Source organism: Schistocerca gregaria, chromosome 1, assembly GCF_023897955.1.
Source record: "Schistocerca gregaria isolate iqSchGreg1 chromosome 1, iqSchGreg1.2, whole genome shotgun sequence".
Taxonomy (NCBI): domain Eukaryota; kingdom Metazoa; phylum Arthropoda; class Insecta; order Orthoptera; family Acrididae; genus Schistocerca; species Schistocerca gregaria.
The window spans coordinates 363,395,308-363,467,396 of NC_064920.1; the positions used below are offsets into that span (position 1 = coordinate 363,395,308).

The window sequence follows — 72,089 nt, forward strand, 5'->3', positions numbered from 1 at the left end:
TGTCTATAAAACAGATAGATATCTTTTTAGCGCATAAGTGCTCAAAAATAATGGTTATTTTGGATTTGTCAAGCTATGATAAAAATCTGCAAAAGCGATTTTAAGTAGTACATATTTTTCATACGACTCGCGTAATTTTCTGATGTAAAGCAGCAAATACATAACTGATACATTACAACATCAGACATGTTTGTTTCTGTTCGACGCACTTACCTAAAGAGCATTAACAATCTGCAACATTAAGGACTTCAGCGTTCCGCGTACTAACTAAACCGATGGTGGTTTCCATAGATACGTCCGCATTATTGAGTGTATTCGTGGTGGGTGACACTGAAGCGCAGCCCTTTTGATTCATTCTTTTCTTTTAGTTCTAGGGAATGTGTTGCTTTACCCATGAGCAACGCGTCTTGTAAGCGAAAGCACTTGTGAAACGAAGTGTCCCGACACAGCGATGAAATGTCAGAGGTCACTGATATCGGTTCTGAAAACACCAGTAATCGGTCAAACATAAAGTGGTTAACGAGTTAACGACCTTCTATAGGCTATTGTCCGAATGGTAAATAGTGGCTCTTAGTATTTGATGAAACGCGAGCGCAGTGGGTGATTTACATCCGAATTACGTCTGGCTAAGCTAGGTATTAAATACCTGCTAAGCAAACCTGAGGTCGTACATTCCTGTTGCAGAAAGTTCGAGGTACTGTGAAATCTGTTTTTGGTTTCTGTGAATCTTCAAAGGTAGTTTAAAATCACATTTAACATACAGAACTCGAATTATTTTGTTCGTTTATGAACATTCAGTGTTTTCTTCTCTTTTTTAGGTGCAAGCGTCGCCATTCCCTGACCATGCAATTTCTTTTCTGGATGTACGACGGCTACTTAAACCTGGAAAATACAATAATATGTTGCATCGCAGAAAGTAGTGGTGAGAGAATATAATTAAGTTGCTAAACAGGCAATTGCTTCTGGCACTATTCCGCCTGGTACGATGTGAAACTACACCTCCCTCTAGACTACTATTTCTTAACTAATAGCAGCGAAAAATTATTGTTCCAAATATGGTTGTATTTGAAACAGTAAAACTTTAGCTGCTAGTTACATAATTAGAAGCCATGGCGGTCTATGGGACAGAGCAATAAATTCTTGCCTTGGAGGTCCAGGATTCAATCTCGGACAGGGTGGCTGATTTTTCATCCTTCCAGTGCCTCCAAGGCGGCCTCAGATCAACTCAGCCTGCTATCAGATGAGTAACGGTGACCTTTCTCGAGGGCAAATGCGGTTGGGGCGGTGGTCACGAGATCCGCAGCCTCCCAGTGTCGCGGCAAAGAAAGGCTCCACTGTAGTCACATAATTCGCTTCTAATTAACTGGATGCCTTTGGTATTATATACTCCGCTGTCCAAAATTGAAGCAACAAACGAAGATATTGCAGGGTTGCGTTTATTTTACAACAAGACAGTACGAGGTTTGTCCGGAAAATACGTGTAAAAGTTGGATAATAACTTTATTGTACAATTATTCAGGTATTACAATATGGTCTCCTTCAAAGTACTCGCCCCGAGACGCGATACACTTATGTCAACGCCGTTTCCATTGTTGATAACATTGCTGAAAGTCTTCAGTTGTGATGCTGTCCAGTTGCTTTGTCGTTTCCGCCTTGATGGCTTCCACATTTCCCAAGCACCATTTTGAATTTCGGGAACATGAAGAAGTCACACGGGGCTAAATCGGGTGAATGAGGCGGGTGGTCTGTCCCGGTGATTGTCGAGCCAAAAACTCACGCACAACGAGCGACGTGTGAGCGGGCGCATTGTCGTAATGAAGGATCCACCTGCCACCTTTCGCCAACTCCGGGCGAACTCGGGCCACACGGGCTCTGAGACGTGTCAGAACTTCAACGTAAACATTTCCGTTCACTCTCTGGCCGGGAGGGACAAATTCCTTGTGACCAATGCCCCTAGAATCAATGAAAACAATCAACATTCTCTTCACATTGGACCTTGATTTTCGCGACTTTTTTGTTTCTGGGTCTCCTGCTAGTCTCCATTCCTTGCTTTTAGATTTGAGCTCCACATCGAATTCGTAAAACTAGGGCTCGTCTCCAGTGTGGACTCGGTTGAGAAAGTCCCCTAGTTCCTCTGCTTCCAACCAATCCTCACAGCACTCAACCCTCTTTGCTTTCCGTTCTGGCGTCAAGAGCTTCGGTACGATTTTCCCACACAATACCTTCATTTCGAGTTTTTTTGTCGGGATTTCGTGAACGATTGTTTTTGGGGATTGACAGCAATCTTTCTGACTGTCAATCTGCGGTCTTTAAGAACAAAAGCCCGAATTCGTCCAACATTTGCATCGGATCTCGATGTCGACGGGCGTCCCGGGCGAGGGTCATCGTTCACTTCTTCTCGGCCACCGCGGAACCTTTTTAACCACTTGTTCTCGGTTGGTTCCTTCAGAGAATTGTCTCCGTAAACCTGTTTCAAACACTCAAAAATCTCACGGCCATTCTTGCCTAGCTTTGCAAGAAACTTGATGTTGACGCGCTGTTCCTCAATCAGAGAGAGCTCCGTGCCGACGGCAGGTGAAAAAGGGTAACTGTGAACAAGCTGCCGCACACTCCCACCTTCACGCAGAGTGCTCTGACTCGAACTGAGCGTTGATGGGATTGATTACAGCTGTAGTCCCACCTAGCGGTGACTGCAACTTGTAACATAAAGACATTATTCAACTTTTTTACGTATTTTCCGGACAAACCTCGTATAAACAGGTGATAGTAAAGTAGGAACAATTTAAAGAATACACAAAGTAAACAACTTCAAAGGTAGATAAAAATGTCCTAGGTTTTTTTTGTCCAACTCAGCAGATTTGCACATACATTCCGACAACTGGTCAATGTGCTCAGTATAATGGGTGACCACCCCCTGGCACCAACACAGGCATGACAACTACGAGGCATCTTGTGAATGTCATCAATCCCATGTTGAGGCAATAAGGCCCATTATTCTTCCAGGGCTGCCATGCCATGTGTGCAATATCTTCCGTTTCCTAGAAAACGTCAATCACGTGTGCTCTATGAGGTGGAGCATTATCGCCCATGAATATGAAGTCTGGGCCGACAAAACCTCGCAACAACCACACATGAGGTCCCAAGATTCCGTCACGATACCTGATAGCAGTTAAATCTTGCCGATTCACCCGTCAATTTCATGAAGAGGTGTTCTAGGGGTCAACGTAATCGCTGCCCACATCATTAGGGTTCTTTCTCCATATCGGTCTGTTTCCACAACGCTTGAGTCCCGAAATCGTGTTCCAAACTCCCTCCAGATGCGAATCCGTCGACAATGACTTTCCATACCAAATCGGGACATATCTTTCAAAAGAACATTGGCCCACTGTTCGACCATCCAGGTCGCATGTTGACGACTCCACTTAAGACGTCTGCAGCTCGTGGTCGTGCGGTAGCGTTCTCGCTTCCCGCGCCCGGGTTCCTGGGATCGATTCCCGGCCGGGTCAGGGATTTTCTCTGCCTCGTGATGGCTGGGTGTTGTGTGATGTCCTTAGGTTAGTTAGGTTTAATTAGTTCTAAGTTCTAGGGGACTGATGAGCATAGCTGTTAAGTCCCACAGTGCTCAGAGCAATTTGAATTTGAACCACTCTAGACATTCCCTTCGGTGAAGACGCGTCATGGTACACATACAACACACAACAGAAGCCACTCTGCCGAAGCCTTCTGCACTCCGTTTGCCTTAGTACAACATGCCCAGCGGATGCAGTGAAGTCAGATGCCAGTTACCGTGCAGTGTTAAGGCGGTACCGTCGTACCCTTACAGCCAAGTGACGGTCTTCTCTGTCTGATGCCAGGGTTGGTCGACCAAGCCCTGGTCTTCGGGAAGCAGTTTTGATTTCTATAAACAGTCACCACATCCGAGAAACAACAGAATGATTCACATTAAGCCATAGGGCCACATCAGTTTGCGACTGACCTGCTTCCATTCTTTCTACAGCTCTCCACGGCAGATAGTCTGGTAGCTGTCTTCTCCGTGACGTATTGAACAGTCTGTGACTGCATATGCAGCGATTTTGAATGTGGGACTATCCGTCAAATACTACACCATATGATTGGTGTCCTAATGTCAGCGCTGGCGTGGTTGTCCGTTGATCGGAAAGCCTTCATCCATGCAGAACGCAATTGACCAGACATCTGATGACAGTTTGTATGATTATATCGTGAATTAGACACAGCCCGCATCTCGTGGTCGTGCGGTAGCGTTTTCGCTTCCCACGCCCGGGTTCCCGGGTTCGATTCCCGGCGGGGTCAGGGATTTTCTGTGCCTCGTGATGGCTGGGTGTTGTGTGATGTCCTTAGGTTAGTTAGGTTTAAGTAGTTCTAAGTTCTAGGGGACTGATGACCATAGGTGTTAAGTCCCATAGTGCTCAGAGCCATTTGAACCATTTTGAATTAGACACAGAAAGGGAAAATAGCGAATTGGTGCTTTAATTTTGGACACAGATGTATTATATTATACGTATGGCAGCCGTAGAGAAAAACGTGAGAGACCATTTCATTGTCAAAAGTACCTATAGCGAAAGTTTGATTTCAATTCAGTATAAAATCGATTTATTTTCATAATTAGCAGTATCATTTATGTTTGTTTCTTATTTGCTTGGAAATTGCGTGTAAAATAGATGCCTTAGGCAGAAAGAGCTTCCATTTTACGTAAACAGGTTTCAATCCTCCCTTGCATACTGGCAGTGGTCAAAGTGACGTCACTCTGTCAGTTCACCAGTGCTATACCTAAACAAGAACAGATCCAGCAACGGTACACTGTGAGGCTTGTCGAATGGGATGTCTCAAGCGTCCTGCACGCGTTCATTATACATTTACTGACAACACTTGTTGTCAGACCTTTAATGTATTGATGTGACCATGATCAGCAATAACATTGTCATTTGACAATGCGATTTCACGAGGATAAGACGTCGAATACCCAAAAGAAAGCGTAAGCCGCAATTATATTCACTACAGCCAGAAAGAAACAACAGGAAACAACGAAAAAGAGCAAATGGGCCCGAGAATGGACGAAAAAAAGGAGCGACTAGTTGCATACTACTTTATTGACTGAAATCACAACCACAGATCCTAAAGACTCCATAAACTATTTTCGGATGACTCCTGCATCATACGGCAAATTATTAATGTTGGCATGACATAAAACAGAGAAACAAAATATGTTAATGAGAGGAAATGGAAATTTGTGGTAAGGACTATGGGACCAAACTGCTGAGGTCATCGATCCCTAGGCTTACACATTAATTAAATTAACTTACGCTAAGGACAACACACACACCCATGCCCGAGGGAGGACTCGAACCTCCGACGGGGACAGCCGTTAATGAGAGAGGCAGTCGCATTCGATGAGAAACTAAGAGAAAGTTTGAAGTTTCTGGCCACATTCAGGTTATTAGACTGCTTGAAGCTTCGTGCTCTAAAATAAGCAAATACATTCAGCAAAACTGTTACGGAAACCTGTCAGACAATTTGAGGGTCTGAGGGCACAAGCGGTACAAGTGTTTGCTGAGGCAAACTGAGTAAATGACTACCAAAGTTAAAAGACGGTCACGTTCTAGTGCATTCTTGAACTGCGTTGTTAGAAGATATTCATTGCTGATTCTGATCCGACTAATATTAGGAACTTCGTCCTTTGCTATGGAATCCAACGCTTTAATTGCAAAAAAAAAAAAGTTTTCTGTTTTCATTTCCACTGCGAAAAACAATAGGCTGACATTCTTCACTGCGTCCATCCTGTGTTGGGGAACAAATGCAGTCCAGCCACTGGCATGAAGCCTAAACTTCACTATCACAGAGTGTATAAATGTGCAAGAAATCGCTTGTACTTCTTTTATTTTCATGAGATACAAACTTTAGCCTGACGAGTGTGGTTGGTTGGTTGATTCGGGGAGGGAACAAAACAGCGAGATCAACGATTCAGTCGGATTAGGAAAGGATGGGGGAAGGAATTCGGCCGAGCCCTTTCAAAGGAATGATCCCGGCATTTGCCTGAAGCGACTTAGGGAAATCACGGAAAACCTAAATCAGAATAGCCGGACGTAAGTTTGAACCGTCGTCCTCCTGAATACGAGTCCAGTGTCCTAACCATTGCGTCATCTCGCTCGATTTGACAAATGTGCGTTTGTGAAATGTCACCTGTACTCTCAGCTTCTCAATTACATCTGTCCTGAAAACACAGAGTAAGGTAATTAATGTAAAACATTTTTTTCCCGTTTGTTACAATGTAGTGAGAATGACCTGCATTTTACAGGCCTCTTATTTATTACACATGTATTATGAATTTTTCGAAGTAGAATCGTTTTCCCACACTGATGTGTAATTGAAAAAACGAATACTATGTTTTCAAATTAATGAAAAAAGCAGTGACATAGTGACCATCCTAAAGTTGTAAATACGTTGGTCTATAAAACTGTTTTCTATGTGTGTTTAATAATTCTTGGTGGACAATTTTTATTAAAACGTCTACATATTCTTTTGAAGACTGGCTGTGCAGGGATTGTTTTCCTGTTGCAGTCGTTAAATTCAATCATTATTTCTTTGTTCGCCCGCCTCCATAACCGAGTGGTCAACGTGACAGACCTTGATGCATGAGACCCGGGTTCGAGTCCCCGTACTGCAGCGATGTTAATGAAAAAAGCAGTGACATAGTGACCATCCTAAAGTTGTAAATACGTTGGTATATAAAACTGTTTTCTACGTGTGTTTAATAATTCTTGATGGGCAATTTTTATTAAAACGTCTACATATTCTTTTGAAGACTGGTTGTGCAGGGATTGTTTTCCTGTTGCAGTCGTTAAATTCAAACATTATTTCTTTGTTCGCCCGCCTCCATAACCGAGTGGTCAACGTGACAGACCTTGATGCATGAGACCCGGGTTCGAGTCCCCGTACTGCAGCGATTTTTCCTTGGTGGAAGAACTGAACCGCGGCGCACTCAGCCTCGTGATGCCAGTTGAGGAACTACCTGAGTGAGAAGTAGCAGTTCCAAGGTCGGGACGTCGACAATGGCCTAGAGTGCGATGTGCTGACTCGATGCCCCTCCGTACCGCATCTGACGGTGAATGGCAGAGAATGATACGGCGGTCGCTGGGCTGTAGCGTCGTCTCCAGGTCATTTTTTTTCTTTTATTTCTTTGTACATTTTAGAAAGCAGAGCAGGGAACTGTGGATATCTATCGACAGGAACAAAGATGACCTACAAAGACAAACGGTGGACACTAACTCCGTGTGGCCGGTTCATGAAGTTCTGACACCATTTGAGTAGAGCATCCTGTCAAAACGTCAATTCTATACTTCACAGGCTTCGTGCACATTGACAGTACTGATAGTATCTCGAGAGCTATCAGTACTGATGTTCAATATTTACGGTATGGGTACACTAATTCTATTTGTGCGCCGTTGACTTTTCTACGTTTCGTGAAGAGCACAATTCTACATTTGTAATGATTGAAAACAAGTTGTCGATCTTTTTACCAAAGTAAGATCTTATCAAGATATGGCTGGATATTTCTGCAGCTACGTTCAGATGTTTCTTCGTTACAAATAACTGAACCATTTGCAGAAAGTCTGCAAGCCATTAACATACAATATGAACTCACTTGCCTGGGGCATCTCGTTAAGTTGCTTGACATAATTACGCAGTTTAAACGAAGACATTACACATAATGGTTGGATGCCTAATCTAAAACCTCAGAAGAAGCAGTCCATTTTCTTCGGACCCTGGTGTCTTTAGACGGCTGTTGACTACAGGAATGGCCAGTCCACAAACAGGAGTTCATATTTCGATTCGGAGAAGCGACAGGCTGTAAGCGGAGAGCTGCCAAAGAGCGCTTCGCGGAATCGCAGCCCACCTGCTGGCGGTTGACTCCCCACGGGAGTCCTTGGTCGCGCTGAGCCACTGCTGCGGATGATGTCATGCTCCCTGCCCCCCCCCCCCCCCCCCCCTCACCTCCTCGCGGCCACTGTGCTCTCCCCTCCGCCCGCGACCAGCCCACGGCCGTTCCTCCGCGTAAAAGTCTGCGGGCCGGGCTGCTCTCGTCCAGTGTGTCTGTTCCTCGCGATGCAGAGCTTCGCCAGGTTCCTGCTATTGTCGGCCTGCTGCTGGTCAGCGGCGCTGGCCGCGACCACCAAGGTCGTCTGCTACTTCAACACCAGCGCGCTCAAACGACCAGGTAACGACGAATACTCTCGCGTGTGGTAGAGGAATTTGAACCTCAATGTAGCACATATTTTTAACTGTTGTCTGAGACAATGGACAACGCTGACTCAGAAATAAATTAGATTAGTACGAATCCATGGGTTCCAACCTTTTGTTATCATATGAATAGCAGGACTGAATCTCCCCTCCACAATATCCCCAACTGGGGACCCCTCTGTAGCACTTCCCAGTCCACTGTTACTACAATTCCAGTGCCGTCAAGAGGCCTGGTAACGACGAGTACAGTCGTGCGTGAACGTGGAACTTGTACCCCAGTGCAGCGTTATTTTGTAACTGTTGTCTGGCTCAATGGACAACGTCGCCCCAGAAATAGTGCAGTTCCAGCTTCCAGGTTCCAGTCAATGTTTTCCGGAGGTTTACTTGTGTTATCAGTATTGAAACTCTCTTCCCAAATATTCCCAATTGGGGAGCCCTCTGTGGCACTTCCAGTCTATTGTTACAACAACACCAGTGGAATAAAACGATCAGGTAACTACGTCTAGACCAGCGTGTGATGACGCAACTGACATCCAAAAAATGTCAAATGTATGTGAAATCTTATGGGACATGACGGCTAAGGTCATCAGTCCCTAAGCTTACATACGACTTAACCTAAATTATCCTAAGAACAACACACACACACACCCAAGCCCGAGGGAGGACTCGAACCTCCCCCGGGATCAGCTACACAGTAATTGATACCCCAAGGCAGCGGAAATTTTTCCCTTTTGTCTGGTAGTATGGAAAACGTCGTTCCTGAAAGAAAGCAGTTCCGTCTTGCTGGTTGCAAGCAAGGTTTTTGAGAGGTTCCCTATGCATTATCATGTGAATACCAGAACTGAAAGTCTCCTCACAAATATCCCCAATTGGGAAACCCTGTGTGGCACCCCGAGAAACTGTAAGAGAGGTATTGTCAAGAGAACAGTCGGACATGCAATTTGTCGCTAGTGATGGGTATAAAATAAGTTTAAAGACCACTTTCGGCCATTGACAGACTGAAACAAATTATTTCAAAGGAAGCTATGTCAAAGAATATAGAGCGACTTACTTACTCCAGTACCTCCAACAGACAATGAAGCAGTAGTTAAGACTGTTATTTGCACAGGTCATTTCTATTTGCAAATTACTTATGTATTTTTACAGATATTAATAATATACAGTTATTAATATTAGTTTCATCGGTAGTGCTAAAATACATATTAATGGTACTTTTGCTTGTATTAATTAGACTGCGCGAGTCGCCCTTACTCGAATGTCAATGCTAAGTTCAGACATCCAGAAGAGAACATGGTGCACAGTTTCTTCTGCCTTATGATCGGCTCTTCATCGTAGAAAAACTTTCATACCTCCCCCAATAATGTAGTGGAATCGTTGTCTACCTTTGCAGTTTTTCCCCTGAAGTAGTCTGTCGGAAGACACAAACGCATTAAACCGAGCGGTGTGTAACAGATTTTTTCGACGACCAAGTTCTCGAGCCCTGGAATGCTGTCCCCGTAAATGTAACTGCGGGGGAAAATCTTAAGTAAGGGTAAATTAAGAATGTTGAAAATAGATCTCATTGCTTTTCACAACCACGCCAGAAAGAAGGTAGGAGCCACACCGCGAACACTGTCAGGTTCTCTTCCATTATTCCATCCGGCCAAGGATGGACGTCTGGGAAAAGCATTACGCGCAATTGCTGTAATTTCACGGTTGATGTTACGGATCTTGCATAGGCACAAGAAAATGCGTCGTTTCCTCTCTTACATACATATACTGTCTCTTCAAAATAAACTATCCCTCAGCGGGTGGATATTTTCGTTGGCTGACTGTCGATAATGCTTCCTACATCACGATGCATAAACCAATTCTTGTGTCGTATGTTGCTACAATTAAAATGTAGTTTTACTTTTCATTGGTGGACATTTCTCACAAATATCTTGTAAACACTTTCGGTCTCTGGAGTTGTTCTTGAAACATTTCATACACTTTGTTACTGAGTTTGTCAAATTATTGCAGCTTGTTGTGGATGTCCATAAATTTTTAGAATCTCGTTAATGAAATTCTTGTTATTATAATGACAACCGTCATGGTTCAACAACTTTGCCGCTATGCATTACAGTATCTTTTTTTAGTAGCTACTAACTTATTAGTGTTTTCTGCACTACTTTTGTTTCATAGCCGAGAGCGACGTGTTGCATGTCGAGCAAAGTGTAATCGATAAATAACTACAACATTTACGAGTTTAGCGCTTAGGGGCATTAGAGGTGAGGTCTCGATGTGCGCCATAGTCTCCGAATATTATTGGATCTGCCCCCACACTGCTGTGCTGTGGCCCACAAAATAAATACAGGGAAATAACTTATGTTACTGTCAAGCGTTCATCTGAAGGTATTTGTATGTAATACGGAAGAGAAACGTGGAAAGTAAACAGTTCAAATAAGAAGAGAATAAAAGCGTTTGAAATGTGGGACTACAGACGACGTTGAAAATTAGATGAATAGGACAATAATTAACGTCTAGATAATGAATCGAATTGGGGAGAAAAGAAATTTATGCCATAACTTAATTAAAAGAAGGGACCTATTAAAAAGTGACCACCCTGAGGCATCAAAGATTCGTCAGTTTGTTAAGGAAAGAAGTGTATGTCTTTGGGGGGGGGGGGGGTAGGTAAAAACTGTAGAGAAGAGAGACCATGGATTGATGCAGTAAGTTCAAATGGATATGGGTTACAATTGTCATTCGGAAATGAAGAGGTTTGCATAAGATAGGCTAACTTGGGTAACTGCTTCAAACCAGTCTTTGGACTGAAGACCACAACAACGCAGTAGCGCACATTGATTCACACTGTGAGCGAGGGTATTGATTTTCTGTGGTCCTCACAAGCTTCGGCTACTTTTCAATTTTTTTTTTTGTAATTCTTTCTCATTACTTGAGACTCACTACTGCACACACTTAAATTCAAAATCGAACTGAAAGGGGTTCAGTTCCCTTCCTGGACATCCTAGTTTAGGGTTTTCTTTTTAATTTCGCTACATCATTTTTATGCGAATCCAGGACTGTTCCGTTCAACAGGACCGGATTATTTGCACGAAATCACTGCCCATTCAGAACTTGTACTCTGCGTTTAATGGCCTCCCATTCGACGAAACGTAAGCCCGCTCCTACCTTTATTCGCTACCATTGAGGAAAGCTAGCATGTAACATGTTACAAAATTCAGTAGAAAGCTTCTTTAGTAGGTTTGTCCATAACGTTGTTTTTACTGTACGAATTACCATCCTCAGCATTCTCATTTTACGATCTCTGCTTGTGCTTGAAGTACCGGAAACAACACAATATGAGCCTTTACCAGGATGTTAATGTGCAGACAGTTAAGCGTTCTACCACGTGCCCATTTACTAGTGCGTGCTTTACGCCAAAATCGTGAAAGTAAACAACAAATTTTATTCATATTTTCTCACAGTCGAATTACTTTCGATCGAAGTCAGTACAAGATCATGAAACCAAATTAATCATATTTATGAAATGTTTTTTACTGCTTCGATCTCTTTTTACTAATACTTATTAGTAGGACAAGTTTCAGCAGCGTGCTGCCATGTCATATGGTTTACAGTTACATGTGCATGAACGTAAAACGTCATGAGACTGTATTCGATACAACATGATGAATTTAAGCTTACGCTAAATATGTATGAGTATCTCATAATAATGGCTATAAATGAATATATTTGACAGTGAACTCGCACTAGACGGATACTTTCTAGGGACAATTGTGTGTGAGTTATTTAAAGATCTGTAGTACTATAGTTCAGATGGTATTGTTAAGCCAAAATTATAATAAATTTCTTGAAATAAAAAATAAAGAATTCTATAGTTTGTTCATGCAATGTGTCGCACATGCTTATTCTCATTTTGAAGTGAGAGGAATTTCTGAATCAGATATTGCAAGAAAAATTGATGAACGCTGGTCTGTAGCGCTGCTGAGACAATGGCTTCTCGCCCTCCCCTCTTATTGAGAAAGAGCTTCTCCTTGTGCGAGTCCGTTGACCTAACACAGACGTGCTAAATTCGCTGGTAACGCGTGCCTTTCCGTCTACGCATATGCCTCTTAAGGCGCTTCAGAGTGCCTGGCGCAAAATACTTTGTAACGATATAAATCATTCCCTATCGTATTCCATTCGTATATGGAAAAATGGTAAAATGTGTCTGTGTTTATGTACCGGTACCTGCAGTTCGTTGACGACTGCAGGAATCTGTCAGTTACTGCCGAAGTGGAGCCCTGGCCGTATGGGCCTCGTACAGAACTCTAATTCTGGACAAATACTTCTTTCCTCCTGTCTCTCGTTCTGGGGAAGTGGGCTGGTAAAGACTTAAGTCGAATCAGACGGAGTTGTTGAGAACTATACGTCATTTACCGTACAGTAAAACAACGTGACTAACTAGAGTGGCAACCTAAAAATAGTAAGATTTCTTTTACAATTTTTCTTTACCCTTCCGATTTTGTTTTTTGTTATGATTGCAAAAAACTGTGCCGGTTTTCATATAAATCGTTGGTAACTTACTTCAGCTTTCGTCAAATGTTTAATACCACATGTTGATACTTCACTAATATAAGGTTGATATATACTGTAATTTCTAAGTGTTTTTGTTCTTTACTACAATAATTATATGCTATAGCATAGTTCATCGTTGTCATTCGTTATGTGGTGTGTTGTGTTTGTAAAGATGCCTTGAACTCGCCTTATCAGAAGAGGCTAACTAACTAAAGTAGAGTATATACTGGGAGAAAAGTGATTTGTGTTCTTTTCTAATTATTCTATGATGCCTGCAACTACTGATTTATTTTTTTTTAAATTTTCGTGCTACGTGTAGTTGCACAGTTTCAGCTTACACCATTTGTTTTTAGTTATGTGATCACAAAAATATTTACGATGGGGAACGTAGCCAATACCACAGATATTGTTATGATCAGAGAGTAACAAATACATTTAGGTACTCGAGAGTGGGCTAAGTCTGAAATAATATAACAGTGCGAAAACAACACAAAAATTAACACTTCATGTTTCATAGCAACTGCGGACCCTTGCTCAGGAAAAATTCATCTTCTTTTGTACTTGACGGGAGTATCCAAGTGAAGAGACGTGTCTCAGGGAGAAAAATATTGCAGAAAGACAATGGTTGTACTATTTCGAACATAGCAGTACGGACATGAAAAATTCCAAACATCCAGGAGGACCATCAGTTTCTCAACGTTTCAAAGCTAAATGAACCATTCCAGTCAGCATCAATGTTGGTACATGTGGATAACTGTGCCCAGACGATAACCCTGTAACATTTACGCTCAATGGATCTTACGTGAAAACTAAAAAAATGAAAAAGTGAAAGTATGGTTGTCATTAGTTATCTCGTTAACGATAATGAACGTTCGTACACAAGATACTTGTCTGTGCCTTTATGCAAAGATGAAAGAAAAAGCAAGTAACTACGAGATCTATTCGAACTCTAAATCTGCACGATAGTTTGCTAACTATCGATAAGGAGTAACGTTATGTGCAAGTGGGACAAAGAAAGCACCGAGTACTACTGATTTAGAAAAATACAAATATAAATTCTGGCATTCATTGCGAACAGCTCAAGTGCAACGCGATAAAATAGCTCATGATAAATCTTCACTGGGGTATAATTCCAACTTCACCTCTTTTTCCGATAATACACCCTCAGACTTCCACATCTCCTGATATCTACCCAGCAATGTTCAAGAAAACTAATTAAAATTGGTTAGATATATTTGAGGTTTCGTCTATGCGTAGTTGTAGGTCAATTGTGATAGAAGTGTTGTTTAGACAAATTTATGCATGTACAATGGAAGACATTTCTTCAGACCTTCAACAAAAAAGCGTACCGAATAAAAATGATAAATTACAAGTTGTAAGAATAGTAAAATTAGTTAATGCGAGCGTATTTCAAATGACGAAGTGATGAGAGGAAATGGTCTATGCAGCATGCAAAAAATAGTTGCTGAAAGGAGTCTGAAGCTTGGAAGACATGTACGCACGGAAGAATCTCCAAATCAGCAGTGCTGTGCAAAACAGGGGTGGACGCAGAACTGCAACATGAGCTCCCAACACCCGAGAACGATCTTTTGCAAAGGGTCTTAACCGCATGGATATGAACTTGGAGGAAGCTGGAAACCTGGCAGCTGACAGAGTTCGCTGGAGCAACCTTGTTGCCCTGTATAGTCTCTAGCACTGGAGGAACTAAGACTAAATATCGTGCACTGCGTCAGCAGCTATTATACACACTGTTTCCTGTTTTGTGCTATTCCTCAGTTTATTCCCAGCACTTGGGCGTTAGGTCTGTGACCACAATTAGCTTAAGTGCTGATCTTAAGATAAGAAACTTTATCGCAAGTAACACGCTAGGCTCCCTTGTCCTACCAGTTGCGAGAGTATCGAGTTCGTTGCCTTCTCAAACCGGTTGCGTTAGAAAGCGCAGTATGATGACGCTCGCTCTTCGCTGCTGGCACAGAACTCTCACATACGCATAATTGCAGAGGTATTTCTGTAAGATCTGACGACTATGTGCCGCAAATACGATCTCAGCAACATACGTCACCCGTAACCAGATGTCGATCCTACTTTGTAAAGACAGGTGCAGCCACAGTTCTGTCAACCAAACTGCATTGTACCGCTACTGGAGTTTTCCGGATCCGTGAAAGCAAATGACATGACTGCCTCAAGAGTCATTACTTCACATTTCATTTCCAATTTACTACCACTCGGACATATCTGGCGTCATTGCGAAAGAAACGATGCTGTACTTTACAGACAATATTCCCCACATTCGTTAAGGGACAATTACGTTTTCCGAACTCGGAATCGATTGCTGACGAGTACAAATCGTACTGCTTTGATTTCAATGCTTCCCGTTTCGAAACAATCTGTTATTCAGGTTCTTTAGTTTTTAATTACGCGGTAAATATAATAAGGCTTAAAACGTGCATGATGTATCTGAAATGGAACTTCCGATACACAGATCACTTCTTGTTTCGCCGCACTTGCAGTGATAACCATTTATGAAAGTGGTCTACTTCCTCTATTTTGTCACGAAAATGGAATCAAAAGAAAATTAGAACTAATATGCAATATTCCATTAGCCACTGAAATCGGCTTTGTGATGGTATTTTGTTTCCAAGATGAGACTCCGAAGAGTTCAATGATTCTCAAAGGTCGTTTTGCAAAGAGAGGCCTTTTAGAATCGTTGAAATGAAAAAAAAATACAGCTCCTGAAGACTGATTTCCTGTCTTAATTGGCAGAGGAACAAGACATACGTCACCTGTGAGTACCTCCACTTCATTGTGAACTCTCTTCATGAACGTATGTGCCTGTTTCTAGAACATTTCTTCGTTAGTGTGACTTAGCGACCGACCAGCTTGTTTGGATGTAGTGTCAGCGGTTGCCCGTTTATCTACGGTCGCGAACCACGATAACACTTGAACTCTGACGCCGATGTTCAAAGGCAACGTGAAAAAATCGACGACTGAAGAACTCAAAAGCAGAATCGTTCGCTGATATGAGAAGAAACATGGAACTGCGAACAAATGAAAGCAACAGCACAAAAAGCATCACAACAGCGATGCAAAAGCAAGTTTCTCGAAGATCAGTATATAAATAACGTTGGTAGTACCTGTATGTATCACATAGCAAATTATTTGCTAATTCTCGCTGATGTAGGTAATTTGTTTGAAACTTCGTGGTTTCGATTACGTTCGACAAAGACTAGAGGGTATTTACCTTTGCAGTTTGCAGAGATACGTCATAGTTATTATCTTTCCACTACACTGTATCTTGGATTCCTATAAGGATGCACAAACGTACCGTTTACCTGTTACAGGGACAGATTGCTTTTTTATCTGAAACAGGAGACACTAAATTTTAAAGATAACTTATTTTATTAAAAGAACTTCACTGCCATTTACTGATACAACCCTTAACTTCCAGAGGGACGGCGAAGACAAGACAAGACTATGTACAGCGCACTCAGAGATGTTAAAGCAGTCTGTATTTCTTCACTCCATACGCGAATGGAATGAGAAGAAACCCAGAAAGGGAAGTACCCAAAGCCATGTACTTCAGTGGTTTGCAGAGACAGATCTCCATTACCGAGACACGAATAAGTGCAAACGCGCGGTCTCTTGCGAAGTCACTCTCGGTCCCGGCGATTCTTCCTGCTGCAAGGTGTCGACACGTGCAAAAAAGGCCGGTGCTCAGAAGTTCCTGTGAGATGTAACGTGGGTTCTTGATGCCACATAGATACCAAATTTTAACCACAAGTCTGCCAGACGACGCCGTGGATGTAACACATCCCCTTACACACAGTACACCCTTTCTCGTGACCCCTTTGCGACGGGGGTCTGGACAGTGACGTTCAGCGCTGAAATAGCGCGGTTTTCTTACCGGTTGAAGAGGAAAAAATTTCGGACACTCCGCTTCACTGTTCTCAATGGACAAGTGAAGGTTTCTGGAGTTGAATGGAGTAGTCCCAGACCCTGGAGCGTCCATTTTCACAGGTTTCACGAGGAAAACGATAGTTTGCAGTGCAATGTCCAACAGGGCGCCATTCTTGACAACTTTTTACAGTGGCAACATCCCCCGGACGATTCATCCTTTCTCTAAGAACATCACGAGGCTGCACCTTACTGAACGTGATCCAACTCCTTTTAATCTGCAATGAGACGATATCTGAATGTGATCGTTTCTTTCTCGTGCACTTCAGTGCCGTGTCCATGGGAGAGGAGGGGCTGCGACATTGACACATGCGCGAATAAAACGAGAATGAATACCGCAGTTCGTCAACTCCATCAGTTCCACCTGCATACCTTCACTGAGTAATTTAAAAATGTACCTGTACAGAGACGCCCTTGACCGATACCTAGGCCCCTGCAGGCAGGCAACCCTCTTGGCACCTCTCAGATACCGCATGGCTCCCCAAGCAGGCACTAGAGGTGTAGGGTGTCGAAGGAGTTATCTGCCCACAGACATCTAGTAACCAGTCAAGCGTTTTATCTGAACAGGTACATTTTTAAAGCGCTCAAGAAAGATGTGCAGGTGGCTCTGAGGATGTAGCTGAATTGGGGGACAGGAGGCTGCCGGTCTTTCAGGGATCATTTGCCATTTTATTATGCACATTTCAATACAGCAACCCTCTGGGATCACGCCATAGGAAGTTGCAAAAAAGGAGGGACAAAATCCATGAACACTCTTTTCTGCTCTGGATCACGTTCAGATTTCCCAGAATGGTTTTGAACGGTTCCTAGTGGTTTCAGCCTTTATACCAGAGCAAAAATTGTGGTTACGTTACAGTCCTGAGAGGTGAGATTATTTTCCATGGAGTTCCACCCCTGTCATTTCCTTAGAGAAGGACCGAATCGTCTGGGGTATATCACTAGCGTCAAAGGTTGTCAAGATCATCGACCTCTTGCACAATGCCCTGTAGTTTTCGACTGCAATATCTGTGAAAATTAACATGTCGAGGGAAGACCTGATTTCATTCACATCCCTTATGACACCTCCTGAGGCCTTTTGCTGACGATTCTGAGCAGCGGTGTGTTCTAAATGTTTTCTTCAGTCACCCATAACAAAACCGAGTTATCTCAACCCGGGGTGTCGTGGATCTGACCTCTGTTGCACAGGCATTAAGGGAAGGGGGTGAGATGTGGGTACGGTGAGATGTGACGGCCTGGCACCTTGGTGCGATATGTTCACTGTGTCGTTGGGCAGAATTTTGGAGAAACCTGGTGCGAATGTGATGTCAGTAACCCACCTTACAACTCACATGAACTTCTGATACCTATTTTTTCTTTATTTTTTTTCTTTTTTGCATACGAGTATCTCGATATCTTACTGCTGAAGCGTCGACGAAGGCTATGTGAGTGCATTTTAATTAGTACCTCATTTGTCTATGTAACAAGGGGTGCTGTAGTTCAGTGAAGTCCATTACCAATTTCGGATCAATGTCTGGTGCAATGTATGAACATAACCAGTTTGTTCATGAAAGGAAGGAAGAGAGCAAGGAAGCAAGGAAGAAAGAATTGGCCATACCCTTTTTAAAAGAATCATCCTGTTATTTGCCTTAAGCGTTTAAAGGAAACCAGAAAGTCCCAAGTCTGGATGTAGGTATTTACACTCCACCCTCTCGAACGGTAAGTAAATTGTGGAGAGTGGGTAAATGAAAATTGCCACAAGTATGTGTGAAATTGGACGTATTCGGTAGAAGAGATGTGTTTCACAGTACCGAAGCTGAACAAGTGCTCAGAGCTCCTAAGGTACACATTTTAGAGGCCATGTATAGTAGACAATTTTTTCGTCTTTGTGGGCCATACGACGTCATCTCACAAATGCAAAGTAGAGAGCTTGCAGTAGTTATAGATGTGTTTCACAGTATCGAAGATGAAGAAGTACTCCTATTTATTAACGTATTCATTTTAGAGTCCTTGTTTACCAGACTTGTTTGCTTCGAATGATCATTCCTGTCGTATCCCTGACTATTCCTCCTGGAATATCTTCTATGCATTGTGTATCTTTCTTGTTTGTCGTGCAGAGTAAAGATTAGAGATGACTTCTATATCCATTTTAGTGGTTAATACACTGATGAGCCGAAACATTATGACCACCTACTTAAAAGCGTGTTTATCCACTTCTGGAGCGAAGTTCTGCAGTGATTCTGCGTGTCCTGGATTTTTAAGTACTTGGCAGGTTTGCAGAGGCTTGTGCCCCAGTTTCCCACGGCCAGGCCACACACTTACCGTAATTTACGGACGAATGATTTGTGGGAGCAGAACTGGCGCCAGATATCGTCCCAGTTGGGTTTCATTGAATTCAGATAATCGTAATTTGATGGCCGAGACATCAATGTGAGTTCAATATTATGCCTCAAACCACTGCAGAACGATTCTGACCTTGTGACACTGACAGTTACCTTGCTGGAAGATGCCATCGCTGCTGAGGAAGATATCAGTCATAAGGGGTCTTTAATAATGTTCATATAGTCCACAACTCTCATGACGCCTTCGCCGGCCGCTGTGGCCGAGCGGTTCTAGGCGCTTCAGTCCGGAACCGTGCTGCTGCTTCGAATCCTGCCTCGGGCAGAGATGTGGTTAGGTATAAGTAGTTCTAAGTCTAGGGACTGGTGACCTCAGATGTTTAGTCCCATATTGCCTTCGATTAGTTCAGCAAGTCGCATCGAACCCCATGTGAATATCCCCACAACATTATACTGCTGCCACCGGCTTGCGTTCATGGCGCGCTGTAATTTCCTAGCTGTCGTACGCCCCGAATGCGTATCTGGACATGACCATCGACCTGTTTTAACAATAAACGGGATTCATCCGACCAGGCGACACCATTCTGCTGACCCGCGGTCCAATCTCGATGAACTCGTGCCTACTGTAATCATAATTGACGACGTCATTGGGTCAACGTGGGAACACTTATAGGTCCTCTGCTGCGGAACATCATGTGCAGTGAACGGTGTGCTTGTCCCTGCGCCAACACTGCACTCAGTCGTCACATCTCCCACAGATCGCCGCCTATCCTGCTTTAGAGAGCGGGCAAGCCTCCGATCTCTATGTTCTGTGAGGAGGTATGGACGCCCAACTTCTAATCTCATACTCGTGGTTTCAGCTTACTTTAACCACTTTCAATAGATGCTCACGATAGTGCCACACGAACAGCCGACCAGCTTCGCCGTTCCAGAGATACTCGCCCTTTCAGAGATACTCGCTCCCAGACACTGGGCCACAATAATCTGGCTATTGTTAAAGTCGCTTAAGTCGACGGACATCCTTATTTGAGCTGCTTATCGTCGCAAGAATGATTCCCCATTGATCTCTGCTCCGCTCATATACACTCCTGGAAATTGAAATAAGAACACCGTGAATTCATTGTCCCAGGAAGGGGAAACTTTATTGACACATTCCTGGGGTCAGATACATCACATGATCACACTGACAAAACCACAGGCACATAGACACAGGCAACAGAGCATGCACTATGTCGGCACTAGTAATGGAGACGATCGTAGAGATGCTGGATGTAGTCCTGTGGAACGGCTTGCCATGCCATTTCCACCTGGCGCCTCAGTTGGACCAGTGTTCGTGCTGGACGTGCAGACCGCGTGAGACGACGCTTCATCCAGTCCCAAACATGCTCAATGGGGGACAGATCCGGAGATCTTGCTGGCCAGAGTAGTTGACTTACACCTTCTAGAGCACGTTGGGTGGCACGGGATACATGCGGACGTGCATTGTACTGTTGGAACAGCAAGTTCCCTTGCCGGTCTAGGAATGGTAGAACGATGGGTTCGATGACGGTTTGGATGTACCGTGCACTATTCAGTGTCCCCTCGACGATCACCAGAGGTGTACAGCCAGTGTAGGAGATCGCTCCCCACACCATGATGCCGGGTGTTGGCCCTGTGTGCCTCGGTCGTATGCAGTCCTGATTGTGGTGCTCACCTGCACGGCGCCAAACACGCATACGACCGTCATTGGCACCAAGGCAGAAGCGACTCTCATCGCTGAAGACGACACGTCTCCATTCGTCCCTCCATTCACACCTGTCGCGACACCACTGGAGGCGGGCTGCACGATGTTGGGGCGTGAGCGGAAGACGGCCTAACGGTGTGCGGGACCGTAGCCCAGCTTCATGGAGACGGTTGCGAATGGTCCTCGCCGATACCCCAGGAGCAACAGTGTCCTTAATTTGCTGGGAAGTGGCGGTGCGGTCCCCTACGGCACTGCGTAGGATCCTACGGCCTTGGCGTGCATCCGTGCGTCGCTGCGGTCCGGTCCCAGGTCGACGGGCACGTGCACCTTCCGCCGACCACTGGCGACAACATCGATGTACTGTGGAGACCTCACACCCCACGTGTTGAGCAATTCGGCGGTACGTCCACCCGGCCTCCCGCATGCCCACTATACGCCCTCGCTCAAAGTCCGTCAACTGCACATACGGTTCACGTCCACGCTGTCGCGGCATGCTACCAGTGTTGAAGACTGCGATGGAGCTCCGTATGCCACGGCAAACTGGCTGACACTGACGGCGGCGGTGCACAAATGCTGCGCAGCTAGCGCCATTCGACGGCCAACACCGCGGTTCCTGGTGTGTCCGCTGTGCCGTGCGTGTGATCATTGCTTGTACAGCCCTCTCGCAGTGTCCGGAGCAAGTATGGTGGGTCTGACACACCTGTGTCAATGTGTTCTTTTTTCCATTTCCAGCAGTGTACTTCTCGTACCACGCCAGATGCCCTCAGCGCGTTGGGCAGTGGTCACAATGTTTGGCTCATTGGCGTAAATTTTCGAGTTGCTCACAGCAGTGTCAACGTCATTATAAATATTCCAGCTTGGTAAACGAGAGAGACCGACAGCATTACCTGAAGTCGCTTGGCCGAACGGTTCTAGGCACTTCAGTTCGGATCTACGCGGCAGCTACGGTCGCAGGTTCGAATCCTGCCCCGGGCGTGGATGTGTGTGATGTCCGTAGATTAGTCAGGTTTACGTAGTTCTAAGTTCTAGGGGACTGATGACCTCAGATGTTAAGAACCATAGTGCTTAGAGCCATTTGAACCATTCTGAGGTCGCTCAGTTACGGCGGTGTTGTTAGAGGGCTGTACGTACAGTGCTGGCATCGGAATTCTACACTTGTTATCCTCAAATTCTATACTCACTTTGAGCAATACGGAATGCCACTTGATAGAAACTCATTACAATCAACTACGAGTTTGCTGCGATGATGCTCATCTGATCACCATTCACGGGAACAAGGAGGAAGACGGTTTAAAAACTATGCACACTTCGATGTTCTCTGACATTCACATGCTCGTTCCAGTGCATAACAAATAAAGAATTTCTAATTATTACTTAAACAGTGTAACTAATATTCAGTACTATAATAAAACTATGACTTTTCCCTATTGCTGTCAGTAAAACTCATTAAGGTAACCAATGGTAGTAACATAATTTTCACAAGCTGCGACATTGTCGCGAAAAAACAGGGACCCGTATATGTAATCAGTTTCCTTTACTTTGTCATTGCTTCTTAGACAGCTCAACATAAATTCAGAATAACACCTTTCAGATAATGACACTTGTAAAAGTTTAGAGAGAGAAAAATGCTGCATTATAGTACCTGAAAATTTCGACAGAAAGATTTTTAGATCCGCTTCAACAGACGAAAATGTAAGAATGTTTCTTACAATGATATCCCATTCAAACAATACGACGGGAGCGAAAGAAAGGCTCACTTGCATTGAAAGTTACATGACTGTCACACAGAATCACTCAGAAATTCGGATGTGATAACATCGGTGGTACGAGTCAGTTCTATGTCCAGTCATGTTCCAGGGTGTTGATGCGACAAACGTTTCAGAATGTCAGTCGCGGTTTTTCGCTCTTCGCAACCCTTCTCTAGCATGCCCATTTGTTTCTGCTTGTCTCCGATCATGTTCGCTGTCTGCTGATCTGTTTACATATCGTCCAAATGGTTCAAATGGCTCTGAGCACTGTCGGACTTAACTTCTGAGGTCATCAGTCCCCTAGAACTTAGAACTACTTAAACATCACACATATCCACGCCCGAGGCAGGATCGAACCTGCGACCGTAGCGGTCGTGCGGTTCCGCATTGTAGCGCCTAGAACCGCTCGGCCATCCCTGCCGGCCATATCGTCCAGGATTCTTCATATTCAAGAACCCATACGTCTGAAAAAGTTGCAATGTAGTAGTTCGACAGTCGGTTTACTTTATTTACGTTGAGTTGAGCTGCAGAGTTCGTAAATCGGTGTAGATGCGTTGTTAGATGACTGGTTGCATAATCTACATCTACATGAGTACTATGCAATTCACATTTAAGTGCTTGGCAGAGGGTTCATCGAACCACAATCATACTATCTCTCTACTATTCCACTCCCGAACAGCGAGCGGGAAAAACGAACACCTAAACCTTTCTGTTCGAGCTCTGATATCTCTTATTTTATTTTGATGATCATTCCTACCTATGTAGGTTGGGCTCAACAAAATATTTTCGCATTCGGAAGAGAAAGTTGGTGACTGAAATTTCGTAAAAAGGTCTCGCCGCGACGAAAAACGTCTATGCTGTAATGACTTCCATCCCAACTCGTGTATCATATCTGCCACACTCTCTCCCCTATAACGTGATAATACAAAACGAGCTGCCCTTTTTTGCACCCTTTCGATGTCCTCCGTCAATCCCACCTGGTAAGGATCCCACACCGCGCAGCAATATTCTAACAGAGGACGAACAAGTGTAGTGTAAGCTGTCTCTTTAGTGGACTTGTTGCATCTTCTAAGTGTCCTGCCAATGAAACGCAACCTTTGTCTCGCCTTCCCGACAATATTATCTATGTGGTCCTTCCAACTGAAGTTGTTCGTAATTTTAACACCCAGGTACTTAGTTGAATTGACAGCCTTGAGAATTGTGCTATTTATCGAGTAATCGAATTCCAACGGATTTCTTTTGGAAACTGGTGAATTTTCAATCTCTCGTTACTTGCGGAAATCTTAGGTTGTTTGGTTGAATTTGGGGAGGGGACCAGACAGCGAGGTCATCAGTCCCAACAAATTACGAAAGGATGAGGAAGGAAGTCGGCCGTGCCCTTGCAAAGCTTCAGCCCGGAACCGCGCTGCTGCTGCTACGGTTGCAGGTTCAAATCCTGCCTCGGGCATGGATGTGTGTGATGTCCTTAGGTTAGTTATGTTTAAGTAGTTCTAAGTCCAGGGGACTGATGACCTCAGATGTTAAGTCCGAGAGTGCTTAGAGCCATTTGAACCCTTTCAAAGGAACCATCCCGACATTTGACGGAAGAGATTTAGGGAAACCACGGGAAATCTAAATCAGGATGCCCGGACGCGCCTTTTGAAGTGCCGTCCACCTGAAAGTGAGTCCAGTGTGCTACGCCACCACGCTCGGCTTGCAGAAATCTTTCTTCGGATATAAACTGGAAATAAGTGCGGAAATCTGTTTCCGATCGTTCGCATAACAATGGTGATGCACAAGATACGCTTTTCGCCCCAGTAATAAAACAGGCATGATTAAAATCAAAGCTAATGATCATATCTGTAGAATGTGTGTGTATGTGGGGGAGGGGGGAAGGAGGGGGAGCTCTTCAAATAAAGAGGTAATAAATCTGCAGAGAAGTTTATTGCATTCGTGTTCTAAGGAGTTGCAGCAACAGTTACAAGAACGACATGGGCAAATCGTGCCCTGAAACCTCATAATGTTAGTGTGGTTACCAGACAGCTGACGAGCGTAGAACATTCTTTCCGTGACGCCGCCTTTGCAAGCTGCTGGCGCAGGATGACATCAGCTGTGCGTCCTTCCTGTAAGTCAGCGGCTGACAGAGCAGCGGCTGCGTGAGAATGGAGAACAGTGTTGGCTCACTGGCTACAGGCTGGCGTTGCGCAACGCGGTGGCCAACGCCAACGGGGGACTCACCTGCTGTGAAGTGGCAATCGGCACATCTGCTAACCAGTCCGCGTCAACACATAACAATAAGGCACAGTTGTGCTAGTAGCTATTATCACAGGGTTGCTATATACTTGGTACTAAAATGAACAAAAGGACCGCTGATCTAGTGTAAGCAATTCCATTAACACAACAAGTCGAGACTCCTCACAATTCCTATAATGTGACTCGAAAGTGGACGTTAGTGCAAATATTGCACTGTATTCCTTCGTCAACATACTACGACTGCGACGCCAGGAGTATAAACTTATTGTAACTATTTTAGTATTTCGTCAACGGAGTATTTCACTTTAAATCGAGTACATCATTACGGAGGTGTGCAACCACTGTATGAGCTAAGTACGCTCGACAAAAATCTGCTCACCCCCAGGAGACATCATGCTATCTCTGAATGCAGCCTTAATAACAGCCACAATGTGGCTAGAAAAAAAAAATCCATAAGTTCTTTTAGATATGTCGTACCCAGCTCAAGTGGTTCATTAATGGGATTGTTGTTGTTGTGGTCTTCAGTCCGTACGCCAATTTTTGTTTTTCTTGTTTCCTTTATTGCCTGCTGAAGATACGGACTGGATAACTCCCTTCTCAACAACTGCTTGTCTTTCATCCCCCTAGAATCCTATAAATGCCTTCTGGTACGTGTACATGTTGTAAGGAGCTTTTCCCTCCCTTCTGCCTTCAGAAGTCCAATCTACGTTGTCAATAACTTTTTCTAAGCCTACAAATGTGGGAGCAAATCGGAAAATTTAACAGGTCTATCGAGGTGCGATAGGGTGCCCTAGTATTCGTCAAACCAGGAAACTATGCGTGCATCGATGTGAAGCCGGCTGATGTCATCTTAGAAGACGGGAGTGTCCAGCGTATATTTACACTACTGGCCATTAAAATTGCTACACCAAGAAGAAATGCAGATGATAAACGGGTATTCATTGGACAAATATATTATACTAGAACTGACAGATGATTACATTATCACGCAATTTGGGTGCATAGATCCTGAGAAATCAGTACCCAGAACAACCACCTCAGGCCGTAATAACGGCATCGATACGCCTGGTGCTTTGAGTCAAACAGATCTTGGTTTGCTTGTACAGGTACAGCTGCCCATGAAGCTTCAACCACAGTTCATCAAGAGTAGTGACTGGCGTATTGTGACGAGCCAGTTGCTCGGCCACCATTGACCAGACGTTTTCAATTGGTGAGAGATCTGGAGAATGTGCTGACCAGGGCAGCAATCGATCATTTTCTGTATCCAGAAAGGCCCGTACACGATCTGCAACATGCGGTCGTGCATTATCCTGCTGAAATGTAGGGTTTCGCAGGGATCGAATGAAGGGTAGAACCACGGGTCATAACACATCTTAAATGTAACGTCCACTGTTCAAAGTGCCGTCAATGCGAACAAGAGGTGACCGGGACGTGTAACCAATGGCACCCCATACCACCACGTCGGGTGATACGCCAGTATGGCGATGACGAATACACACTTCCAATGTACGTTCACCGCGATGACGCCAAACGCGGATGCGACCACCGTGATGCTGTAAACAGAACCTGGAGTCATCCGAAAAAATGACGTTTTGCCATTGGTGCACCCAGGTTCGTCGTTGAGTATACCATCGCAGACGCTCCTGTCTGTAATGCAGCGTCAAGGGTAACCGCAGCCGTGGTCTCCGCGCTGATTGTCAATGCTGCTGCAAACGTCGTCGAACTGTTCGTGTAGATGGTTGTTGTCTTGCAAACGTCCCCATCTGATGACTTAGGGATCGATACGTGGCTGCACGATCCGTTACAGCCATGCGGGTAAGATGCTTGTCATCTCGACTGCTAGTGATACGAGGCCGTTGGGATCCAGCATGGCGTTCCGTATTACCCTCCTGAAACCACCGATTCCATATTCTGCTAACAGTCATTGGATCTCGACCAACGGGAGCAGCAATGTCGTGATACGATAAACTGCAATCGCGATAGGCTACAATCCGACCATTATCGGAAACGTGATGGTACACATTTCTCCTCCTTACACTAGGCATCACGACAACGTTTCACCAGGCAACGCCGGTCAACGGCTGTTTGTGTATGAGAAATCGGTTGGAAACTTTCCTCATGTCAGTACCTTGTAGGTGTCGCCACCGTACCAACTTTGTGTGAATGCTCTGAAAAGCTAATCATTTGCATATCACAGCATCTTCTTCCCGTCGGTTAAATTTCGCGTCATCTTCGTGGTGTAGCAATTTTAATGTATAGTAGTGTATTTTAAAGATGCAGAGAAAAGGACAACCACTGATCACCAAGAATATTGAAATAAACGTCCTGGTACATACTGACAGTGAGTGGGTCCAAGTCATGGTAGTAGGAATACCCACAGAACCTCCAGCCTTAGCTAACCCCTAACCCCCCGTACACTGCTGTTTAATTACCTCATTCGGCCGTCCGTGTGTTCGACTTCCTCCATCATTTGAGGAGAGGCAAAATAACGACTAGACGAACGACATTGCACACCTAGCTTTCGGAAATCTATGACTATGGAGCCTGCATGTTGCGTTCATCCATGCTTCGCAGGATATCATGTGACAAGAGGGCAAGCCGAGTTTCACGCGAGCGATGATTTTCATCTGAAGGTAATTTATTACATTATATCTCAAATTATATTCAAGAATTCTGCAGCATACCGATGACATTGGTCTGTAATTTTCTTGTAACCTTTTTATTATACAGCGCTCAGACCTTCATAAGACTGTAACATGTGTGCTATGCATATGATCCTATATAAATGTACTTTTATCTCCAGATATCTTGCGACAGTAGCTGGGTAGTTAATTCATTTGATCAGTTGTAATTTTTGGCGCCACAAGTAAGTCTACGAGCAGTGCATCCGGTACTGCGGGCAGTACATTTCTTTGAGTCAGAACCCAGTCATCTGTCATCAAAAGTCGAATTAGTATGCTTATATCTTGCAGTCACTGGCGTATCCCCTATTTTGCGTTTTTTAGTATATTTACATTGGTTCGCGCATTATACAGATTGCACCCACATGTGCTTTTTTTTGAAAGGATGAATTCTACAAGGGAGAATCCTGTCACATTAAAGATTTCTGTTGCATGTTGTACGTTTTCAGAGCCTAACAATTCATGTACGTCGTAGACTGAATTCAATTTGATCACAACCTAAGGTGAGATAGTTACACGAAGCCCGCATCTCGTGGTCGTGATGTAGCGTTCTCGCTTCCCGCGCCCGAGTTCCCGGGTTCTATTCCCGGCGGGGTCAGCGATTTTTCTCTGCCTCGGGATGGCTGGGTGTTGTGTGTTGTCCTTAGGTTAGTTAGGTTTAAGTAGTTCTAAGTTCTAGGGGACTGATGACCATAGATGTTAGTCCAATAGTGCTCAGAGCCATTTGAACCATTTTTAGTTACATGAAATGGCGCTGTATATAACAATTCTTCTTTGTGGAAGGTAATTATCGAGGGTCATGTCAAGGCAGACACGCAGCAACTGAGCATAAACTTCCAAGAATTCACTGTAAGCATAACCACAACTTCCTTACAACTGTTTTCAACAGCAAGTACCGTGAATGAACGCCACAAGACATACAACACGTCTCGCTGACATTTGTACTGCTGTGCATTTACTATCAGTACAACAGAGATACAAAGATAAATGGAAGTAAGATTTCCAATGGGATACAATTACTCCGTGGTTTCCCTTGGCTAAGATAAACAGAGCGAACATTCTACACTAGTCCTGAGGAGTGGAGCGCTGAGAGTGACCAGCTCGGAGCCAAGGTATTGTTTCCAGCTTGAGGAGGACGACCTTGGGAACATTTGTGACCGGCGCCAAACCGAAGCTGCTGCCAACTGTGGTGAGAAATTGACGGTTCGTTGCATTGTCTGCATTTCCCGGTGTCCACTTTGTTCACCTGTCATAATGGTGAAAAGTATAAAGATAGATAAAACGACAGAAAATGTCTCGCGCCGCTGGGCATCTAGTTTACGCAGTCGAGTTTACGATTAGGGACAGTGGCGGCGTTGGGCGTCGGCGAGGTTGGTGACAGCTGGCCTCGCAAAAAGTTGTTCAAGTTGTTAAAATTTTTGCTACTTAGTTATCCGTCTTTATTTCCATACGAGTGTAGTAGAATTTATCTAGGGTCGTCTTGCAAAATTACGAAAGTCAAGTCCCTATTACACTATACACCTAAGGTGCACACCTATTTCTGCAGCGTCCCAGGCGTACATGTTTGGAACAGCAGACGAAGTCAAAACAGTGCACAATGACCCACATTCTTGAACGCTGCAATTCCCCAAAATTTGTGTCCACGTGGCCGGACAGGATTTAGCGTGACATTCGACCTGAATACAGATTTACAGCCTTGCCCCCAGGTCACACAGCACTCGTTCTCTCTAACGAGTAAGAAAAACCTACGTCACTGCGTGACCTCGCACTAAAGAACAGCGGTCGCGTCGCTGGTGAAGGGCAGCTTCAGAGAAGTAGGAGTTCCGAGAAGTGTAGCGCCTAATAGATGGAGGCGGCTCCAGTGGGAGGTCGAGAGTGGTGCTTATTATTCCATATGAGAGGGGAACGGGATGCCTGGCCTGAGTAGGAGCTGAGGAAAACGGGGAGCAAGTGTGAAAGGGAGCCAGCCTATCGTGACGAGAGCGTGTTGTTCTGTCGTTGCTGGTAGGAGGCGTGCAGGGTAATCTGCGGGTGCACAATGCAGGTTGTGGAAAGGTAAGCTAGAATGTCATTTCAGTTTGTACAGGCACTGCTGTTTCATTAGATCAGCCTTTCCCTAACTGCACAGTAGCTATCTTGTCTACTTCTGCGGTATCGTGAATTTTTCAGTAAATACGTGTGATTTAATACACTCAAAACAATTACACAAGTCGTGAGCCACGTTAAGAAGCTGAAGTCATTGCAGTTCCATTAACGAAAATAGATTCAGTTAACCGAGTTAATGAAACAGTAAATAATATACATTACAAGTCATGAGCCACTTTAAGAAGCTGGAGTATCTGCAGTTCCATCAACGAAAATATTGATGAAACAATAAATAATATAAGTTGTTGTTTCAATAACTGTCACAACCAGTCACAAGACCAACACTTTTCTTATTATTTACGTTTTTCGACGCTCATCTTCAGATATCACGTTTTATTGTTAAGGCACTTATAACTTATTACTTAGCATTAACTAAATAAAGGAAAGAGGAAATGAGTTTATTATGTTATCGCCGAAGGGTCTGCTAGAGACGGAAAACTATCTCGGATGGAACGACCGATCGAGGTAGCACATTGGTACGCACGCTGGACTCGCATTCGGGAGGACGATAGTTCGAATCCTTGTCGAGCCATCCTGACTGAGATTTTCCGTAATTTTTCTAAATCGCTCCAGGAATGCCGGGATGGGTCCTTTCAAAGTTCACCGTCGATTTCCTTGACCATCCTTGACACATTCCAAGCCTGTGCTCCATCTCTTATGTCATCTATGTCGACTGGACGTGAATCAGTAACGTTCCTTCCTTCTGTCAGACGGGAAAGGAAGTTAGCTGTGTCCGTTTCAAGCAACCATTTGTATCAATCGATTTAGGAAAACTATTAAAAATCAAAATCGGTATAGCTAAGCAGGTATCTGAACCCAGCTCGTAACGAGCGTCTATTTTTTATCTGATGATGTATGTACGCCGAACTATGCAATGTAATTTGAATGAAAGAAGCTGAAGGTGCGATCTAGGTGGGTATTGCAAATAAAGCATCATCCGCAGGATGGTAATGAAACGAAATCCTGATTACAGATGTTTCATCAATTAGTAGGCATTCTTGACCATCTCTTAAAGTGAGGAGCTGACAGATGTGAGTCTCCGACCAAACCAATCCTGTTTTCAAACAGTTCTAGTATACATTCTATTTGAGACAGTGGTGCCTTCTTTGAATATTTTCTCCCCTGTAGACTTGTCACGAATAGATCCCATGTGATTACTGGCGGAAGTGCAGTCTTTTTAGAGGTAGTCTGCAGTCTTTCTTTTCCATATCATGAACTTAATCTACTACTTGCAGTGTGTTGCCTTCATTCGACTATGGTGACAACGCTTCTGTGCTCACATTTACTTCGTTAACAACACTGACAAACGGTCTTCAATGATGTTTGAGAGTCTGCATCATCTTCACCCAGTTCTCTTGCAATTTTTGCAAGTGTCCATTATTTCACATGAAAATATTTAAGAACATCAAACTAGTATTTTTTTAACCATCTTGTACGCTCACTTGTTACTGGCCTTTCGATATGGCAGTCAAAAACCACTGTATGCTACATTATTTTATATAATTCACAAAAGCATTTTTGAAATGGTGCTTACCAACAGTGACTTTCTTCAGTAAAACTTCCTGTCCCATTACAAAAATTTTCTCCCTTAATGAAACTGCCCTCGTAATAATGGCTGAAGTTAGATATTTAAGTTGTCTAGTAACTAAGTGCAATTCACTTTCTTTTTGGTGTTTTGTTGGGTCATAGCTGGTCTGGATCCGTATACAGAAACTAAACAGTTTGGATCGGAAAGACACCTCTGTCGAAAGTCGGTCAGTCTGTGTATAGGAAAATCCACAGGTGCACACTACTACGTACGTCTACACACTAGCCCGGTAAAATTACCCTACTGAAGGTCAAACTCTCCAAAAAAAAGAGTATCTTTATACACTGTCCTGCTATAAGAACAGCTTGACAGTGTCCATTGGCACCCATTCCAAAGCAGTTCACCAAAACGTCTGTACAGTGTGTGTAGAAGAGACGGTCAGATCTACCTACTGTCGAACTCAGCCACCTTCAATGATAGTAGTACTAGAGAACAGGACGAGATTAGCTTCCCAAGTTCCGATGTGTCATTGCCAAAGTTGCTTACTTATTACCCTGCTGGCAGTGCATACCTCTTACTCTCATTGGTTGGGTTAGGTGTACAAAGAAACCTTCATTTGTAAACATCACGTGACCTGCGCAGGAGTTTTAGGCTTTATATTAATATACGAACAAACACTTTCGATCGGATTTGGATCCGGAGACACTGCAGGCCAATCCATCGTGGACGTCTCAGTGTCTTGTTTCCACGCTGCACAGAGACGGCTGCGATGTTTGAATCATTATTCTCTTGAAACACCGAGCTTGCCTCGTTCGAACCAAATACCTACTTAACGGACCTCAGAAGGCACTTTTGATATATACTGCACATTTTGTCAACACTCACCAATTTTGCAATCATTTGAAACTGCAACTGACAAAACAAAACATTTAAATCTCACACTGTTTATCTGCAAACACTGTACAAAAGCGCACTGAGTACAGATTCGAGACCACTACCAGGGCTGTCGCGGCGGAAGTTACATCTAAAATTGTGGCGTACACTATCTTGTGGAACTGACTGTATTGAGGTACCAATTATCTAAGTACATGTACTTATACCCGTAACAAATATATAGGGTGGTCCATTGATAGTGACCGGGCCAAATATCTCAGGAAATATGCATCGCGTTCACCGGATCTGACGTACCCGGATTTCTTTCTGTGGGGAAAGGTGAAGGATATTTGCTATCGTGATCCTCCGAGAAAGCCTGACAACATACATCAGCACATTGTCAATGCATGTTCGAACATTACGGAAGGCGAACTACTCGATGTTGAGAGGAATGTCGATACACTATTGCCAAATGCATTGAGTTTGACGGACATCATTTTGAGCATTTATTGCATTAATGTCGTATTTACAGGTAATCACGCTGTATCACATTGGAATAACAGAAATAAAATGTTCAAACGCACCTACGTTCTGTATTTTAATTTAAGAAACCTATATGTTACCAACTGTTCGTGTAAAATTGTGAGCAATATGTTTGTGAATATTACAGCGTCATCTATCACAAAGCGGAAACAGTGGACCAACTAAAACATTCATATATCTTTCCGTACTACACGAATATTTAATAAAAATGCGGGTTCCTATTTTTAAAAAAACGCAGTTGATATCAGTTAGACCTATGGAAGCGCCATCTAGCGGGTCAACCATAGCGCAATCTGATTTCCCCTTTCAAGCTCGATAAGTTTCGTTCTTTGTAGTTTTTTCGTTTGACGCTGCTTATTTTGTGAGATATTTGGCACGGTCACGATCAATGGGATATATATATAGGAAATAGAAAAAAGTACACATTGACACCGGTGTGTCAGACCCACCATACTTGCTCCGGACACTGCGACAGGGCTGTACAAGCAATGATCACACGCACGGCACAGCGGACACACCAGGAATCGCGGTGTTGGCCGTCGAATGGCGCTAGCTGCGCAGCATTTGTGCACCGCCGCTGTCAGTGTCAGCCAGTTTGCCGTGGCATACGGAGCTCCATCGCAGTCTTTAACACTGGTAGCATGCCGCGACAGCGTGGACGTGAACCGTATGTGCAGTTGACGGACTTTGAGCGAGGGCGTATAGTGGGCATGCGGGAGGCTGGGTGGACGTACCGCCGAATTGCTCAACACGTGGGGCGTGAGGTCTCCACAGTACATCGATGTTGTCGCCAGTGGTCGGCGGAAGGTGCACGTGCCCGTCGACCTGGGACCGGACCGCAGCGACGCACGGATGCAAGCCAAGACCATAGGAACCTACACAGTGCCGTAGGGAACCGCACCGCCACTTCCCAGCAAATTAAGGACACTGTTGCTCCTGGGGTATCGGCGAGGACCATTCGCAACCGTCTCCATGAAGCTGGGCTACGGTCCCGCACACCGTTAGGCCGCCTTCCGCTCACGCCCCAACATCGTGCAGCCCGCTTCCAGTGGTGTCGCGACAGGCGTGAATGGAGGGACGAATGGAGACGTGTCGTCTTCAGCGATGAGAGTCGCTTCTGCCTTGGTGCCAATGATGGTCGTATGCGTATTTGGCGCCGTGCAGGTGAGCGCCACAATCAGGACTGCATACGACCGAGGCACACAGGGCCAACACCCGGCATCATGGTGTGGGGAGCGATCTCCTACACTGGCCGTACACCTCTGGTGATCGTCGAGGGGACACTGAATAGTGCACGGTACATCCAAACCGTCATAGAACCCATCGTTCTACCATTCCTAGACCGGCAAGGGAACTTGCTGTTCCAACAGGACAATGCACGTCCGCATGTATCCCGTGCCACCCAACGTGCTTTAGAAGGTGTAAGTCAACAACCCTGGCCAGCAAGATCTCCGGATCTGTCCCCCATTGAGCATGTTTGGGACTAGATGAAGCGTCGTCTCACGTGGTCTGCACGTCCAGCACGAACGCTGGTCCAACTGAGGCGCCAGGTGGAAATGGCATGGCAAGCCGTTCCACAGGACTACATCCAGCATCTCTACGATCGTCTCCATGGGAGAATAGCAGCCTGCACTGTACTAGTGCCGACATTGTGCATGCTCTGTTGCCTGTGTCTATGTGCCTGTGGTTCTGTCAGTGTGATCATGTGATGTATCTGACCCCAGGAATGTGTCAATAAAGTTTCCCCTTCCTGGGACAATGAATTCACGGTGTTCATGTTTCAATTTCCAGGAGTGCATATATATATATATATAAGGATAGATTGCTACTCACAATGTTGCGGAGATGCTGAGTCATAGACAGGCGCAAGTCACACGCACATGATCACAGCCCTGTGTTTGTGTGTGTGTGTGTGTGTGTGTGTGTGTGTGTGTGTGTGTGTGTGTGTGTTCTGTTGACACGTTTATCATAAGTATGTAGTGTGGAATAAACTAATTAAGTAACAAGACCTTTGAGGACCGACTACTCACATGACTGGCCCAATAAGATAACTAAACCGATAAGATGTATAAATTAAAGTACATGGGTCCTGTATCAACTAGCGTGTATTCGGTGCGCTCATACTCAGGCGACGTCTGTTGCAGAGTCGAGCCGCATGCTGCTGTCGCAGATCGAGCCCAGCTTCTCGTACTGCACGCACCTGGTCGTGGGCTACGCCACCATCAACACGGAGACGTACAAGGCGGTGCCGCCCAGCGAGGACGAGCACACCACGTACACGAACATCGTGGCGCTCAAGAGGCGCTTCCCCAGCCTCAAGATCCTGCTGTCGATCGGCGGAGGCGCCGCTGATACCGACACCAGGGAGAAGTACTTCGAGCTGGTCAGTTGACATGCGGACCCGTTTCAGACATTGCTGCGTACAAGCATTAACAAACCGTTACACTTAAGGTCTCGGGTAACTACACTACTGGCCATTAAAATTGCTACACCAAGAAGAAATGCAGATGATAAACGGGTATTCATTGGACAAATATATTATACTAGAACTGAGATGTGATTGCATTTTCATGCAATTTGGGTGCATAGATCCTGAGAAATCAGTACCCAGAACAACCACCTCGGCCGGTAATAACGGCATTGATACGCCTAGGAATTGAGTCAAACAGATCTTGGATGCCCCGTACAGGTACAGCTGCCCATGCAGCTTCAACACGATACCACAGTTCATCAAGAGTAGTGACTGGCGTGTTGTGACAAGCCAGTTGCTCGGCCACCATTGACCAGACGTTTCCAATTGGTGAGAGATCTGGAAAATGTGCTGGGCAGGGCAGCAGTCGAACATTTTCTGTATCCAGAAAGGCCCGTACACGACCTGCAACATGCAGTCGTGCATTATCCTGCTGAAATGTAGGGTTTCGCAGGGATCGAATGAAGGGTAGAGCCACGGGTCGTAACACATCTGAAATGTAACGTCCACTGTTCAAACTGTCGTCAATGCGAACAAGAGGTGACCGAGACGTGTAACCAATGGCACCCCTTACCATCTCGCCAGGTCATACGCCAGTATGGCGATGACGAAGACACGCTTCCAATGTGCATTCAGCGCGATGTCGCCAAACACGGATGTGACCATCACGATGCTGTAAACAGAACCTGGAGTCATTCGAAAAAATAGTTTTGCCATTGGTGCACCCAGGTTTGTCGTTGAATACACCATCGCAGGTGCTCCTGTCTGTGATGCAGCGTCAAGGGTAACCGCAGCCATGGTCTCCGAGATGATAGTCCATGCTGCTGCAAACGTCATCGAACTGTTCGTGCAAATGGTTGTTGTCTTGCAAAAGTCCCTATTTGTTGAGTCAGCGATCGAGACGTGAGTGCACGATCCGTTACAGACATGCAGATAAGATGCCTGTCATCTCGACTCCTAGTGATAGGAGGCCGTTGGGATCGAGCACGGCCTTCCGTATTACCCTCATGAACCCACCGATTCCATATTCTGATAACAGTCACTAGATCTCGACGAACGCGAGCAGCAATGTCGCGATACGACAAACCGCAATCGCGATAGGTTACAATCCGACCTTTATCCCAGTCGGAAATATGATGTTACGCATTTCGCCTCCTTACACGAGGCATCACAACAACTTTTCATCAGGCAACGCCGGTCAACTGCTGTTTGTGTATGACATATCGATTGGAAACTTTCCTCATGTCAGCACGTTTTAGGTGTCGACACTGGCGCCAACCTTGTGTGGCTGCTCTGAAAAGCTAATCATTTGCATATCACAGCATCTTCTTCCTGTCGGTTAAATTTCGCGTCTGTAGCACGTCATCTTCGTAGTGTAGTAATGTTAATGGCCGTATTGTATCAAACGAGTTTGTCAAATTCGATGCTTCGCGTACACCACTGTGTCAAACAAGAGCACAGACGCACTGGTCAAGTTTGTCAAATTTGACCTCAATTTGAAGCAGCTGTCGCGCTGTACATATCATATGGTAAATTATTTTGAGATTAGTGGAAATAGCTAGCAATAAGCCAAACCTGGGTTTGATACCCGGTCAAGTCGAAGATTGGACTGGGTATTTTATTGTCCTAACGTTCGTATCGTCATGATTGACATTCCATTATTGCGGTGACTGTGTAGGCACTTACCGAAATCCAATAAATTCAAAAAACATACGAGGGTTGTAACTTTAATAGTGGCAACTACTTATTTACAGCTCGTACAAAACAGATATGTGTTTCAAAGTTTTACTGACCGTCAAAGGAGTCACCAGTATTGTGTGTAAACCGTTGCCAGCGATGTGGAAGTCGTAGGATACGCTCAGCAGTGCCATTTGTGTTGGCAGTTCGAGCGGCGCGGTCTATTGTCCTACGAATTTGTAGCAGTTCTGAAGCGAATGTCGTGAAGTGTTTCCTTCAGTTTAGAAATCGAGTTGAACTTATGAGGGCTTCAGTCAGCGGAGTGCAGTAGGTGGTATAGCCCCATCAGTCAAGCAAATCATTAACAGCTTGCACTGTACGCGCTTGAGCATTGTCTTGCAAAATGATGGTCTGGTCCTGCAGAAATTGTCATCACTTCTGTCTCTATGCTTGGAACACAACGTACGACCAGCTTTCTAAAACACCTTGAAGGTAAAATTGGAAACATTCGAGCTTATACGGAGGTCTGCCGACGACCATTCTTCCCACACACCATTTGTGACTGGTGTACAAAGTACTCTCCACCACCCTCATTAGGTGGCACGTGAAGCACAGATGTAGATGTACGTCGCCACGTTCAGTCCAAAAATCTACAGTAGCAAAGAATCAAATTTCTACTATTTTTCTCTATAAGGTGGCAGTCTATACATGCTAACAAAAATCTAAACATACACTACAAAAATTAGGTGGCATTAGAAAATAAATGTGGCAACACAATTTAACATTATAAATTTCATTTCTTAAGACTGAATATTTACGGTAAATGAACTTAACTTTCTTACAAGTTGTATCCTTGGCATTGGAGTCCTATACCCAATATGACAATGTAAATAACTTTGCTGTCTCTTGACAGCCCGTGATTTAGTCATTATGGCTGAAAGTAATTTGCAGACATATGATGTTAATTGTTACCATTGCTCCCTTAAATAACGACTCACACGTCGAAACATTAGTCACTGTAGACCTTCGTTACTGTCTGTAGAAGAGATGGAACTGTAGCAGTCTCAAAATGAGGCTGCCATTGTGTAATTGCAAGATCTGTGACAGAGATGTGGTGCAACTATCGAGTGCCCCTGTTGGGGGAGTGATCTCAACCTGTGCCCGTATTCTGTGGAATCAAAGTAGTTCCCAGTTGAGAGCCATCTCTGTGGCACGTGGCAACAATATCAGCGGATGGATATGATTTGCTGGCGAACATGTTGCGGAAGCAGGAGGTAGTCCTTTTGGGTGAGTGCCATCTAGAGACTGCTACTCCTAACTGAGGCGACACCTGGCAAGTGATGTGTGTGTGTGTGTGTGTGTGTGTGTGTGTGTGTGTGTGTGTGTGTGCGCGCGCGTCTGGTGACAGACACTCGTGATACTGCTGTGTACCTCTTCAACTATGTACACAGCAATGTGTATGACATAGCGTCCTATCCATATGAGGACTGTACAGATGGACAGCCGACAAAGCTAGAACGGGACAAGGGCAAGAAAATGTCGCAGAAGTAACTGTTGCAGCACAACTGTTTTTAGTAGTATTTTGATAGATGGTGAAATGGTGTAAACTACAAGGCTGAACTTGCAAACAATAATCCATACAGTGATCTGATGCGGAATATGAGTGCCATAATATGAATGTCCATGTGGACTCCACACAGTTGAAATGACTCAGCGCAGCAGTCGTCCATTGGGCCCATTGACTTTAATAGCTCACGTGGGCGCTACCCGTCATTAAGTACTTGAGCATTCGCCTCTGGCCTTACAAGTAACGACCTTGACAGACGACCCGCAGCACAGGCAGGTCACTGCATAACACCACATGGTTCTCATTGGGTCATGTGTCACTCTTTTGTTACTCTCGAGCACAACATAGTGCGAAGCCTTACCTCCCCTTTAGTTTCTGCGCGAAACTTGTCACTACCAACCTGAGTTAACAGGCAACGTAATCGAGTGTAAACTCCACAAAAATCCATAAAAATACTCTAGTAATGCAATTGCTTCTGGTATTGTAAATGAGATATCTTTGGTTGTTCCAAGTCATATTTACGTGAAGACGTTTAGTAAGTGATAAACGATCTTTATTTTTAACAGCTCCACCGACGACACGATACATTTCGTGTCAGACGGGCCACTAATAAGTTTGTGCAAAGCACAGTACATGCCATATTACGAAGAAAGCATACGCCGTGAGCAGAAACCACCTACATCTGTCAGTACAGGGAGGAATGATCGTCCAGGGAGATAGACAGAGTGTTCTGTATAGTAATAATATTGTACTTCTATGCCTTCTATCAAGAGGATCGGACCCAAACCGTTCCGCGTAACTCGAATTGTGGTCCCTCTTATGTGTTTAACCCATCATTGCTTACCCACCGTTACGGTTTCTTCTAGCAAAGACCTAAGTAAATGTACGCAGGAAATTGTCAAAAATAGGGTTCCTCGGTAGAAAAGCGTAAGCTCCGCTCCAGTTTGCAGTTTCGAAAAAATGAAGGGTTAATTTTACAGAACACGCCAATATGAAATGATGAGATACTCTTTAGAGCTGATCAATATTTTTTACTTTGAAACTTGCGGAAAACGGAAAATTTAAGATTCTCTCGGCGAATAAATTATTCAGTCAACTTACGGGATTGCAGCCGGGTGACTTCTTCGACGATCGAAGGTACACAATTTGTCATTTTTCTTAGCGTCACCACACAACCAACTTCAGAATTCATCGATATTGAATATAAATTACAAACGAGTGATGCCTCTGTGTTCCTCTGTTTATTGACCAAGGAGAGAGCAGCATTCGAAGCAGCATTTAAGCGAACAACTGCATCTGCATTACAAGGTTACTTGCTAACTTAATCTCAACTGCTTCGTTAATAACACTGTTCCAGCAGCATTGTTATATTCCATGGGATGACAGATGGCAAAACAATGTTTTACAATAGCCTATTTGCTCACTTATTGTAATAGAGTGGGATAGTTGTGAGCGATTTCCTGTTATAAACCTCTGCATGAAACAATGATTTCATATTGGTCTATATTTATTTTCGATTTCTAAAAACGCGAATATTTTCACGTTGTAGTGTTCTAAATTGATTATCTCTTGATATAATGCACCAAAAGACAATAAAGATGTATCCTGTAAAAGCCAGGAATAAAAATATCGCATCAATAAGCTAACTGCGCACATTTACGAAACATTTTCAAATTTTTGATATACTGATACACGCGAGTGCCAATAAAAATCGCCTTTCAAAAGACTACAGTTCACACAACACAATGAGACAGCTAAATAATTTACCTTTATATTTGGCTTTCTTTTCTAGTAACCAGAGTTGCGTTTTGTACTTTTCAAACTGCTTCCAGACATTAAGCAGGAAATTAGGAATCCCTGAAAATTCGAAAGGAAATTAACTAGTCGTGCATGTTTCGATTTTTAAATGTCTCTGTTAATAGCAACAGCAAGTTTTGCACAGGTGTGTTGGGCAGTGTCTCTAGTATGCCCGTCGCTTACGCTACGTCGTTCTGTTTAGTTCTGAGCGCACATAAAGACACCTAGAACAACAGTGTCTCCCGCCAAGTACACTCTATTACAACAAGTGAGCAAATAAGCTATTGTGAAACATTGTTTTGCCATCTGTTATCCTATGGAATATAACAATGCGGGTTGGACTTCTAGCTGCTGGGACAGTGTTATTAACGAAGCAGTTGGGCATGACAGTGTCACAAAATTAATTTTAATAAATGCTATAGAGTTGCTATTGAGTGTGTTGGATAGACATTCAACTACGGAATCATAATGTATTTTACTTTACAATTGTTTTTTAATGATTAGAACGGTTTTATAACGAGTGCTTATCTGATATATTATAGAGTACGGTAGTGAGAAATATGTTGTCTTCTTTTACAGCTTGAAAGTGATGAACACCGAACAACTTTCGTAAGTTCAGCAAAGAGCCTACTGAAGCAACACGGATTTGATGGCATTGACATCGCGTGGGAGTTCCCCAAGAACAAAGCAAAGAAGGACCGCGGCACTTTTGGTGAGTGGTAAAACACAATATTCACACGTTGGCAGAACAGATTTTTTTATTAATTAGCAGGACTGTATGAAATTCCTGGAAATTAACCGAGAGGATGAATGTTTCTTTAGCACACAAAGCCATACATACCACAGTTAAGTAAGAGAAATGCGCCTGCGATACTTATGAACAGTTCAAGTATTTAATCACAGGGTGCTGACCTCCACGAACTGTATTTGCGTAATTTCAGATGATAGTTTTCTGGTCATAAGGCCGTGGACCAGGGCGGAGAATTGTACCTTGGACGACGGCCTTACCCCATATAAGAAATATTAGCAATTAGTTTAAGTATTTCTTACTCAAGAACTTCAATTTCTTATTTTATTTTAACAAATACAGCAACCAGTCTCTTTTTTTATGTATTTTTATTTATTCCGCTACATATTTCCAGCTTTTACCATCTTGTGTTGATGTAATACACATTTGAGCATTCAGTAAGTACCTCGTTAAAACATTGACAGCAAACTGGATGCTGCAACTGCTCTGTATAGAATAACAATTTCGTTGAGCTACTACATTTCGCAAGCTGTGTGTTTACGATAAATTGCTGGTTAGGCAAACTTACTTTCTGCTCTGATTGTTGTTATTCGGATTTTTGCTTTTATAGGTTTGAAAAAAAAACACTTTCCCACTTACATTTCGCTTTTGCAAGATTGTCAAAAGCTGAATATCTAGTGGGCAAGAGTTTCCAACTTGATATTGTAAAGGTGTTGAATGAAGAATAATTTAAAATTCTACTGCTTTGGTACATTGTAATAAATTATCTTCAAATGAAACATATATTGTAATTTTAATGAAAAAATGTTGATCTTAAATCACAATTTGATTTAAAAACAAAAAACTGAGAACAATATATGTATACTTTTATAATTATGCAAAGGATATAACGTACATGGACAAGTCGGCATTATTGCAAAATTAAAGAATAGAAGTCAATAAATGACTGAAGAGAATGTTTTTGCTCATTCTTCTGTAGAAGACTTTCCGGTCGCCTGATTTTGGGAATATTATTCCGACCTTGCATTAACTCAGTACAGTGAGGCCTCGATAGACAGTGTAAACGCGGATAATTGTTAACACAAAAACAGATGTTGGAATTACTGATTCTAGCTTCTAATAGATTATCTTGAAATGCACTTTCTACGAAGACACATAAAATTTCTGGTAGCTTTTTTTCCTGTGTAAAGAACGAAACAATGATGAGATGAAATCGCTGACAGCATGCGATCCACTGTCCACAGGTAACCGCCCACTATTCGAGCAGTTCCGTCTCTACGAGAAGTTCCTCAGCTGCCACTCCCACAATCCTGTTCTTCATTTTCCTTACAATCTTCTGAGTAAAACACCGCAGTGATTTAATTAGTCTCTGAGCAGGATGGTACAGAAACAAACAAATGTAAAAAAGTCACATTCAAGCATTAAAAAATGCTTTTCTTAGAAAAATTAAATAATGTACTTAAAGAAGCATAGAAATACACATAGTAAGCTCAAGATAAACTAAGAAATGAATACACAGACGAAATTAGGATGCCCTCACATTAGAAGAAGAAGCAATGACAAACGCGGAAATTTCGAAGCTATAAACTAAGCGCAGGCCGAGGTTTGTGTAGAACAAACAAGAAAGAAAAGTGAAATGTAAAATGCATATGATTTTTTTTCTCTGAGTCAAAAATAGCATGTTATTGTTGATGATGGTAGTGGTGGTGGTGGTGGTGGTGGTGGTGGTGGTGATAATGATGATGGTGATGCCAGTTTTATTGATGATGATAGTGACGGCAGATAATGATGATGTCAACGACGACGCTGCTGCTGCTGATGATAATGAAGGTGTTGATGATGGTAATGATGATGACGATGATATTGATGATGGTGGTGATTGTGGTGGTAATGATGATGAAAGTGACAAAAAAGAAGAAGAACATGGTAAAGATGACAATGATTGTGATGATGATGACAGTGATGATGAAGATGATGGTGAGGTTGAAGATGATGGTTATTATGATGGTCATGGTGTCTATGAAAATGACTGTGATGATGACACTGACATGAGGATAGGGATAGTTCAAATACTATAGAAATTGTGCTCTTCTTCATATGAATGGATTATAGGTTAAATACGTCTATCACATTATTATCTTGGCTTGGTACGATGGGTATTGTTCAGCATGGGGTTTGACGCTTCTGGATCTTTACTTATGATGAGCATAGTTTAACGTCCCACCGAAAGCAAGGTCATTGAAAAGGGGGCACAAGTTCGGTTTAGAGAAGGACGGGTAAGGAATCGACTCCTTTCATAGGGACCATCGCAGCATTTGACTGGAGTGATTTAGGAAAATCATAGAAAACCTAAATCTGTGTGGCCGATCGGAGATTTGAACAGTAGTCCTCCAGAACGTGAGTCCAATGAGGTAGCAACTTCACCACATTAGCATAGCATCCAACAGATGTATACCAAAACACATGCTGTTCTTTGTTGTATATCGGAATATCAACGCAAGTCTCCATTGTTGTAAATATTTATGACGACTGTTACCGAATCACATTCACTTGAAGAAACATCTTTTGAAAAAAAATGACCATTTTGTCCTGGAGACAGTGACGGCCAATGGTGACCAGTACCAGTTAAAGATGCAAAACATTTTTTATGCTTGCGCCAAAAAATTTAAATGTTCAAAGAAAACAGAGTTGTTTGTAAATTCTGCAATTGCCAGAAATACATTATATTGTTTTTGTGTCTTCATGAAGGCACAGAAAACCACTGCGTCAGAGACACTTAAGTTGCATACACAGCACATGTGACCTGTAACAGGAAGGTCTCTTCATTGGCAAAAGATTCCGATTTATTTCTCCATTAGGATCTCCTAAAGGGGACTGTCAAGAATGAGGGGACCAAGACAAAAAGACTGAATAACCAAGGGAAGAGCAATATTATACGAGTCGGGGTATGGCATGTCAGAAGTCTAATGTCTTTCTCTCTTACTGTTCTTTCTGTCAAAGAAACATTGGTAGAAATAAAAGATGGGTTCAGGAATGGACACAAATTAAGCGTAAAAAGATGTCAATCATAAGACTGCTGATGAAAGTGTTATCCTCCGGGAAAGGTAAGGAGAATTACAGACACACTAAACGGAATGAACAATCTACTGAGCAGAGAACACGAACTGAGAGTAAACCGAAGAAAGACAAAAGTAATGAGAGCTTGCAGAGGTTAGTGAAAAATTTACCATCAAAACTGGGGACCGTGAAGTAGTCGAAGTGAAGGAATTCTGTTACCTCGGAATCAAAATAACGCATGATGGTCGATGCAAGGAGCACATACAAAACATACTAGCGCAAGCGAAGAGTGCATTTCTGGCCAAAAGAAGTCTGCTAGTATTAAACAATGACCTTAATTTGAGGAAGAGAATTCTGAGAATGCACCTCTGCAGTACAGCATTGCATGGTAGTGAATCACAGACTGTGAGGAAACAAGAAAAGAAGAAAATTTGAAGCATTTAACGTGTGATGCATTAGAAGGATGTTGAAAGTTAGGTGGGCCGATAAGATAAGAAATGAGGCTATTCCCCACTGAATCGGCGAGGAAAATAATATGGGGGAAACACAAACAAGAAGGAGGAAATGGAAATTTGTTGTAAGGACTATGGCACCAAACTGCTGAGATCATCGGCATCGGTCACTAGACTTATGCACTACTTAATCTAAGTTCAACTAACTTACGCTAAGGACAACACCCGTACCCGAGGGAGGACTCGAACCTCCGACGGGGGAGCAGCGCGAACCGTGACAAGACACCCAAGACCGGGCGACTACCCCACGCGGCCAAGAAGAAAGGACCGGGTGATAGGGCATGTGCTGAGACATCCATAGTACTGGAGAAAACTGTAGAGGGAAAGAGAGATTCGAATACATCGAACAAGTAATTCAGGAAGTAGGGTGCACGCAGTACTCTTAAATGAAGAGGTTGGCGCGAGGAAGGATTTCGTTGTGGGCCGCGTTTAACCAGTTGTACCGTTGAGTAACCCTCCCCCTACAATATATATATATTTCCAGTGTTTCTACACATGTTTTGTTGTTATCAGGCTCCATATGGCACGGAATCAAGAAGGCGGTCGGCGCGGCCCACAGCCACACGGACGAGAAAGCAGACGAGCACAAGAGCCAGTTCTCGGCCCTCATTCGCGAACTGAGGACGTCGCTGCGGAACGAAAACGCTCTCTTGACCCTCAGCGTCATCCCATACATCAACCAGTCGGTGAGTATTAGGTGCTTCCTTTTTAGATGCCATAATTAGGAATTTTGAATTATACTGTGTTTTTAACGCTCTCATTACCGGGGAGATGCATCTACCCTGATACTTAAATCAAGGACATCGGTCAAATTTTATAAATGTTTCAAAATACTGAAGCACGTGATAACACGAAAAGGAGTAGGTATTTTAGTATATTACTAAAAAAAATAGAGATTTTTTCCTTATATCAGAAAGATGGGTTTTTCTTCGAAAGGCTACCGTAGTTTCGGAAAAAAAGCGAAATACGGGATGCTAATATTAGGAATGAGCCTAAGCAGTATCTCCTCCGTACATTTCGTACGGTTCTTTATACACCTCTAAGAATCAGAGTGTTAAGAGCATATTACGTCGCTCTGCTCCTACTTTCAGGAGCTTCCGAAAGTCGATAAAAAGGTATTTTGTTTCTTGTAAAAGAACCAAAATTGCTTTACCACTTATGTAGCTGAAGAAATATTAATCATATCTCAAGGTACCTACTCTTTAATTAACTGTGATACGTGAAAACCGTGTTTATGTATCGCGAACGGTTCAGAATCCCAGGTTCTTATAATATATTGCACCCACGAATACGTAAACATACGAATCACCAGTAGAACTTGAAATTAATGGCGCATATAAGTAACAGGGATGTCATTGAAGTATATGATTTGCAGATGGGTAAATCAAAATAACTGCAGCAACACCAAAAATTGTTGGTGCCATCGTTAACTACATACATTTAAATTGGTATTTATAATAACACTTCACTACGGTGATCCAAGGACGCATTTAAAGCGCGTTGCAGACATGGCGTGCCATAATGCTTCGATTCGCCTCAAAATCTCATAGGTATTGATGAACCATTTCAATACAGATGATACACTATGTGATCAAAAGTAACACGACCCCCCCAAAAACATACGTTTTTCATATTAGGTGCCATGTGCTGCCACCTATTGCCGGGTACTCCGTATCAGCGATGTCAGTAGTCATTAGACATCGTGAAGGTGCAGAATGGGACGCTCTGCGAGAATTCACGGACTTCGAACGTGGTCAGGTCATTGGGTGTCACTTGTGTCACACGTCTGTACGCGAGATTTCCACACTCCTAAACATTCCTAGGTCCACTGTTTCCGATGCGATAGTGAAGTAGACACGTGAAGGAACACGTACAGCACAAACGCGTACAGGCTGACTTCGTCTGTTGACTGACAGAGACCGCCGACAGTTGAAGAGGACTGTAATTTGTAATAGGCAGACCGTCGCACAGATATTTCAAACTACATCAGGATCCACTGCAAGTACTATGACAGTTATACGGGAGGTGAGAAAACTTGGATTCAGCACTCTGCAGTTGCAGTGTTTCGCCGTTTGCCTAACGCCGAGACCGCTGGTGTTGCAGCTGTACTACGACCCGACGGCGCTGAACCAGCAGATCGACGAGCTGCACGTGCTGGCCTTCGACTACCGCAACCCGGAGCGCGACCCCAAGGAGGCCGACTACCCTGCGCCGCTCTACCCAGCCGGGCAGAGGGACTCCGACCTCTCGGTCGACGGGAACATCCGCTGGTTCCTCGAGAACTCATTCCCAGGTCAGTACGCCCGCTGCTGCTGCTCCGGGCACAAAATCTTATCACACACTTTTATTTAGTTTATTACTCCCGATCTACTGTCCAAGAGCGACCAACACAGAAAACAAAAAAACGCTTCACTCTGTAGTCCCACTTTTATTTTGTCCAATGGCTACAGGTTCCCGTACCAAGTACCATCATCAGACCATCCGACGATCAAAAAACCAAAATACGTAATTAAAATATTCTATAAGAAATAGTTTCAATTTTTTTCTCTGATAGCTAACTTCTGGATATATTATAAAATGGATGTATGTATGCATGCGTGTTCCACATCTTCTTCTAAACCATTGGGTCAAATTCAATCAAACCTGGTACACATACCACTTACTGTCTGGGAAGAACTGCTGCCGGCCGATGGTGGCCAAGCGTGTCTATGAGTTTCAGTCTGGAACCGCGCGACCGCTACGGTCGCAGGTTCGAATCCTGCCTCGGGCATGGATGTGTGTGATGTCCTTAGGTTAGTTAGGTTTAAGTAGTTCTAAGTTCTAGAGGACTGATGACCTCAGATGTTAAGCCCCATAGTGCTTAGAGCCATTTGAACAACCTGTGCGCCTGTCTTTGGAATTAAGAACAGACGCATTTAAGTCTACATTTCATTTATGAGGTAAATGTAAACGTTTGTGCTCTAACGGTTGATACTGATATTCAAACGTTGCTTGAATGTTGCAGATGTGATTGTACAGTACAGATAATATGGCTAGACATTGACATTTCTGGCAAATAACCTACTGGTATGGTAACGTAGTTTTCTGTTCTCTACGAGGTTAATTGTGATGAGATCCCAAACCATGCTTGGTTTCGACGGCTGCCCTCGAACCCACCCATCAGGGTGACGAATCTCGGTGTGTGTTTCGATACAAACGCCGTTAACTGTCGCGCTGGCCTCTATACGGCTACAAGAGGAATTGTAACAAGGTAAAATGATCATGAAGTGATAGTGACAGAGGCACTTGTCAAGGGTACTCACCGAAGTCAAGCACTCCTAAGGCGAGAGCGGAGGGGACTAATCGAAATCAAGCACCCGAATAGTCAGAGGCAAGGGGGCGCACCAAAAAGAAGCATCCCGATGGGTACAGAAAATTAGTTCTAGAGGACTGATGAACTCAGATGTTAAGTCCCATAGTGCTCAGAGCCATTTGAACCATTTGAAGAACTGCTGAGGAAATAAGAACCATCTCCCATTGACGTGGGGTCGTTAAAATGGCTCTGAGCACTGTGGGACTTAACTTCTGAGGCCATCAGTCCCATAGAACTTAGACTACTTAAACCTAACTAACCTAAGGACAACACACACATCCGTGCCCGAGACAGGATTCGAGCCTCCAACCGTAGCGGTCGCGCGGATCCAGACTGTAGCGCCTAGACCCGCTCGGCGACGTGGGGTGGATATAAACGGAGTGACATACAGCTGTAGGAGCTGGACATAGAGAACGGCAAGAGGAGACTTACAAAGAGACGGGTGAGAGTGTGGGCAGAGAGGGAAAGGAAGAGATGGACAAAGAGAGGGGGAGGAGGAGATGGCCAGAGAGAGAGGGGGAGGAGAGGATGTATAGAGAGAGGTGGAGGAAGAGATGTGTGAAATATATGTGATGTGTGACGTACGTGTATGCGGGCGAAGCCAAGAGTATAAATCTAGTATGATATAATTTTCAGTAAGAAGAAACAGTATAGGTTGCAAATAACAACAGAAGCTTTGTTCCGCCATTTTGAAGCATCTTCAGAACTTATTTGGGAGTTGCACGTAATGTATTAGTCACAAGTAGTCAAAATTTTGACATGGACCTTCGGCGGAGCTTCGATATATGTTGCTGTGTATTCACGAGTACTTCATATTGTGTTGCAGTATTTACGTTTCAAGATTATAAGTGTGGCTCTATCATATGGTCGTTGTATGCCGCCGTAAAAGGAGCCTGCCACAATTTTTGCTACTTATGACCAATGCCTTGCTCCCACTTTCCAAATATAAACTATGAAGATGTCTCGAAAAGGCAAAACGCGTATATAAAGCTTCTGCTAGCATTTGCAACCTAGGCTATTTTTCTTAGTGAAATTATATCATTGAGGCTATTCAACCATAGCCATGGAGTGGGAGGATTTATATAGCATGGTGTAAAGGGTAGCCGTAACATGTAGCCAGTCCCTTAACTCTGGCACGAAGTCTTCAAGCTCATTTACCCGAGTAGGTGAACCATATACTAAAAGTAAAAGTCAATGCCGTGCATTAAAGATGCAGATGCGGTCAGAAGTGTTAAGTCCTCCCCTATTTAAAGAGGTTTTTATTTCTTAAATAAGTCTCACAATGCAAAAGATATCTAAAAATAAAACTAAACACCACATAAAAGTAGGGAATGTAAAAACATTTTAAAAAAACAAAGAGTGGAACAGTCTCCCATGGAATAAAATATTAAAGGCAGAGTAACACATCTAAGTTGCTACGTTACCATTGTCCTTTGGTATATAACGCGTACCATTATAAAATATCAATTTCATCATATATCTTGTAATCAAGTATACGTTGTCCATAAAACAGCATTGTATACTGAAAACCGAGATTATGTTTATTGACAAGATATGCAGCACCCAGACAGAGTAGCGGCTCGTCGTGGCTGTGTATTATTCCCGAGCTGACCATCTTCGGCCGCATTTCCATTTTTCTGTTTATCTCTGCAGTGTCCGTGTGTTCGGCGGCACGGCATCACGTTTCCTGCACACCGTATCGCAGTTCACTAAAGCCCTACGGCCGTTATGATGAATCGTCAAATGCAGCTTGTAGTTGCAAGAGGCTACATCGATGGGTCTCTGTATTAGGAGAAGACCACAACACTAACCCATGCAACTATGTATGTTAGTAATGTAGTAACATTCCGGCATTAAAATCCAATGCTTATGTCCCTATCTCGATGGTACTGTGTAGCTGTAATCGACGAGAACAGTCTACATCCAAAATTTCCTCGTACACCTGCAACTTAAAATAGTCAGTCAAGTGTATTTGCACATCATGGTATTTGAAAAATCAGCCACTGTCATATTACCTCTGAGTGTCAGCGGTAAGGTGCTGCCTACAGCTTGAGGTTGCACTTTATACCATACTTGAGTTATCACAGAGCATTTTATGATTGTAGGCGGGTCTGAAGATGGTGTTTGGTAGCGAGACCGATAGTCATTAGACAAAGTAAAAGTACATAATAATTTTTGTGTGCTAGTTGTTTGGCATTACTGGATGGAAGATTTCGAGAGGTTGCCCTGCGTCCTATTTGCAAAGGATTTCTTACCTCGCATACAATGCAAGCTCGCCTTTGCGAATTGTGAGTGTAGCATCTTAAATGTAATTGTCCAATGTATGAGAATGTAATTACCGAGTTACGATGCAGAGTTTTGTGCAATGTTTGACGAGAGAGAGAGAGAGAGAGAGAGAGAGAGAGAGAGAGAGAGAGAGAGAGAGAGGCAGAGGCAGAAAAAGGAGAGGTTGAAATCCGATACCGACAAATAGCCCACTCTTGTTGAATAGCACTAAGGGGGCCGCCGAGCCTAACGATGCATTCAATGGACTGATCACCGTCACCTGTGTCTCAGGCCCTCACTACACGAGGTGGTACGAGGTTCCACCACTATTCGATCTAACTACCTCCCAATCGATCGCCACTACACAGGCGAGTGGATGCAGAAGTGGAGACGGTAGTCTGAAACAGAACTCTACGAGAAAAACAGCATCAACGTGTTGTACTCATCGATTCAGTACTGCAGCTCCTTCTGAGGAATCATAAAAGTTACTCCTTTCTTATGGTTACTTACACGCGGGGTTGGATAACTCAGTTCTAGCAACTTGTGTTTTAGTCGTGTAACATTCGATAATCCGAATATCTGGAAAGTCATTATTTTGCACTAAAGAGCATAAAAAGTATGCTACAATTACTGCACAGAAAGCCGTCGACAAAGGTAGTCCAATGTTCTATGGAACCGAAAATCGACATAATTGGACAGCTGGGCTTTGGGAGCGTCCTAGGAAAGTCAGCTACTATTACAGACAGACGGACCGAAATTGTTTTTATGAGAAGCATAAGACTTCATTCAGATTTTATGCCTTCACATAAAAAATGCGACATTGCTCTTTGGGATGCCGTAACAGTTGACTCTTTCTTGATTCGATTTTAGGTTACCTGTACTTGCATTTTTGTAAGCTTCATTTGTTCTCTAGTGTCACCATTAGTTTTTTAAATAGGAATTTTATATTATCCAGCACTCAGTAATTATCGCCCTCTAGCGTGACGGCGCTCGAACAAGAGAAAGATCGTCGTAATCTGATGGTGTAAAAATTTTCATCACCATACTTGTCCGGCAAGAGCAGGGAAACAACTGCTGCCTACAGTTGTCGATCCCTATCCTTTGAATCAGTATTATGCGTTAACTCCTTCACGCAGTAGTTCTTACTGATCCTTTCGGCGTTGCAAGCGTTTAACTCCTACTTGCTGTACGATTAACGCTGGAAGATCGGATGGATGTGTCCTATGATAGGGACATCTCCCTTGGACTCAGCTAATTGAGGAAATCATCGGAAAAAAGGAAATCTCAAGAAACTAACATTGAAGTTCAGTAATTATAAGGGGTAGTCATATAAAACGAGACATAAAAAACAGGAAGCAGACTATTTATTAATTATTTCAAAAGTAATCGTCATAGCTGTTAATACATTTATCGCACTGTGAGACAAGACGGCCAACACCTTTATGGAAAAATGTTTGCGGTAGCCTATGGCTAAAATGGTTCAAATGGCTCGGAGCACTATGGGACTCAACTGCTGTGGTCATTAGTCCCCTAGAACTTAGAACTACTTAAACCTAACTAACCTAAGGACATCACACACATCCATGCCCGAGGCAGGATTCGAACCTACAACCGTAGCAGTCGCACTGTTCCGGACTGCGCGCCTAGAACCGCGAGACCACCGCGGCCGGCTGCGGTAGCCTATGGAACCGCGTTTGTATCCAGGCGCGCACCTCCTCATCCGAAACAATTAGACGGCCACGAATGTCTTTGTTCAGGGCCCAAAAAACATGGAAATCGGATAGGAAGAGATCGGAACTGTATGGAGGATGTGTAAGGGCTTCCCACCGAAACATCCCCAACATAATCGAAACAACCTTGGCAACATACGGACTGGGAACAGAATGATGCCGTCTGTCAATATTTATGGCGCGCTCTGCGTTAATTGTGGCTCCCTCTTCGAGAAACTTATTGAGCAACGAACCCTTGCAGTCACAGTCCATCATGACTTCTCCGGAGCTGGCATGCCTGTTGCTTAGGCTAGCTCCAGAAGTTTCCATGTATAACCCGTACGCATCTTCCATACAGCCCATATTTCTGCCCATACTGTTTCCACTTTTTGAAGGCACGAAGAGAGACAACCGTGTCCGCCGGTTTGCTTCAGACGAAGAGGTGCACGCCTGGGCACAGTCATGGTTCCGTAGGCAACCGCAAACGTTTTCCCATGAAAGCACTGGCCGTCTGGTCTCCCAGTGGGACAAACGTATTAACAATTATGGCGATTACTTATGAAATATTAAATAGTGTACTTACTTTTTTCCATCTTTGTCATTTTCATTAAGATACCGCCTATAAGTATTTTCTATCTTTGAGTATAAGCAACAATACAAGAAGTTCTTAGGTTGGGAAGAGGAACAGTACAAAAAAATCGTGTCGTACGAAAGATGTGGTGCTGCCAGTGATTAACTGTGGAGAGATGAGATGTGAAAAAGCAAAGCTCTGCATCGCTGTTTGGAAATCCACCGTTACAGTTTCGGTGCACCTAAGACTGAAAACGTGGTAATTGTTTGTTACGAAAAAGTAAAAAAAAAAGAAAGAACGTGAGTTTTTCCAGGCTAGGCTATTTCTTCTTCACTTTACTTTGAGGTGACAAAGGTTGGGACAAGTAGCCACTATCGAGTGACAAGTTTCAGAGAGCATTACGGAAATGTTTGCAGTGCGGTCGTGTACTTTGGTGTGTCGTAGCAAGTGATGATTCCTTCCTTTTTTTGGTATAATAATAATATTTGTCGCCTGTACGGCGTTGGTGGAGACAGGAGCTGACTGTTTTATCCTGTTTGTCGAAGTGAGGACCCCTGCTTGAATGCGTTTGCTCAGCGTTGGGTAATGAGTTCATACAAGCGGAATCTAGCAACAGTGTGCTTATAGCAAGCCTGGTCTAGCTGTGCCAGTGGAAACCTCTTCGCGACTAAGAGAGAGCCATAGTTTAAGGTAGCAGCTGTTCTCAGCGGCTCCGTCTGGGCGAGTAGGTCCAGTAGTTCACGTGACAGGATTGAGGTCGGTGGGGACCCACAGAACGAGCTTTTGTGTTTCTACTGTTTGTTCATCCGTATCAGTTTTTCCTCTCAGTTTCTCTCACGTTAACATTAGCAGCTGTAGTTGCAGATCGCGACGATGTGTTACGCAGTAAGATGACGTGTTATTGTTGCGGTCTTCAGTCCTGAGACTGGTTTGATGCAGCTCTCCATGCTACTCTATCCTGTGCAAGCTGCTTCATCTCCCAGTACCTACTACAACCAATATCCTTCTGAATCTGCTTAATGTATTCATCTCTTGGTCTCCCTCTACGATTTTTACCCTCCACGCTGCCCTCCAATACTAAATTGGTGATCCTTTGATGCCTCAGAACATGTCCTACCAACCGATCCCTTCTTCTGCTCAAGTTGTGCCACAAACTTCTCTTCTCCCCAATCCGATTCAGTACTTCCTCATTAGTTATGTAATCTACCCATCTAGTCTTCAGCATTCTTCTGTAGCAACACATTTCGAAAGCTTTTATTCTCTTTTTGTCCAAACTATTTATCGCACATGTTTCATTTCCATTCATGGCTAGACTCCATACAAATACTTTCGCCGGCCGTGGTGACCGAGCAGTTCTGGGCGCTACAGTCTGGAACCGAGCGACTGCTACGGTCGCAGGTTCGAATCCTGCCTCGGCCATGGATGTTTGTGATGTCCTTAGGTTGGTTAGGTTTAAGTAGTTCTAAGTTCTAGGTGACTGATGACCTTAGAAGTTAAGTCCCATAGTGCTCAGAGCCATTTGAACCAAATACTTTCAGAAACGACTTCCTCATACTTAAATCTATACTCGATGTCAACAAATTTCTCTTCTTCAGAAAGGCTTTCCTTGCAATTGCCAGTCTACATTTTATATCCTCTCTACTTCGACCATCATCAGTTATTTTGCTCCCCAAATATCAAAACTCCTTTACTACTTTTAAGTGTCTCATTTCCTAATCTAATTCCCTCAGCATCACCCGACTTAATTCGAATACATTCCATTATCCTCGTTTTGCTCATCTTTTGTCCTCCTTTCAAGATACTGTCCATTCCGTTTAACTGCTCTTCCAAGTCCTTTGCTGTCTCTGACAGAATTACAATGTCAATGAAGTATGAAGTAATACGAGCAAAAAGACTTAAGTGTCTCGCTTTCTTTTGCGTACAGCTAGCAAGCTGGTGCTCGGCATCCCGACGTTCGCCCGCACGTGGAAGCTGACGGAGGACAGCAAGGTGTCCGGCGCGCCGCCCATAGAGACGGACGGCCCCGGCGACCAGGACGCGATCGTGCAGACGCCGGGCCTGCTGGCCTACCAGTCGGTGTGCACCCTGCTGCCCAACCCCTCCAACAAGGACAAGCCGACGACGCTGCGCCGCGTCAACGACCCCTCCAACCGCCTCGGCTCCTACGGCTTCCGGCTGCCCTCCGGAGACGTCAACGGCCTGTGGGTCGGCTTCGAGGACCCGGACGTGGCCGCCTACAAGGCGCAGTACGCCAAGACCAAGAGCCTGGCCGGCATCGCCTTCTCCGACCTCTCCCTGGACGACTACAACGGCATCTGCACTGGCGAGAAGTTCCCCATTGTTCGGGCTGGAACGCTGAAACTTCGTTCACCGTAGTTCGTAACAATTTCAGTATTCTCCCAAGAAACACACATTTACATCCGTTTTTTAAAATGATGTACTGAGATGCTCTCGTCAAATACGTTTTAAACAGCCAGTAATATTTTTATTTTTTCTGCTCCACAGAGCACATTACATCGAACGTGCGTTTCGAGCTCGCGACACAAAACCAGATTTTATAGTCGCATTGGAAGAATTACAATAAATGTGAAAGAAATTCATATTTTAACAGTGAGATCTATGACTTTGCTATACGAAGTGAGTGAAATAAAGATCTTCTTTCCAAACATACAACTTTTGTAGTTTTCTTTTACATAACAACTACTATAAGATCGCCCAGGTTGCCACCTACATGACAAGCGCGGTTTTCTACGTACCAATCTTCTTGTTTTCCACAAATTTTCCTTACAGCCAGTTTTCTATCTGCAATGATTATTACAGGTATGGGAGTACACTTTCTGCCTCTTGTTAACACTCATATAGTATAAATACTCTCCCAACACAACACTGCGGACCCCGGCGGAGGTTCGAGTCCTCCCTCGGGCGTGCGTGTGTGTGTTTGTCCTTAGGATAATTTAGGTTAAGTAGTGTTTAAGATTAGGGTCTGATGACCTTAGCAGTTACGTCCCATAAGATTTCACACACATCTGAACATTTTTTAACAACACTGCGTACACAGCGTCACTCATCAGTACCTTTCGGGTTCCAAGAAAAGACTGTGCAAAAACTGAAACACATAGGGAAACCAACACCTATCAGTGGATACAGCATCTCTCCATGTTTTTAACTCACATTACTGGTGTTCGATATATGCACCATCTGTGATGCAACAAACATCAATACGTGCGTGCAATTTACTGGAGTTGCCAACACGAATTGCCTGGGAAGGCGTGAAAGCTGCTCAGTTTGGAAATATGGTCATTGTGATGCCTGTCTACAGGCACAAGCACGATTCGTCTTCATATTCTGACAGGTCTTCGCCCTAACCTACGGTGAGTATTACGAGTCGACACTTGGACAGATGTTCTGTCCCCTCGTATGCGCCACTTTTCTGTAAGTCTTCTAGTTTTTGTGCAGTCGTCTTCGGAAACCACCGAGATGCTTATGAATAGTAGTTTATATACTCAGCAAGACACAGAATATACCAAAAAGAAAACGAATAAGTATAACTAGATGTTCAGCATAATGCTAATTGTACTTGATTAAGGTAGTCAAGTAGAACTGAATTTCAAGATAGTGAAATCTGTAACACACAACTGATGTTCTACTACACAGATTATCTCAAAGGAACGAAGGAGAATATATAACTCAGACCGAGCCCAGGAAGACAAGTAGAAATGGAAGTGTGCGATGCCATCTGTATGGTTTGCTCATTATTGAAAACGAGAGTAGCTGATCGATGATCAACTGAGTCACTGAGACTGTCAGTACTGACTGTAAGAAAAAATAAAGGATTACTAATTTAAGGAGAATACAAGTACAGTTCTTAAAGTAATCTGATAGAAGTAATCCAGAGACAGAGAGTTTGTTAGCCACTCTGAAATTATCATTAGTAACAAATTTGTCTACTTGAAAAACTCAAGATCGTAGTACAATGGTAGAGAATGGTTTCGCAGAGCAAATGAAAATAACGAACACTTACCTTTTTGTGCCAAGTGGATTATCACATTGAGTCAGATAAATAATTATATTACCGAACCACTGATTTACGATCCATTGACAAACACAGGGGCTGGTTAATGACAAAACAATAGAATATATAGAGAAAGACTGAAGAATGTTGAATTTACAATGAACCCTGTCATCACCATCATCACCGCATATCTTGTACAAGTGCTTTATCTTCCATCCAGGTCTATTACGACACCCGCCTTTTTCTAGGTCGTTCTCCCCCATCATACGACCCATCTTTTTCACTCATTCAGGGTTTCATTCGTACACATCTTTGGTAACATCACCTTCGTGTACTCTGGAAATATTTGAGATCTGCTCATTCACTGGGATGGTGAATGTCTGCTCTGAGTGAGTTTCCAGGAGGCTTCATTTGACACAAGGTTTGTTCATTTCAGACCACCAGTGGAACAGACATACTCCATAAAAATTTACTGTTCTCTCTTTATTACGTAAGGTAAACTTTATTTCGGCCACCGAGAAGGTCAGTTTGAGTATCACTCCGCGAGATTAAACCTACTCCTGCTCAGCTCCACAGATCCCAGACGGGTTGTAGGTTTGCGATAGCTTACGGGAAGTCATCAAACGAAACCTTGGATTATATTAAGTATCGGCATGTTTTCATAATGAAAAAAGCACGTATATACAATGACCAGGACGAGCAAGAAGTTTGACAGTATGAGTAATTGTTTCCGTAACATAATAAAGGCTGTACCATATTTAGAAAAGCTGTAAAAATGTCCCCGAGTATGCTTATCACGTTCAGTGAGACACCTCGCGTGAAAATAAGAGAAATACAGAATTCTGCTAACAGAGAGACGATGACAGAAACAATAGAAATTAACACTATTTCTGTTAGGGAGAATCGGAGAACAATAAAACACGGTTCATGTGCGGCAGATATATAAAGGATAGATACGCAGACATCAAAAACTACCAGGCAGTCTCACTTACCTAAATTTAGAAAAAGATAATGTCTTAAAGGGCTCTCACAACCCCTCCTGCCCCCTGAAATAATAGTATGATCACACTGCTGCTGTATTCGCCGAACTCTGTGCTGGCCTCAGGGTCACTTAAGAAGGGACACGTATCACACATGCACTATAGTTTAATAGTACTTGCGGATCCCCAATCAGCACCAAGAGCACTACTGGAGGTCGCTCGTTCAAGCTGAACTCATGACATCGGTAATGGCACCCATTTTTTCATTTTTCTGTTTGTGTTAATTTCTTATGTTTGTCGCTAGCTGTTAGTGTCCCGCTATTATTCAAAAGCTTCTCACGAATTGTGCCACTGCTCTGTACTGTTGTTGCCACGATGATTCATCATATGACTGCATGAATTCGTTCGCAAAATTTTTTTTTTTTGCACCACACGACATACAGTGTCCCAGTATTCGCGTCCAAGGGCTAAATTGTGTCTCAAGAAAACAGGGCTAATATTATGAACCAGTAGTAAAGCTACAGCGACTCCAGGCCACATTTGACCTTGAATCCTAATGACGTAATGCACGCGGTTCATTGGCCAAAGTTGCTGCGAGCATTCTACTATGAAACATCTTGACTAAAGCTGACAGAATCTCCACTTGGTTGCTTCCAAAGTGGTGGAAGACAACACATGCACAGTATGTAGCAGGAATTCCTGAACTACTGCTGATGACGAAACGCAACCAAACAAGAACTCAAAGATAGGGCTCGGAAGGCATCTCACCGTAGTTTTGTAACGAAGGACGCAGTGCAACAGTGTGCTTTCTCCAATAGCAGGAAGTCGCTGTAACCAAGTCGAGTGGGCAGCGGCAGTGCAGTGCAGATGGTTCCGGCTGCTTTGATCGTAGGGGCACCTCGGCCTCATGCCCTTGCACCCAGTGGGAGCACCAGTTCCGTGGCGGTAGTGTCCTTCAGCGTACCTATGGCTGCTGCTTGAACTGGATACTAACGACCCCGCACTTAATTGATTTATAGGCCTGTAACGAAAATAACTGATTTCACGATTACCCAAGCAATAGGAGGCCACGATTTTTACTTAATTCAACCCTCGCTATTTTTAAGAAGAATGGAGTTGACAGCTGCTGATACTTCTCCATATGCCTTATGCGTCTCAGGTAACTCTCCAGCTTACAGTCTCACTTCTCACCTCTCCGTGAAACTCTGTATTGCACGTATAATTCATTTCCAGAAGTCCGTAATAGACTTTACACATTACAGTTCAATTTTTCTGGGAAGTATGTGACCCAGTAATGTAATAATACTAATCTCATAATACTGCTCATTCACAATAGCTTTAATGGCTTCTTGTAATTGCACAAGTATTTCTTATGTTCTTACTCGTACTCTGTTGGTCACGTACTCTGTCGTTAATTTGTTGGGAAAATGTAAATAGTGCATCCAAACACTTAAGTATAATAACTGTTTGTTGTAACTGTACGAATTGGCAACATTTCATGTAAGACATCATATCTTTTGCTGTATTCGGGGGAAGAAAGCAGCCGTTATGCATTAAGATCTGCTAATTCGTTACTCTTACACTTGATTGCATAACTTAAGTAAACATTCCCCTAAATTTCACCGTCGATTTCTTTCTAGCGAGGTCTTACGCCTAAACAGTAAAATATATGGGCCAAACAAAAATGTTCCACTTGAAGGCGTTCCTGCAGAATATATGTAACGTTACGGGACTCGGATACGAATATACGAGCACCGACATGTGGGCAAGAAATTAGTGTTGTATTCGTGCCTCCGACGTGCGTGCCGTAAATGCGGGAACGTCTTTTTCTCTTGGTTGCCGAAGGGGAAACACAGGTAGGCATTCATTGGATACTGAATAATGTCTATGCGGTAGTATGGCTGTCGAAAACCGCCGTTGTCGAATGATGCGCAACAAGGAAATTCCAAATTTGTGGTGAGGTCTTATGGGACCAAATTGCTGAGATTATCGGTACCTAAGCTTACACACTATTTAATCTAACTTAAAATAACTTATACGAAGGACAACACACACACCTATGCGCGACGGAGGACTCGAACTCCCGACGGAGGGAACCGCACGGACCGTGACAAGACGCCTCAGAGTGGAGCAACAAAGGGTGCTGCTGCTGCTGCTACGTAAATCACGTCCCTGTATCGCAAATGTCGTAATGCTGCAGTTAGCCAACACAAGTGGGAGATATTCGAACACGCGCCATATAGTCCTGATCTCCCCCATGCGATTATCGGGCCTTTGGCCCCTTAAAGAAGGCCTTAAAAGGCCGACGATCCCTGTCGGACGATGAGGTGCAGCAAGCAGTTACGGACTTCTTCAAATAGTAGGACATGATGTTTTACCGAGCATGCATCTTCAAACTGCTCCGTCGCTGGGAAGATTGCCTCAATGCCCTCAGCGATTTTGCCTGCTTGGCTTACCGACTTTGTACTGTACGACTCTCGAACGGAAACTTTTTGAACGTCCCTTATAAGTTAGTGCATGGAATTACGAATTCTGTATTTTCAGATTATCCTTCAACACCCCAATCCATTACATCTCAAGAAAGAGACATGAGGGTCGTATCACTGAACACAAGAGTACATACGATCGTGGTAGGTAATTTTTTGACACCAATCTTGACTCCGAAACGTGGAAACTTATGATTTCAGTTTGAAAAAGCTATGGGATGTTAGAAAAAACATTTAAGTGCACTGGGATTTTCGTTCTTAGTTATCTCCAGTTAAACAGTTAAGCTTAGATGGTAGATAGTGGTCCCTTATAAGTGCATCCTCAAGGTTTTACAGCCTCGATGTCTCATATGTGCAAGTGTCTTGCTGCTGTGGTTCGAAGCTGTGTAGGCGTAGAAGTAATCAATCTTTAGCACACCAGGTACAGGTGATTACAGTGTCCTCGGATATCTTTTCTGTTTCAATGACTCACTTCCTTTTCCTGTCGTCACACTGTGGGCAGGTTTTTATGTTGCCAAATGGTACGAATTTTCTGCTGTTTTGTCTACAGTGGTTACCACAGCTGAAATCAAAAGTTCGTAAAGCACTGAAAATCTCGTAGTGCCCCAGCTACAGATCACTGGAATTAAAGGTGACTTCAGACCGAATTTGGCTGATCAATTCCACAAAACTTACAGGAGATCCCGACTTGGCTGTGGATGCTCATATTATGCTTCAACTTGACAATTGTTTCTAATAATTATCGATTTGTCACCAGTAGGTGAGCACGATAAGAAAATAACCTCTGAAGTGCAGCGCTCTTACGACGATCTGTGCTGAGGCTGGTGAGCTACCACTTGCCATCAGGTGCCGTCGCCTCATGGTGTGGCAGACGAACAGAATCCTCTTGTCTTCCCACCTACATGCGTTGTATATTGTTACTTGTGTTCCAATGGAGAAATTCATCCATTCTTCCAATGAAGAAACTCATCCATGAACAATGGAGCTCATAAAATACATACTAATGAATATCTGTCATCAGTTGTGCATAAATTGCATTCTTAAATGTGGGTGGAGTCGTTTATCACATTGTCAGTTGAGGCGGTCAAGTCTTTTGTCAGATTGGAATTACTACATTAATAAAAATATATCTCAATATATTTTTGGCCTCTGTGTACCCTTATTATTAAGTGAGTACATCAATCACATCGGTATATTCACTAACGGATCCGAACATGGTAATTTCGTAGACTGTTCCTTTGTATTACCTGATTGTGCTCTCAAGTTTCACTGAGTAACGAAATCTATGGTGCCGAGGTGCATACAGTCCTCAGGTCAGCACTCCAAAAAATTTCTGTATTGTTATCTGAGTCCACTTCGGTCGATTCAGCACCTGTACTCAGCACAAAACAAATTCAAAACTTCCAATATAGCCCCCTTTCCTTACAAATTCAGTAGAGGGCAGTGACAGTATGCTGTATACCACGGTAGAATGGCACACCACGAGCGATCCCCCTGCGTGCCATCACTTAGTTGCTGGAACGCAGGATCATGCGTAACTGGGAGGAAGGCTTGCTGAAAGTGAAGAATTAAGTGGCATTCGATTAAACAGACAAACCCCCTCCTTTCAGCCCCTAAGACTGCACGAGGTCCTCCTAACAGCACTTCGCGTAGTCCGTTGATGCATTTAGTTCTTGCCGGCCGGAGTGGCCGTGCGGTTCTAGGCGCTACAGTCTGGAACCGAGCGACCGCTACGGTCGCAGGTTCGAATCCTGCCTCGGGCATGGATATGGAAGATGTCCTTAGGTTAGTTAGCTTTAAGTAGTTCTTAAGTTCTAGACGACTGATGACCTCAGAAGTTAAGTCGCATAGTGCTCAGAGCCATTTGAACCATTTAGTTCTTCATTAGAGGGCACATTCACCAGTGTGGGCGAAAAATGTTAGTACGGCAACTATAGTCACTACGCGATGTTTGCTAATGACAGGGAAGGTTTGAATGTGGACATACCATTGATGTTGCGTGAGAATAATGAGCCTATACAAGTATCTCCTCGGATACCCACATAATTTCAGAGATAAAAGCATATCCATATTCTAACTCTAATTCTAATGCTCTCGGAGTCAATGGTGGTATCAATATTTTTTATACAGTGATCAGCCAAAATACAATGACCACTGTCCAGCCCGGGCTGAATGCCGTCTGCTGGCGTTGAGACCATGTGAAGCGCTAAGGGAAGCGCGTAAGCAGAGCAGAGACGATTAGGGAACCACACGCAGCGACGATACGGAGCACAAATGAGGAAATTCACTGAAATAACCGATTTCGACAGCGGGCGGATCGTTAACACACGATGCTGGGAACGAGCTTCTCTGAAAAGTCGAAGCTGATAGGTTATTAGCGTGCTTGAAGGAAGAAGACATTTACAGAACGTGGGATTGAAACTCTTATCAGCTCTATAGAGCAGGATAGACCGGAACTGGTGGCTGAGCTGAGACATAATACAATGCTGATGCTGGCACATTTTTCGGAGCTCTCTGCTGAGCGCGCAGTCTTGAACATGGAACTTCGCCGCAGACGACCCCTAAGTGTTCTCATATTGACGCAACGGCACCCTCAATTACAACTGCAATACTCATTTGTTCCATTGAGACTGCATCACGGATCAGTGGAAATGTGTCGCATTGTTTGCTACGCCGTCATCCAGGCAAACGGGCCCTCGAAACGTGCATTGCTACACGGACGTGGGCTGGTGGGGGCAATATTATGCTGTGAGTGACACTCACTTGGGCTTCCACGGGATCTGGGGAGTAATCGAAGGCACCATAACAACTGTGGAATACGTGGACAACATGCATCCCTTCATTTCAGCAGCTTCTTCTATCGGGATAACTGTGCGTCTCACAAGGCCAGACTCGTGTTGCAGTGGCTTGACGAGCATCATAGTGAATTCACGTTGATGTCTTGGAGACAAAATTCGCGTGATATGTGCCCACTGGAAGACATATGGGACGCTTTCGGGCGCCACGTGCACAAATTATTGGCACGTAATTCACGAAGTTGCGTGACCTGTGCATGTAGGTGCCACATACTTCTGGAAATCTTCCAAGGATTGGTCAAATCCATGTCCGCACGATCATTGCTGTATTGGGGTTCATAGGTGGACCGACATGTTATTTAGCACTTGGTCATAATACACTAATGGCCACTAAAATTGCTACACCACGAAGATGACGTGCTACAGACGCGAAATTTAACCGACAGGAAGAAGATGCTGTGATATGCAAATGATTAGCTTTTCAGAGCATTCACTGAAGGTTGGTGCCGGTGGCTGTACCCTTCATTCGATCCCTGCGAAACCATACATTTCAGCAGGATGATGCACGACTGCATGTTGCAGGTCCTGTACGCACCTTTCTGGATACAGAAAATGTGCGACTGCTTCCCTGGCCAGCACATTCTCCAGATCTCTCACCAATTGAAAACGTCTGGTCAATGGTGGCCGAGCAACTGTCTCGTCACAATATGCTAGTCACTACTCTTGATGAACTGTGGTATCGTGTTGAAGCTGCATGGGCAGCTGTACCTGCACACGCATCCAAGCTCTGATTGACTCATTGCCCAGGCGTATCACGTTATTACGGCCAGAGGTGGTTGTTCTGGGTAATGATTTCTCAGGACCTACGCAGCCAAAATGCGTGAAATTGGAATCACATGTCAGTTCTAGTATAATATAGTTGTCCTATAAATACCTGTTTATCATCTGCATTTCTTCTTGGTGAAGAAATTTTAACGGTCAGTAGTGTATTTTGGCTTATCAGTGTAGGTATTTATAATACTTCCTCCTTTTAAAAGGACTTTCAGTAGTAATATTCCTATATAATTCACATACAATGGTGTACCATTGAAACGCGCAAGAGCGCCAATGACCACGCTATCGCGTGACTTTACCCTAATATCAGCAAGAAGTATGTTAGCTCACGGTGAAGGAGGGCTACAGTGCAGTGCATTCACCATCTTGTCGAGGACGTCGAAATTAAAACATTCCAGGTCAGTGGACAGACCAGATTCCAGAGTTCGGACACTTCTAAAAGCATCAAAATGCTTGGTTTAATTTCCATATTTCAAAGGCTTTTCACGTTGCAACGTGATAAATTCTAAAACAACAAAAACATGTGCAAAGAGACTGCTTTGATGGTACTCAGAGGAACCCATTGTTCTTATACAGTTTCTCCCATTTGAAACACTAGGTGTGCTTTTTTCAGTTTTCCGTTTCTTAGCCTTTCTTCTCCAGGTATGGTTTACAAGAATAAAATGGGCATAGTGCAGTAAGGAGAATACATTTATTACTTCATCGTGAGCAGAAACTAGGCTCTAGCGAAGAGCAACTCGCCGCAATGGTTGAGGCTGTGGTAAAGCTTACGAGAAGCAATGAGTGTTCTAATCGCCGTCCGGCCGTTCACATTTTGGTTTTCTGTGGTTCCCCTAAATCCATGGAGATGAATGCCGTTGATGTTTATTTATTTATTCAACCTTCTCAACGATATTTTTGCTCCTTGTCCCATTCCTTAGATGTTTACGGAACAGTTGACCTCCTACTACTCTTATTCGCCGTCCTCCTCTAACAAGTTTCGATAGAAGCTCAGTTGGGTGTACGTCACTTCGTTCCCAGTGATCCGGAGCAAGTGATAAACTTAAGACCCGCTAGCCTTGCAAGCGTTGTTTTGTTCCGATTGACCCATGTCAATAGGAAACTTACTGATACACTCCAACGGCAGTGAGAGACTGACGTTTAGATCAACGTCTTACCCCTTCACTGATACCAGGCAAGTGGATGAAAAAAATGAGTAGAAACCTCATATTACTGATTTATATTTTTTTGCGTCCTGAAAGCGGTGGAGACTGTAACGTCGTGTAACTTCGTCAAATAATGCGCTCTTCAAATGAACACCGACTTCCATGAACTCTTCAAGCACTTGATGAGAGAGTAGTACTTCACTCTACCGCTCTTAGCGTCTTCTCAGAAACCCAGTGTTGCAAAAGAGGAAGTCTCTGCCGTGTGACGTGCTTAGAAGCATGAAATAATAACGGCATAAGATGTCTGAGGGCACGCGTGGTGACACTAAAGACGGAGACCTGCTCCTTTGAATAACACATGGATACGAAGAAAGAAGTGTTGAAAGTGTCAAAGTGCTCTTTAGGCAAGGTTGTGAAAATGAAGAAAGACTATGGTTGTTCACTGGGAACGTTGTTTCCTACTGCAGCAACGAGATCTTTGCTACAGACTTAGAGGAATTCGAAGCCACGTCGACGAACCAAAAGCCGAACGAAGCCAAAACGAATGTAGGGAGAGAAATATAACAAGCGCTCAGTTATTCGAAAGTGACATAGTCTCTTCCGATCCAACGCAAAATACTGAGTTGTTTTAGTCTAACGTGATCAGTTATATCGAGATAATTCTTACGACAGTCTGAAAGCCTACCGGCACAGAAACGTAAGAAGATAGACAGAAAACAATAGTGAAGGAAAGAAGGTTAGAGTTTAACGTCTAGTCAGTCACGGCGTCAGTGAACAAAATACAAACTTACGGAAACTCCTACCACGATTATGACTGGTTTCCTTCCTTGCAGATGGAACTCAAGACGGCATTCTTAACGGTGTGAAATCTTGAGTTACAAAAGTAACTTCGGAATTTCCAAAGGAAGTGTCAAAGAAGCGTTACTGATTATGTAGTATAAATAAATGATGTAGAGAACAGCATCAGAAACTAAGTGAGGCTCTTTGCGAGGGCCAGTTGACTCCCAATATAAATGTAACATTTTGCGCAAAATCGTGCAGAAAAACTGATTACTCTTGGATTTTATTATTGGTTATGAATTACTGAGCATGGTAAAAAGCTGTAAAATATTTGTGAGTGTATAACCGGATTTACGTAAGTGGAACAACCATATGTAGCTCATTGAAGGGAAAGCAAATGCCTAACTGAAATTCACTGGCAAAATTCTAAGAAAATGTCAGTCATCAAAAAAAAACTTACAAAATCCTTTTCCTGCCGATTCTAATTATTCGGTGGTCCTACATTCTTAAGGAGTAGGATTAATAGGATAGACGAAGAGCAACCAGTTTCACCCCGGAATCGTTTAATAAGCGCAGCAACGTCATGAGGATGCTTATAAAACTCCAGTACCAGACACGATGAGAGTGCTGCTGTTACACTCGACACCTGGAGGATATATGGTAGTATTAAAGCAATTTTTGACGTAACTTTTCTCGGCCGTTCTGTTTTGAATGTATGTAAGACAGACTTGCTCATTGTCGACACTAACATTTCATTTGAATGTTGACGAGACAAAAAGATTCCCTCAGTATGGGAACTGCTTGTCACAAACGGCGAACCAGCACAACGCAGTTCGCTCACGATAATAGCCGTAGGAGAAAGGGTACTCTGTCGGCTGCTTAATGGTTTGAGGCTTACCATCGAGTGATTAATGGTGTGAGTCTTACCATCGGGTGTTAAATGATGTGAGGCTTGCCTGATTGCTACAATTTGGGCGTAAACAGAAATAAAAAAAGTTAATTATGTGTGCAGATAGTGGGCGTGCTGGATGGCTAAAGGTTAAATTTGAAGGAATGACCATTGAAGGGACGGTCGAATTTTGCTATGTCTGAAGTATAGTCGATACTGAAGATAGCTGCAAGAAAGAAACCAATAGCAAGGTTTTCACAAGGCGAAGGGCGATATATTAGATGAAACAGCAGACAACATTAAAAAATACGTATCTTGACACCAAAAAGAGATTAATGAAAAACTATATTTGGAACACAGTTGCGTATGGGGGCAAAATATAAACAGTTTGGAAGACAGGAATGGAACAATCAGAAGTCTTCGAAATACAATGTTACCAGAAACTGTTGATGATCAAATTGATTGAATGAGTAAGTAACGAAAACGTCCCGCAACGTATCAGTGAGGAAAAAAGTCCGATAGAGAACGTAACGGTGGTGGTGCGCCAGTCTCTCGCAACCCTTGACCAGACGTTTTTAGTGAGTGAGAGATCTGGAGAAGGAGCTGACCAAGGAAACAATCAAACACAATGCGTAACGAGGTAGGTCAGGGCAGTACTGGCACCGCGCTGTCGTGCGTTATGTTGTTGAAATACGTCGAAGATATGGCACAGCAATCAGCCTTATCATGACATCTGAAACGTAACGTCTACTGCCCAAATTACCAGTTCTGCTGAGAAGATGTGACAGAGTTGCACCTGACGTAATGTACATATATATTTACGTCTATACTCCCCACCCCACCTGACGGTGTGAGGTGGGAGTGCTTCTGGCGCCACTACCTGATCCTCCCTTCCCTGTTCTATTCACGAACGGTGCGGGGGAAGAATGACGTCGTTGACCTTCTCATCAGCTATGATTTCTCCAGTTTCTCGTTGTGATCGTTTCTCGAGTCATATATGGGATGAAGAAGTAAGCTGCCCGACTTTTCCCGCAACGTGTTCTCACGGAATTTCAATAGTAAACGTCTCAGTGATGCACACAGACTCTCATGTAACGTCTGCCACTGTAGTTCGTTGATCATATCCATAACGCTCTAGCGGCGACTAAATAAACCCGCGACGAAACGTGCCTTTCTTCGTTGGACATTTATGTCTTCTATTAATCCAGAGGAGAGAGCAGATAGGTGGAAAGAATACATTGAAAGCCTCTATGAGGGTGAAGATTTGTCTGATGTGATAGAAGAAGAAACAGGAGTAGATTTAGATGAGATAGGGGATCCAGTATTAGAATCGGAATTTAAAAGAGCTTTGGAGGACTTACGGTCAAATAAGGCAGAAGGGATAGATAACATTCCATCAGAATTTCTAAAATCATTAGGGGAAGTGGCAACAAAACGACTATTCACGTTGGTGTGTAGATTATATGAGTCTGGCGACATACCATCTGACTTTCGGAAAAGCATCATCCACACAATTCCGAAGACGGCAAGAGCTGACAAGTGCGAGAATTATCGCACAATCAGCTTAACAGCTCATGCATCGAAGCTGCTTACAAGAATATTATAAAGAAGAATGGAAAAGAAAATTGAGAATGTGCTAGGTGACGATCAGTTTGGCTTTAGGAAAAGTAAAGGCACGAGAGAGGCAATTCTGACGTTACGGCTAATAATGGAAGCAAGGCTGAAGAAAAATCAAGACACGTTCATAGGATTTGTCGACCTGGAAAAAGCGTTCGACAATATAAAATGGTGCAAGCTGTTAGAGATACTGAAAAAAGTAGGGGTAAGCTATAGGGAGAGACGGGTCATATATAATATGTACAACAACCAAGAGGGAATAATAAGAGTGGACGATGAAGAACGAAGTGCTCGTATTAAGAAGGGTGTAAGACAAGGCTGTAGCCTTTCGCCCCTACTCTTCAATCTGTACATCGAGGAAGCAATGATGGAAATAAAATGAAGGTTCAGGAGTGGAATTAAAATACAAGGTGAAAGGATATCAATGATACGATTCGCTGATGATATTGCTATCCGGAGTGAAAGTGAAGAAGAATTAAATGATCTGCTGAACGGAATGAACAGTCTAATGAGTGCACAGTATGGTTTGAGAGTAAATCGGAGAAAGACGAAGGTAATGAGAAGTAGTAGAAATGAGAACAGCGAGAAACTTAACATCAGGATTGATGGTCACGAAGTCAATGAAGTCAAGAAATTCTGTTACCTAGGCAGTAAAATAACCAATGACGGACGGAGCAAGGAAGACATCAAAAGCAGACTCGCTATGGCAAAAAAGGCATTTCTGGCCAAGAGAAGTCTACTAATATCAAATACCGGCCTTAATTTGAGGAAGAAATTCCTGAGGATGTACGTCTGGAGTACAGCATTGTATGGTAGTGAAACATGGACTGTGGGAAAATCGGAACAGAAGAGAATCGAAGCATTTGAGATGTGGTGCTATAGGCGAATGTTGAAAATCAGGTGGACTGATAAGGTAATGAATGAGGAGATTCTATGCAGAATCGGAGAGGAAAGGAATGTGTGGAAAACACTGATAAGGAGAAGGGACAGGATGATTGGACATCTGCTAAGACATGGGGGAATGACTTCCACGGTACTAGAGGGAGCTGTAGAGGGCAAAAACTGTAGAGAAAGACAGAGATTGGAATACGTCAAGCAAATAATTGAGGACGTAGGTTGCAAGTGCTACTCTGAGATGAAGAGGTTAACACAGGAAAGGAATTCGTGGCGGGCCGCATGAAACCAGTCAGTAGACTGATGACCAAAATAAATAAATAAACAAATAAAATTAAAAAAATTAATCCGAAGTGCTAAAGGTCCCAGAGTGATGAGCACTACTCTCTCATCGGCCGAACAGGTGCCTTATAAGCCACTTCCGCATCCTCGTATACTGACGGAAAAAATCGCAACACCAATAAGGAGTTGTGCGGCATAAACGACAGTTGGTAGTCGTGTTTCTATATCTGGAAGGTGTATGTCTATTCAGATTTGGCACCAGTCGCAAAAGAGCGGTGCTAGTTGCGCCACTACGAGGATGCACATCGGGTTTGCTCTAAATACACCCTGTAACAGCGTGAGCGTTAGCCATCTTTGATATTGGACGTGGTAAGTTGATGTTAGTCAAGAATGCCTTTAAGGAGATAAAGACACCATTGTCAACATCTCACTGGGCTTGAATGGGGTGGTGTGATAGGGCTACGGAGAAGCAGCATGTTCCTTCTGCGATATTGCAGAAAGACTTGGCAGCCATGTAGCCACTGCTGGCAACGGTAGGCCCGAGAATGTACGGTCGCAGGAAGATCGGGCTCCAAACAGTCACGTGGCACTACCGAGAGGGAAGACCATCGTGTTCGGTGTATGGCTCTGGCGCATCGCACTGTATCTGCAGCAGCTATTTCAGCAGCAGTTGGCACCACAGTGACGCAAAGAAATATTATAAATACATTACATGAAGGACAGCTTCGAGTCAGACGCCATTCCACTGACTCCAAACCACAGCCATTTGCGTTTTTAGCGGTGTCCAGCGAGAGCTCGTTGGATTAGATTAGATTATATTAATTATTCGTTCCACAGACCCATAAAAGAGGGAATCCTCCTGGGTGTGGAACATGTCAGATAAACACATTACAAAAATGTAATCAGAAAATCTTAAGTTTCCCCAATTTTAATGATCGTCAGTCAATAAACAGTAAAATTATGTACATTAATTAAATTTAAACTTCTAATATTCACAGGTTTAATACTTACATCTGCTTTCATTAAATCCATCATTCAGACATTTGCTAATTTCTTGGCTATTACAACCAAGTATTGTCAAAAATTAAAGTAAATTATTCATTTCGGTGATCCTCAGTTAAGAACAGTCAGATTAGGTACAAGATTTAAAATTAAACTTCCACTATTTACAGACTTAAGACTTACATCTGCTTTCCATACATATCATTCACACAGTAGGTAGTTACTTGGCTGTTGCAACCGAGTATTGTCAAAAATTAAAGTATAATAAATTTTCATTAAAATGGTCTACTGCGCGTGTTGAGAAACTCATGGACGGAATAGAAGGAGATGGCCAGCAAAAATTCTTTTAAATTATGTTTAAATTGTGCCGTGTCTGAAACTAAACTCTTAATGGTTGCTGGTGACTTATTGAAAATATGCGTTGCTGAACACTGGACTCCTTTCCGGGCAAGAATAAGTGATTTTAAATCTTTATGTATATTGTTCTTATTCCTAGTACTGACACTGTGTACTAAGCAGTTAGTTGGAAAAAGAGATGTATTATTTACAACAAACTTCATTAAGGAATAAATATACTGAGAAGATGGATAAATATATTGAGAAGCTGAGTAGGATGGAAGTCTTGTGTTTTCTGATGAAAGATAGTTCTGCCTCGCTGCCAGGCTTGGCCTCGTATTGATTAGAAGGAGTCCTGTTGAGGGCCAGCAACCAACCTGTCTGCGTGCTAGACACATTGGGCCTACACCTGGAGTTATGGTCTGTGACGGTTTTTTCGTATGACAGCAGGAGCACTCTCGCGATTATTCCACGCATTTTGGGAGCAAATTCGTGCATCCATCTGATGACTCGACATGTTGTGCTGCCGCTCGTGATCAGTATTCCAACAAGATAACGCCCACATACCACAATTGTAACACAAAATTCTCTAAAGAACGTAGACACGTTGCCTTGACCTACTCGATCACCAGACCTGTCTCCAACTGAGCACATATAGGACATCAGTGGATGACAACTCCAGCGTCATTCACAAATAGCATTAACCGTCCCTCTATTGACCGATTAAGCGCAACAGATATGGAACTTCATTCCACAAACTAACGTCCAGCATCTGTATAACACAATGCATGCACTTCTGCATGCTTGAATTGAACATTCTGACGTTTACACCACCTGTTAATGTACAAGCATTTCACGTTTACAATATCTTAGCTCGTGCTTGCATTAACCTGTCTTCTTACAATGTTAATCACTTAAGTATGTTACCTAGACAAATGTTTTACCCAAATTTCATTACTCTACATTATTTATTTTTTGCTGTTGAGATTTTTTCCGTCAGTGTACGTACTCGGCAAGCCCACGTAGGGTCCATGGTAGAGAGTACCAAGTACCAAACCCAGTCATTTTCTTTCCTTTCCCACTCGCATCAGAGCGACAGGAAAGGCTGTAAGTCTCCATACGAGCCCCAATGTCTCTCATCTTATGTTCGTCGTCCTACGTGAAGTATTCCTCGGCGGCAGTAGAATCGTTCTGCAGACAGTCTCAAACGCGCTTCCCTAAATTTCCTCAGTTATGCGTCGCGAAAAGAGCGTCGTCTTGTCGCCAGGAATTCCTATAAGAGTTCACGAAGAGTCTCCGTAATACTTACGTACTGATCTAACCTATCGTTCAAATCTAGCAGCACCTCTCTGAATTGCTTCGATGTCTTCGCTGAATCCGACTTGGTGGGGATCCCAAACATTCGAGCAGTACCCAAGCATGGGTCGCACTAGTGCTCTATACGTCGTATTCTTTACAACTGAGCTTTCCCAAAGTTGCCACAGCAAAACGAAGTCGACTATTATCCTTTCCTTCTACAAATGTGACTTTCTCGTTCCATCTCATATCTCTTTGCAAACGTTACGGCTAGATATTTATCTATGTGACTGTGTCGGACAGCAAACTAATAGTGCTGATTATTTTTCCTAATTATCTGCATTAACTTACATTATTCTACATTTAGAACGAGCTGCCATTCATTACACCAAGTAGAAATTCTGTCTAACTCATGCTTTATTTTCCTACAGTCACTCAACGATGAGACCTTTCCATACACCTCAGTACCATTAACAAACCAC

The 72,089-nt window shown here is 43.5% G+C and overlaps 1 protein-coding gene across 2 annotated transcripts; it reads left to right on the top strand.

The window, feature by feature from the left end:
- The first annotated feature begins 7,794 nt into the window (after positions 1–7,794).
- Positions 7,795–54,932, top strand: LOC126346622 (chitinase-like protein Idgf4). Of its 2 annotated transcripts, XM_050002202.1 has the most exons (7): positions 8,060–8,233; positions 34,679–34,917; positions 40,625–40,757; positions 44,876–45,048; positions 46,466–46,655; positions 54,184–54,634; positions 54,765–54,932. In XM_050002202.1, coding segments are annotated over exons 1-7 (1,299 nt in total). In that variant the 5' UTR covers positions 8,060–8,121; the 3' UTR covers positions 54,766–54,932. The 2 variants fall into 2 exon arrangements, with proteins under 2 accessions (XP_049858160.1, XP_049858159.1); XM_050002203.1 differs by having other exon boundaries at positions 7,795–8,233; positions 54,184–54,932.
- Positions 54,933–72,089: the final 17,157 nt, after the last annotated feature.

What these genes read in the sequence shown, in the direction of transcription:
- LOC126346622 (XM_050002203.1), top strand. Translation starts at nt 7,969, where the DNA reads ATGATGTCATGCTCCCTGCCCCCCCCCCCCCCCCCCCCTCACCTCCTC. An exon ending in GAAGGACCGCGGCACTTTTG is followed by an intron (nt 40,758 to 44,875) that starts GTGAGTGGTAAA and finishes TGTTGTTATCAG; the next exon opens with GCTCCATATGGCACGGAATC. An exon ending in TCCCATACATCAACCAGTCG is followed by an intron (nt 45,049 to 46,465) that starts GTGAGTATTAGG and finishes CTGGTGTTGCAG; the next exon opens with CTGTACTACGACCCGACGGC.